Raw genomic sequence first — 53,680 nt, 5'->3', positions numbered from 1 at the left:
ATGGTAGTTATAGCAAGAGCTTTAACATAATCTTAAAATTTGGCCTCTTTAAATCCAAACAACAACAAATTTTTTCAACTTATTCAATCTCGAGATTTCTTGATAGACAAACAAACATTACAAGCTATGTTGTAGTTTAGGCTTGAATTACAATAGGATGCACTTTTCTTTTCTTCTTTTTTTTTTTTACCAAAATAGGGTGCATTTAATAATTTACCTATGTAATATGTATACAAAAATCACCAATATGTAATTTAAGAAAGAGATAAACATGTGAAAGTCACCTGTTTTGTTGAGATTGAAAAATTAATTATGTGCCAAGTTGACTTTTACCATAATAACCACTACATAACTTGCTAAAGCAACCTTTTTGTCAATTATCTCAACACTTAACAAGGACATCCCAACAACATGGATCAAAATAAATAAATATTCATGATAGAAATTTAAAAATAGAAAGATTTAATAGAATCAAAACGATAAAATAAATAATATAAGAATTCGAAATATATTTAAGCTTTTCTTGTATGCATATGATTACATATAATAACGTGTTCAACAAAACTAATATCCTTTTGAGAATCTAAAAATAATTTAGGTGTGTTTCTTCTTTCCATCAATTTTTTTTCACAAACAAAGAGTCAGGATTTAAACTACTGACCATTTGCTTAGGAGACATGAGTTCATTAACATTGAGACCTCACTTGATGATAAACATATTTAAGCTAGTTTATTATTCTTTTTAGTAGAAACTGTATATATCTTTCATTATAGGCATTTTTGACTAATTTATTATTATTATATTACTTAATTTAATAATATCTCTCAGAAGCAAAAAAAAAAATTAATTGAAAATTGCTTATTGTTATGAAATACATGACACGAATATCTGCAAGAAGCTTTAATCGCGATTTCCGTCAAATTACTAACAATATTTTTTAACTGTGATTTCCGTCAAATTACTTTTTAATTCTCAAATAACCAATGATAAATATCAAATATATATATATATGAATCTGTGAAAATTCGTATCACACTTCTTTCTAACGAAACAACACTACTCTATTTAATTATATCGCTCATACTCTTATGTGATTTTTATCAACCTATTTAAATACTTTATCAAAATTACAAAACTTGTAAACAAAATTCGTTATCAATGCTCGCCCATATCCAACCAAACACATTCCATTGAAAGACCGATCACGATTTTTCCAAAGAATAGAAACATTGACAAACATTAATCAAATAAAACTAAACTAATATTGGTTGTTGAAAGTCATAGAAGGTGGCCTGTACTTGATGGTACAGTGTTGTTGTCTTTAGCGCTTGACTCACGCCACGGTGAGTCACCCTCACCATTCACACGGTGACACGTCCACAGAAAAGCTCAACGTGGATCCATGCATGATGATGCATCTGACACCGTCCAACTTCATTCGTTATTAATCAATGGGGTCAATGGACGGTGCTGCTTCATTCAATTACAACACTCACAATGTCACATTGTTTCGCTTCCTAGCAAAAATTTGTACACACCGGGGGCCACACAAATACAAAACAAAACACTGCATTATCATTTTAATTCTCTCATTTTATGTGTTTTTTATAAAATATTTATTGATTTTATTGATAATTAATTTTTTTAAATTATATTTTTTTATCTATAAGATTTAAATATAAAATCTTATTTAATAAAATTAAATTTAATATTATTTAAAATTAATTAATTTTTATCGAAAAATCTAAGTCTAATGTATTTCTCTTTAAAGAGAGGAATACTTATATATTAATATTAATTCATCTTTAGATTATTCCGATTTAGTTATTAAAAACATGGTTTTTATGATTTTTTTTGTTGTATTTTTATGCCTTAATAAAAACACATCTCGTTTGATTATTTAAATTCATGCCTATGAATATAATTAAAGCGAGAGAATTGTTTATGTGTAAGACAAGACTTACGAGTAAATTGTGATTCAATATATTCTTAATTTTGGTTATAAGACTACGAATTCAAATCACCTTCCGCATGACATAGCTTCTGGAAACTTTTATCTTTATCTTTTTTTATTTTATTGCACTTCTAGATTCTTTAGAGTTGAATTTGATAATTCCAAAAACAAAAACAAAAGGTGAGGGAGATAGAGAGCGAATGAAATTAGCTGGCTAATTAATCTGTATTCATTTCAACGTCAATAAATACTTTAATTTTTGTTTTATTGACGACTCAAAGATAATACCAATGTCAATATTTTAAAATTTTAATTGAACTAACCGGTTATTAAACAGATTAATTCATGAACTGATTTTAATTAAATATTATTTGATTTAATTACAATTCAATCATAAATTTAATCAGCTATATCAATCGAATGATTTATTGAAAAATTAACCACTTCAATGTATAGTTCAGTTTTTAAAACACTATAATCGATGTTAACACAATATGATCATAACATAATTATTGATATTTTATAGTTCTTTATTAATTAATTTCTTAAATATTATCCTTAATAAGACAATGAACAACAAATTCATTACAAATACACCTTAAAATGAAAATGAATTTGGTAATAAATTTTTAAAGGCTGGTTAGAGAAATTAAATTAAAAGCTAATTAGAATAAGACAAAAACTATACTTTTTTAAAGTTGATAAAAACATTTTTTTTACATATTAAGGGAGATAAAAACTAATCTTAATGACAAAAATATATTATTATGTTATGTTTTATAAAGTAGGACGTTAGATGAATTAATAATCAATACTAGTAGTATCTATTAGCAAACTTTGCACAAGAAAAATGGTTAGCACAATCAAATTAAAAAAAAAAAAAAGAAGTAAAAATCACATGGAGCAATGAATAATTGAATTGGGGATGAGATGAGATTAGAATAGAGAGAGAATGTGGGCATAGTGTTACTTGTTGACCAAAGTAATTGTAGCTTTGTAAAGGTTGCAATGGTTGAGGTGTCTTGTGTGTGACTTTTAAAGGTCATTGTCAAATGTGTCTGTCTGGGTAACTTGAACACATCCTTTGTCTCTTCATAAATGGTGTTTGACAATGTCACCCTCTTATCTTCCTACCTCCATTACCTCATGCTTCCTTCACCATTGCGTAATAAACCACTTTCAAACATTTCTTTATTTAAAATAAACTTTGCCTTTGGGATAGGAATCATAGGATGGAAGGAAAGTTCCGACTTTGCGGTTTTGCGGTAATAAATGTTTATTTATACCTATCGGTTAAAACTAAACATTTCTTATTCATGGGAACAAGTGAATTTAATGTTTTGGGGATTTTTAATGGGCAATAATGATGAGAATATTAAATATACAAAATATAATTTAATGGGCGTTAAAGATTAAAAATATTAAATACAGAATAAAATACTTAATGTCATATTATATTGTTATACTTTAATGATGAAAATATTGAATGCAAAATATAATTTAATGGCCAATAAATATGAAAATATTAAATGCAGAATAAAATACACTGATACTAGTACAATGTTGTTAAATTTCATTATAATATTCGTTTTAGGCTATTTTAATTAAATAAAAAATAAAAAATATTAATTTTATAAAATTAATTGTATATCATCATTAATTTATTTTATAAATTTTGTTGACTATCATTAATATCATAATAATATTAATGAAAAACGTAATTAATATTATATTAAAAAGTTAAAATGATAATTATTTTAAAATAATATTTTTTCTCTTACACAATAATTATGATGAAAAGAGGAAGTAATAATTTTTATTTTTAAAATCCATTTATATCATCATTTATTATATATTTTCTTAATTTTGTACAATTTCCTTAGGTATGCTTATAACATATTTCAAAAATTTATACAATTAACTTAGTTGTATTTACAGTGCACTTCAGAAATATTAATTTACTGTTACACCTCTAATTTTGTGTATGTATTAATTTTTTATAACAATAATTAGACGGAATGGGATTACTCAATTAAAAAACAAGTTCAGTGAGTCAATTAAAAATTTAATAACTTAATTCAAAATTTGGTAAAAGTACAAGAACCGCAGATAAACCTATTTACTTTGAAAAGGAACTCTATGATCGGATAATTCATAATTTCCCTTACAAACTCAATTGACAAAACCCTCATGATTGATTACTTTTCAACTGGTAAAAGATCGTCCAAGAATTGCAATACTGAATAGCAAAACTATTAAAATAATTGGAAAAAGTAATGCATAAGGTAGATTAAAATAGAAACATCGTTACAACATCTAATCTTCTCGTGTACTTATAAGGTGGAGAAACTTTGTTGTCTTTCACTTTCAAGTTACTTATATTACCCCATAACTCTCAATTTTTATTTTGAACATGTGAGGTACTGAGAGCAACAAGGCATAAATCGTCTCACTCCATGCACTCGAGAATATAACTTCAAAGTGTGGAATACCTAAGAAACAAACAAGCAAAAAAAAATTATTCAAACAACCTTCAGCAGCAACAGTGACAAGGAATTATTTAGAGTACGGTTGCTTCGTTCGAGGCATTATATAGTGTATCGTTCAAGTTCTTCCGACATAAGTTGCCTAACAAGTAACAACTTCAAATTTGACAAAACATTTATGCATGCATTGCTTTGCATTATCCCACATTATTTTATGTACCGAAAAAAAGTGATGAGAATCAAATTGAATATTGAATTAGGAAAGCTTTCTACGTCATGATGCAATCAGTTTGCTGAGTTTAAGTCATATAATTAAGTTACATTTAAATCGTTTTGAACTAAATAATATTTGAATCAGACATAACAAATTAAATATCTTCAGGTTTCCCTACCCTTTTATGTAAAAAATCAGTTAAGAGAAATCTGTCCTTAAAAGTTAAAACAAATCTTAGTATCATAATAGATTAATCCTTAACTCTTGACTAAAAAATACTCTAGGTTCATTAAAAAAAAAGAAAAAAGAATACTAGTGTGTACTAAATTTTTATTTTGCTTAGATGTTTAAAATAAAATTAAAAACTACACAAACATTTATGTAATAGACGGCATTTCATTTTAATTTATAATATAAAGTTTTAAAAAATTATTCCAGTTACTGAACGCTTCATTCTATATTACAATAAATTTCAATGATAAAAAATACATAACACTAAACATAATTTTTACTATTGTTATTAATGTAATTGTCTAAAAAAATAATTAGTTTTATGCTTTTTTGATGTGATTGTCTAAATTGTTTTTTATTCTAAAAAACAGTTTTATATATTTTTTTAAATGAAATAAATCCTATCTGCTTTTTAAAAATTATTTATTTTAAAAAAAACTTTTTAAAAGTTTAAATAAATGGGTCCATTGAAGCATTTGTAAATAACTTTTGCATCACTTTTGTCTTGAGTCATATAATTTATTCTTGGTATACCCCTATTTAATGTTGATATTGTCTTGATGAACAACACATAAAACACATTCTTGATAATCATAAAGGCAAAATCAATTTTGATAATAAGTTTCCAAACAACATTGTGTGACAATCAATTTTCTAATATATACTATTCTAACAAAAATCAAATTGCTGCAGACTCATGTTTATTGAAAATCAATTCAATAAATCACATTTCAAAATCAATTCTACACACATTCATACACGCATTTACTCACATCCTTTGCGAGCAGCTTATGCATTTGGACATGGAATTTATAAACGCACATATGACATAACTGATGCATATCCAAACATACGCTATAATAAGATAACATGAAAAAATGTTAAAAAGTGGGTTTTTGACTTTCTTAAAACCCTTACACGGACGTGTATGAGGAAAAGCAAGGAAAGAAAGAATAGGCTAACTCTTTAAAAGTCGTGCAATTAATTTCATATCCTCCTTGATAGTTGTTCCCATGCCATGCCAGTCTTTATTAACATTGGGCTGCACGCTAATCCCTCTTTTCTATTCAAGCAAAATAAAAACACTTTCCCTTCGTTTGTTAGCCCCACGCTTTGCCTTTATACAATTATACAAATTAAATTAACCGTGGTTCCACATTTGGAGGTTGTTAAGTGTGTGTTTAAAACCATTTAAGTTACAATGATACCGGCTATGTGTTGAAGAGGAGGCCAAGCCTGTTATGAGCCCAACACCACCAAACAAGGTCCAAACCCAAATGACTGACAGACTATGAAGTTTTGCAAAAGGGACTATGCTTAACGCAGTGACAATTGCTGCCTGTTTGTGTAGTCAGTTATAGAATAATGCTGCTACAAACATACAGGACTAATGTGTTGCATTTTTTATACGTTCAAGAACTAAATTTAAATTTTTCATTTTTTAGAGATCAATTTGTAACCGCTTTATACTTTCAATAACTAAAATGAGTATTTACCTATAAAGATAAGGGACCAACTGAATAATTTAGCCAATAAAAAATACAATTAAACAAAAAAGAAACCCTCCTGTATGGTCTCGATGATATAGAATCCTAGGAAACACGTGGACGAAGCTTGCATTGATGAAAGTGCATACAAAAAATCCACATGCGTGTTTATACAACTGCTAGTCTTCATGTTCATGTAAATTACAAAAACATTTAAAAGATTTGAATACAGCTCATGCAGCCTCTTTGCAAGCTCTTTATCTGAACTCTGAAGAATGATCAATGGACATAAAACTGATTAATACTGTGAACTATTAAGGAGTTACTGTAGCATTGTGCATGCTCAGCAAAGCTATCAAGTAAAAAGATTGAAAATACAAAGACAGCATTGTATGTGCATAAGAACTATAGGATTTCTTAATAGAAAGGTACATCAGATAAAATCAGATTAAAGGAAGGTTCTTGTTTGGCATTACCGATTGAGTCACCCGGAGGCAAGGTTCCTAATTATTCTTTGTTGAAAGGTGATGAACTTTTTGGATATTTGAGGAAATTGTAACTTTATAATTTCCTAGGGTCATTTGGTTTGAAAAACATTTTCTGCTCACTTTTAATTACAGAAACACCACCTTATTTTCATTTTATTTTCTGTTTCCAAAATTTTTGTATAGGAAACATTCACAGCTATTTAATAAAGCAGATAGAGAATCCTTGTTCAGTTGTTCTACATTTCTCTTGGTACATGACAATGGATGTTTTTGTGTACAAAGGAGTATTTTATTGCATCTAAGAAGAAAAAAATGAAAGAGAGAACATGGCAGTGCCCATTCACTAGTAACAGAAAGATACTCTTTCTTGCCTCATATACTCATGTATACTTGAATTCGTAAGGTCAAAGAGCTAGTTACTTAAAAATAGGTCTTCTGCATTCAAGGAACATAAAACTTACCTATTTTGGAAGAACCTCTTTATGTGCCATAAATGAGAGAATAACATTCCACACCAAAGCAATAACATTGGCAGCAAGGACCTGAAATTATGTCCACATATTTTAAACTTAACAATAGCATTAAAAAAATGTAGAAGCAAATCTAAGAACATTGAAGAAAACTGTAGATGCTATGGTCAGTACATACTAACAACAACAAAAGTGATAGGCCCCTAGTCCAGGATGTGGCCCAAGTAAATAAGCCCAAAGTGTGGAGAGTGTATGTGAGGAAGAATAGGAGAGCGGAGAGACAATGATGAGGTGGCAGTGAGAGAAAGAGAATGAGGATGGATGGTGAGGTATTCTGTTATAGAGGGACATGGGGGTGAGTGAGGGGGATTTTTATGATTGTGCGTATCATTCTGTTAGGCAGAGAATACATCCATTCTCTGAGTAGAGCTATGCTCTGTGGGTAGTAGGTTTTTCCCAACTGCTATTTCTCTTATTTCATCAATAACATACACTTGATTCCTTTCCTTTTTCTCTATTTATTCCTATTTCTGTTCATCTATAAATCTGGTCTGCATCAAAAAGCAAGTGGGTGGTATATTAAAAAATATCCTTCTGCAAGTGTCAGAAAGCATAACCATAGATACCTCTATTTCACTGATTTCAGGCATTTGAGAACTTTTCTCAATAAAATTAATTCAAGATCAAGAATAATTCTGAGTACACAGTAAGTTTGTGCAAGTGAATGTTTGGTTTGAATAAAAAAATTGGAACTATGAACTGAGAACCCTTGAGACACCTCGTCAACCCACTAGGAAAAAGACAAACAACTCATTTTCATGTGATAATACTAGAAAATCAGGGGCCAACAAGATGCATCCCAAAGAACCAAACATGTTGCATGAAGAAGAAAGAAATGTCAACAAAAAGTTCATTTCTTATGTACATTTTTCTATTGTTGTTCAGCTAAAAACGGATAACAAAGGTAGGTAGTATGAGAGAGAAAGAGTATCCATTGACAGATCATTAGAAGCAATTGACTTAAAATAAAATCGCGGCGCATTCAAATGAATTTGAAGAAAGAAATTAAGAATTGATCTTCAATATTAAAATGCCAACAGGTTTCAAGAGTGATGAACATATTTATGGTCAAGTCAAATCCCCAATGTGCATGAAGCTGCCAGTCTAACCTGAAATTGTTGTGGAACAAATCTGAAGTTGAGAAATTGAAAAGGTATCCATAGTTTCCAGTTTGCTAGAACTGCAGAAAACCACTCCTACAAAATGAAATTCCGGGGGATGAGTATATACTAAAAAACATGACAACAATGAAATACCACTTTTTGAACACTCATTTTTACAAGCACGTACAAGTTAAACAATACTGTTTACACCCACCTGTTTAAGCTTGGGTACAGCTTGTGATGGGTTTCCCTCCAGTGTCACCAATGTAGATAAGAAAACTCCGATGAATATGGGTGAAAATAAGAACTGTGAAAATATTTCATAGCATTCAAAATTAAATTATTATACAAGCACGAAATTAATAATTGATACAAAGTGGTAATAGACAGTGGATTGGAGGACCAATGGGAATATCCCACCTGATCAAGTACAAGCCGTAAAAGTGCACCTGATGCTCCAGGAAGTGTAACCAATTTACTCAGATACAAATACCTATAGATTCAAAGCAAATGTCAGGAAAGACAAGGGAATGAGACTTAATAATTATTGAGCCTTCATCCAAACTCCTATGACCATGATATGTGGAAAATCTCCTAAACATAGACATCACAAATATCAAAAATCAATCTTCATTGGATTCTTCTGATAATATTCATTAGGGGAATGAATAAATATTTACAATATTATTAAAAAAAAAAACTACACCCAGGACCTAACAACATATTACACTTATTATTACTGCCATTGGGATTTGCATTATTTAAAGTATTATCATTTATCACATTCATAATTAATAGACTATAAACAAAGAGTCTACTTTCAGGCATACCAAAATAGATTCTAGGGCATTACCAGAAATGCAGTGTTGGACCCACTAAAGCAAAACCAAGAAAAGTAAAGACAAATGTCCTCTTGAAATCCAGTGACGGCACTTGGTCTATCACAAGCTGCAGAAATAAGTTTAAATTTATTAAAAACAAATTGAACATATATAAATGAATGCATAGACATACAATTCTTTGAAAAGTAAATTAAGTATTGACCTAAAAAATAATCCATTTAGAATCAAATTCAAATGTAATGCCAAGTCAAGCTTGATACTATAAGCAAAGAGGATAGACCAAAATGTCATGTAATCTAAGAGATAAAAATTCAGATATCAAAAGAAAAAAAAAAGGAATCAATTTCCCACTAATAAATTGTGGAAATAAAAGAAGATACATAAGACATAGACATAAAGTAGGGCATCCAGTAGCCCAGCTCTTGTTGAAATCAGAGCTTAATATATTGCACGTATCTATCATCTTAAAGACTATCAGTTTGTGTGACAGTAGTTCAGCAGTCTGTCACCTCTGTAAAGTAATTTAAGCCAGACTATCTTGAGCAAATGACTGGCAGGGCTAAACATGTTTATATTTCGTTGGAAGGTAATTAGCAGTAACATTGCCCCGCTTAGAGGGAGTCCAAATCAATGTATTAATAACTTAAAAACCAACCCCACCATCAAGGCATTGCTTTTCCTGAATGTAGCCTAAACTCAATGTTCAAAATATTTTCTAACTAGCACTTTCAGTTTATGGCAAAATTATCATGAATGTTCTAAATAAATGGTGCAAATCTAATGCTGTTTGGCTTTCTTTAAATGTCGGTTCCATAGTCTTCATTCATAATGTCACATCCTTATTCCAAACCACTCTTGATTCCACGAATTTGAGCATAAAATCTTCCCTGACGCTCTTAAATTCTAGGGGAAACCTCGCATAGTCCAGTACTTTGGTCCACACACAAAGTGCAAATTAACATAAAACAGAGCAGTTAAGCTTAAATTCTAGGGGCAACCTCGCATAGTCCAGTACTTTGGTCCACACACAAAGTGCAAATTAACATAAAACGGGAGCAGTTAAGCCATGCTCAAGTAACATAAAAATAAAATAAATACTCTGTTCTATGCAAAAATTGTCTGTATGTATATCATACATTTTGAAAGTGATGAAACATACCAAAACATTTTGAATTAAAGTAATACCTGACAAATCAAATCTCCAATTAGATTCAAAATTGCAGATGTTAGAGCTTTCACGGCAACAGGGTATTTTCCAAGAAGAGCCAAGTACCTGTAGTAAAGCCATGTTAGATTTTCAACAGAAAGCTACTTTCAGATGTGTGTATTTAGGTGAGCATTGACCAAATTGATTTTGAAGTGACGTGATTTATGTTTGGATATTTTTATTATAAAAACAAGTTAGAAGCAAAACTCAGTATGAAATTTTTATCCAACGCAAAAGCTACCTAGAGTTCCTTCAACTCAGTCGATTCCTCAAGTGTGAAATTAAACATGTGAAAAATTACATAAAATCATGTTAACTAGTGTTAGTGTTTCAACATGATTCTGGAGAATTCAAGGTGGAACCAAACACGGACCAAGTCTAAGGGCAAGTTTGGTTAACTGTTCAAAAAGTACTTTTGGGTGCTGAACATATTTTTGGAGAGTAAGCTCAATTTGTGACATGTTTGGTTACCCTCAAAAGTATATATACATGTTAAAATTTTGGCGAAAACTAACAAACTAACGGACTAACGTTTACCGGATAAAAAAAAAAAAAAAAAACTTATTTGAGTCAAACTTAAGTTTGCTAACTTTAAACCACCAAACATGCAGTAAGAGTTTTTTGCACACAGAAGAACAATAAGTGGCCCTACACTAAAATGAAGGACACATGACAACATAACGATAGGAAGTAGGGTATATGTTAAGATTTATGAATTTTGTTTACCATGACAAGAAGGACCACTTGCCTCCTCCATCGCCGGCGCCGCCAGAATTGGGACCGTCAGAGCCTCCGCCGGCGCCGCCACGTGGGCCGTTTCCGCCGGAGCCGTCGTTGGCGAGGGCGGAGAGGCGGATGAGGGTGGGTTTGAAGGGGGTGGCGGAGTTTTTGAAGTTGAAAGGAAGGGATTGAGAGTGGAGCGGAGTGAGAGTTTGAAATTGTTGAAGGCGAGTGGTGTTTTGACGGCAAAGGTTGAGGGCACGGGGCGAGAGTAGGAATTTGTGCGCGTGAGCGCACATTGCTCCTCCATACACCATTTTTTTTTTTTCAATTCAAAAGGGTTTTCTGCTGTGTCGTGTCTGTGAGTCGATGGATATGTAATTTTGTGCAGACTCACTCACTCACTGAGCAACTCGGCGCCAACCAGTGAACAGGCTCTATGTTTCATTGGAGACAAGAAAAAACAAATGCTGCTTTGCGCGTAAGAATCATAATAAAACATGTGTAACCTAATGATTAACACTACTCCTTTCATATGATACTAATGATAGGTTAAATAATTATTTTTGTTACTAAACATAAAAATGATTGATAAATTTGTTTATGAAGATTAAAATTTAAAATTTAATTTTTGAAAGTGTAAAAAATATCACAAATTTATTCAACGGTTAACTTTCATATGTTATCGTTAATAAAATCATTTACAAGACATAAAGGAACGAATTTGTATGATTGCCAATGTGATCATACGGAATAAATTAGACAAAAATATCAATAAGTTACTATTATTAGACCTAAATGTCAGTAATTTTTTGTTGGACGAAAATGTCAATAATTGCAACTATATCATTAAAACGAAAATGTGAGTAATTTTTTTTAACCAAAATGTCACTATGTTTCCATTGAACAAAAATTTCAGTAAATTATCATTATTGGACTAAAATGTCATTAATTTTTTGTTGTATTAAAGTGTCAGTAATTTTTTATTAAATATAAATGTCAGCAATTTTTTGTTGGAATTAAATATCAATATGTTTCTATTAGACTAATTTGTTAAACCTCAAATTTCGTTTCATTTAAGGGTAAAATATAATTTTAGGATAAATTTCTCCCAAATTTTGAATTTTAATCTTTCAGGGACAAATTTGTCAACGATTTATGATGAAAATGACTATTTACCCTTTTTATTGGAGACTCAAAAGATGTGACTCATTCTTAAATTTGTGGAACTGATATGACATACACTAAACAAACTTGGGAAGGAATGAAAAACTTTAATTGCAACTATATTTTAAACAGGATTATAAGGTTATTTTTTAAGGAAGAAGATATACATGTGTATAAAAAAATTGCGTAATATATATATATATATATATATATATATATATATATATATATATATATATATATATATATATATATTGCTTTATTAAAAAAAGAGTGATTTTTTAGATATTTAGTTTTAATATTTGCATACATATTATTTAATTTGTTTCAAAATTTAAAATAATATAAAATACCCAAAGAAAAGTGTTCGATGACATCAATTGGAATTTTATTAGAAGAAGTCTCTTATTTAATGTTTAATATTGTATCATATTTCAATTTTGTGTTAATTTTTTAAACGTTTTATATGATCATATTAGTATATTTGTTTTAATAATAAACATTTGAGGTCTAATAAATTAGTCTAATAAAAACATATTGATATTTAGATTCAACATAAAATTATTGATATTTTAGTCTAATAATGATAACTTATCATTTTTGTCCAATGGAAACGTACTGATATTTTGATCGAAAATAAAAACTATAGACATTTTGATGAAAAAAAATTACTAACATTTTTGTCCAACAAAAAATTAGTGACATTTAGGTTCAATAACAATAACTTACTAATAGTTTTGTCCAATCCATTTAGCATTGTCACGTTGGCAATCAATTTTGTAACAAATTCATTTTTCTCTACCATGTAAGCTATCTTATTAATGATAACATATAGAAGTTAACGTCCGGATAAATTTATCACACTTTTTACACTTTCAATGACTAAATTTTGTATTTTAATATTTTAGGGACAAATTTGTCAACGATTTACACATTCAGGGACGAAAATAACTATTTACCTATAATCATAACATTCTTTTAATGAATTTATTATTTTTTATGATTTTTTAAAAAAAATATTTAGATGTATTATTTTTTTTTCTAAATATCCTTACTTAATTGTTTATTCTCATGAGAAACAATTAAGTAGATAGAGTGATAAGAAAAAAAATAATTTTGAAATAATAGTACAAATAATAGACAAATTTAATGCAATTAACTACTTTTCATAAAGCATGTGAGTTAGTTAAAAGGATTTTATAATTAAGAACAAAGGGAGTATAAAATAGTTTTATGTATTTATCAAATCACAAATCTTGATATGTTTAGATAATTTTTCAAAAATTAATAAACTTATCATAAATAGAATTTATGATTAGATATTTCTTCAAAAAATAACAAACTTATCATAGTGTTTATGATTAGATAGCAATGTAAAATTACATTGTTGAGCATAACTTTTTTTCACAAAATATTAGTAGTTTTTTTCCCAATAAAGGTTATTCCAGCTAACAAAGAACAAATTCATATATCCAAATGACATGAATTCAATTTTCGTTGTTAATGTAATAATTTTGTTAATGAGTAATTTGTAAGTATCTTTATAAGTGCTCTTTACGTCTTCGGACTTGGTTTGACCTTGATGAGCTCATGAGGTCCAACTTATCTAAACTTTTTAAAATATTAGTAATTCTAGTTCATTTCTTAAGGAAACGTTTGATACGAGATTTTTTTTTTATATGCTCGAGAATCATGAATCAGCCAATCATAGTTCTCAAGAATCATCGATAAATTGTGTTTGATTCATCATAAATATTCTTAATTTCTAATTATGCAAATTTGATCTTTCAAATAATAAAATTATATAAATTTAGTCCTTTTATTAGTTTTTTCATGATAAACTTTACATGCAAAAATTAGAAATGAAAATTACAAAAGGTTAGTAGGGGGTTTGAATCCCCACTCTTTCTCCCTAATTATAGTACCATCACCACTAGGTCTAATTTCAGTTAAATATATAAATAAAAATTATGTTATTTATAACGTAAACTGGAGACCAAAATTTCACATATGCTTATTACAACTAAATAGATTAGTTATCACAATGAAATAAATATGCAATTTAAAAGTACTGGTGTTGAACTTAAAAAAAACATTTTATATACTTTTTTTTTTATCAATGTATACAAATTAATATTACATCAGAGCTAATTGAAATGATGAACTGCTTTTTAACAATTCAAACGTCATGAGAACTAAAAGTAATACATAAACCGATAAACCTCCTATTAATTTTTTTCCCTAGTTGAATTCGTTCGAAAAATAACAATACAACAACATCAATCAGAATAATTTATTTACTTTGAATGATAAATACAACAACAACAACAGTAATACTTATTCATTTTGAAAAAACCAGCCCAGACTCAAAAGTCAGCTGCCAATTTCATCATGCAAGCCATTCTTTCTCCTTATAATTGTTTCCTGATGTGCAAATTTTCGCTTCCGCATCTCTCACAAAACTCCACAGCATTGACTACTTAATGTTTTTATACACATTTTATAATCTGTTAAAAAGTAGTAACTTTGAGTAATACGTTTATACGCATTTTAACTATTACTTTGAATAGTATTTGGTTTACGAATAGTAGTGAAGACATACACTATGGTCCAGTCGGATATGTTTGGAAGTTGAGTTGTAAAAGAAAATATAGGAGATAACAAATATTTTAAAATGAACAGAAAACTATATTATATTTATAAAAAAAATTAACATCATTATCAAATTAAAAAATATTTGTTAGAAAATAAAAAAATCGACCTCTCCTTTCCCTTCTAAAAGCTAAACCCTCATACATACCCTAAGAACATCATTATCTATAATCTACAATCTACAATTATATACATATGCATCCTAGTCACTGCATAAGCTCTTCAAATTCAAAATATAAGGAGAGGAAGAGAAGAAAACCTTCATAACTATCATAGCCATAGGCTTCTTCAGATATTATTTGCTAGTTGCATTGCACCATCATTTCTTAGTGCTCTTATCATATTCATTATCATACATACTGAAACATAGGTCCAAGCATGATTGTACACAATCAAGCTAACTAGAAGCACAGACAAGAGTTACAGATGCTTGCCTAAGCTTCAAGAAAATAAAGGTTCTAAAGTGAGTTATCTAAACTTTGGTCAGCATCATACTGTTTGGGAGAGCAATGGTAACACCATTCATTTTAGCAAGTGTCTTTGTAATCACCCTAAACTTCCTCGGGTCATCTTAACTACATGGCTCCACTTACCACCTTTTAGAGAATCCTGCTGGAAGATGACATAATCAATCAGAAAATAGTTTCTCTTTTCTAAAATTGATATACAAGAGTGATTAACAGTTAAAATTTTACTTCAACCAACGTAATGAAATCCAGATCATTCATCATCTCAATATATACTAGTTGGGTGATCTCTGACCAGACCAAAATTCAGGTTCCATAAATATTGTTCAAAGATGATCAGATAAAGGACTCACATGGTTCAACCAAGGGAGCATACTTTTCTTTTTGTAAGTGTTGTTCACCTATAAACAATTTTTGGGTGGGGCCGGGGTGATTCTGTTTAAGTTGTATTATACTACTCAAGCTATTCAACATGAACGTGGGGAATGATATTAAAATTACCATGCCCTCCAGTTTGTGCTGTTTGAAATTTCTTACCCAAGAGTACAAAGAGAAATTTCTTACCGAAGCTTTAGGCAAAGCCACTAAAGCAAATGCTCCAAGAGCACGACATGTTAACATGATAACATCACCATAAGGCCGTTTAACAATAAATGTGAGTTTGAAAAACATCACAACAGAAAGAAGACTTAGAGCACTAAGCTAACCAACTGGCAGATAACACCATGAAATTTCTGAAATTCCACACTTTTCAACATGTTAAGAGTTATTAGAAGACAAGTTCAATATCTGATGAAACAAAGGCTATTTGAAGTTGAAATATGGCTGTCTGAAACAGAATCAATAATTAAATATTATCCTGTAGGAATTATAATGTGACACTGACATCAACATTATTGTTGAAAGACTTTAAAATCAGAAGTACTGTAGTGTGTAAAAGGTGATTTCACTCATGTATAAGTTGACTTGAAGCAATGAAATCACTTAAGAATCACTATAAGAACAATCAAATATTGATACCTATAATGCTAATTGCTAAAGTCTTTCAACATTTATCAGCTCTTAGTGTGTACACTGTTAAAGTACTTTATTATTCATCAGCTTTAGAATGCATTAGTCCTTTTGTCCAAAGGCCTAAATCAGAATGGAATATTTAGGTCTTTCAGCTAACTGGCATCCACTTTCACTTGGTCATTTGATTTCTAAAAGGATGGATTAATTATAAAAAACTTCGTACCCCATTGCCCGGAGGCTCTTCGCTATGCGAAGGTATGGGGGAGGGATATTGTACGCAGCCTTACCCTTGCATATGCAAAGAGGCTGTTTCCGGATTCGAACCCATGACCAACAAGTCACCAAGGCACAACTTTACCGCTGCACCAGGGCTCGCCCTCAGGATGGATTAATTATGATTAGCAGAAAATAGTGAATACAAATGGAACAAATTTGATGAACAAATGAGGAGAATGACTAAATGATAACAATATCTGTGATGACTCTAACTCTAACCATGAGGTTAATAAAATGTTATAAGAACTGATCAGAAGAGTGTAGTCCAATAGATAAATAAGCAAGGGGAAGCATAAGGCTACATAAGCCCTCAAATATTGAGTAATTCATCCAACAAGTTTGATTTAGTAGAATAGAAACCAAAGACAAAACATTGGGTAAAATATTGTTGTATCCTGTTGGGGTGCAAAGTGCATAACCTGTTCTGCAGTGAAGAGGTAAAAAAGTCTGAAGTCCCTCCCTTTCTTCTTGAGAAGATTTTCAGCACACTTGATCTTCCCGATGTTATAAGCCTCTTGTGCAAGAACCTCCATGAATATAAAAACTATAGAGCTCTTGCACCGGATGATTCGCAATTTGAAATTGTATCAAAGGTAGAAAGAAAAAGTGGAGGTACAAAGAGTAGAGTATAGGGGCCAGGGTCCTGTGAGAGAAAACCAACTGGACAGATGTAAAATGCCTTGATGGTAAATGTTTGTTATTTGAGAGCGAGCTAGTATGCATGGAGAACATGCAACAAGCAGGAGATTTCACATCTTTAACAGAATGCAAATAACAAACATGGCAATTGGCAAGTGGTGTATCAAAATCAACAGAATGCAAATAAAACATTGCACAGGATAACAAAAGTAGAAGGCAATGAACTCAATAAGCCCAATACCATGTTAACAATTTCTCCAATTGATCAAGGGGATCTATTCTCCTCACATTTCTCCAAGAAAGGAATCACCCAATCTCCTTGTCTTTCACCTTCCTCATTTACTTCACAGGCTACAACATTACTCTCTTCCTTATTAGACTCATCACAATCTAACAATAGTTTGGTTTTCCTACACCCTAACAACACAAGATCCAACATATTCCTACGCGTCTCATACACGGGATTCGGCTCAACCAACCCCCCTTTCCTATAAGCTTCCCTAAGAAAAACAGTTAGAGTCTTCCCTTTAGTAGATAAGTAAAATATACCAGGGTGCCTCAGCAGCAATTCACGCACATTAACTTCGACACCAAAGTCCCTCCGAAAATGAGCCAGCTGATCAACCTCGACCATCTTCTCCACAGTCAAACTCAACAGCTCATGAAGAACAGCCACAGCCCTCTTCTCGTACCGTTCGATTCCTCCACACGTCCTCACCCGAACAACCTCTTTCCTCTCGTAAGGCTTGGCGTAAGGAAGCCTCTGCCAATTCTTCAACCTCTCTTTAAACCCTCTCTCGAACTTAAACCCAGTTGGGAAACTAACGGGGAACGCGAACTTGGTCTCAAACTCACTCAACCACTTCTCAGAGTACTCCTTCTCCCTCCATTCCTCAACCTGAGCCACCGCCAATTCGGCGTCCCAATCAACCAACGACACAACCTCTAAATCAACCAATCTGAAATCCGCACTATACTTGCCAAGAATGGAGTCTCTGAAATCTTCAGGGAGACCCAATTCTCTCTTGAACAACCTCAAGGCGTGCAAACGAAGAGTGCCATTCAATGACATCATTAACAGCTTCTTTACCCTCTTCACAGCCTCCGTTTCTTGCTGCTTAACCACCAGCCCTTCGAGCAAGATCAACTCTTTCATCCTTTTGGTGATCCTGCAGCACGTGTTTTTTCTAAAAGGGTGGACGAACACGAGGAACACGTGGGGGTATTTGCGGAGGAAGGGCCCCACGGGGACGTGGAGTCCGAGGATGTTTCGCCAGCGGGAGAGGAGGGTGAGGGAGACGAAGGGACCGCGCTTGCGCGCGGACATGAGGTGGTGGATTCTGAGAACAAGGTCGAGTCTTTTGAGGTGGGACATGAGTTTGTCCAAGTGGGGCTCTCGGACTCTGTCCTCTAAGCGGGTTTGGGCGGAGACGGTGGGTTTCTTCCATCGCCGTTGGATGAAGAGGGTGAAGGGGGAAGGGGGTGGAGGGAAGATCCTGTGTTTGAGGATGCACGAGAGGCTCATGGGATTGTAATTGTGCAGTGGTGAAACGTGGATTCATGGTTGTTGATGCATTGCGCTGATGCTGTGTCGCACAAGGTTTTGCTTTGGGAGTTGCAGAAGATGCTGGTATTAGGGAAGCACGAAGGGTTTATGCAGCAAGAAAAAAAGAGAAAAACGGACATTAGGAGGTTTACACCTGAAGAAGGCAACCCATTTTTTGGGTCCGTTTGCAAAGTGAAAGAAAATTGAGAAAAAAAAAATACGTATAACATGTTTTTTTTTATCAGAGAGAAAATGAAAAAAAAATATGAAGAAAAGTTAACTTAAAAAATAATTATTTTTCTTTCACTATTCGTCAGATTTAAATTTCAAAATTTTATTTTTCTTTCTCATTTTCATTCCTCTCTACAAACAAAGGGTTTATGTCTTTTTTATAAATTTACAATTTAAACAAACATTTTATATTCTATGCATACCAATTCTGCAGAAAAAATAATAACTCTATACATACCAATTTGTGAAAAGTCAATCAGCAAAAAGAAAAAACAATTTGTGAAAATAATGTTCTTTTGTCAACAACAATACTTGTGTGATAAAAAAAACCAAGGGATATCTTTTTGTTGAACGATACGCTTGAATTGTTGTAAATATGTGATACTTAAGTTTGATTTCGATAAATATAATAAATACTAGCGCTGAAAATTTGTTCTATACATGCTACATACAATTTGATTAGTTTTTTTTTACTCAATTTTATTATGTTTCATCTTAGTGTAGTTAGATTCAAATTTTTTAATCAAAGTTTCGAACTCAAACTTTATAGATAATTAAAGATATAAATATAATTTAAAAGAAGGATTTTATTTTTAAAAAGTAGGCAATTGTAAACATTAGTAATCAACGTAGCTACTAACATGTAATGAACAAGCTACTAACATGTTATGGGTTCATATTTCAATTATAACCTAGTGGGAGGGGATTGGATAATTTTATAATTATAAACATAGTTGTAAGAATAGATCTGATTGAGATATTAGGATCATGGTTAAACTAATAAATCATTAATTGACACATATGACTAGTATGTATTAAAAGAAATAAAAACTTAAAAAAATCTAAAAATTCACTACATATAAAAAGAATCATCATATCAAATACCTAAAATGATTAAGCGTAAACACTTCTTAAACACAACATATTAAACAAGTAATATTGAAACCAAATTAACAATTATATCGCAACAAAGTAAAATGTGCAATAAAAAAGAAAACATAGAATGAAGAAATCATGATTGACAACATAATAAGAAAACATCATAATTCATAAGCTTGTAAACAAAAGGAGATAAAAATAACAAATGTTTGACGACGTTAGAGGATGACGTTGATGGTGGTGGAAGGAAATGTTGTCAATGACAAAGAGTGAGGATAGAAGACCTTTAAGGTTTTCGAAGGAGTGAGACAATCAAGTGACAAAGAGTGAGGATAGAAGACCTTTAAGGTTTTCGAAGGAGTGAGACAATCAAGCGCAAGCCTCATCTTTTCTTTCTTTGTTTTTTTAGTCATTAATGTTAAAATGACGTTGTTTCGAGTAGTTTTAAAAAAACTCCATATTCTAGGAAGCGTCTTTAATTTAACCACGCATTGGATCATTGATTCAACTATTGTGGGATCACACATGATCATTTGGATCAAATCGAATTGACTACATGATTGATTTAATATTTAATCTCACAAGTATGATGTGAACTATTAAATTTTTAATTTTATTTTTATCAAGTAAATAATGAATGTTACTTTTTTTTTTCATCAAGTAAATAAGGTGAAGGCCAAGGTGAACTATGACTTTCACCAGTATATAATGAAGATTGCTATTTCAATTTATGTCTTTCTTTTTCACCATTTCATTTGCTAGTTTGCTAGCTACTCTACATTTGCTCACACACATGAACATGAAGGTGGACTGGATGTCTTAATTTCTTTTTCTTTATTTATTTGGGTTGAAAGAAAGAAGAAAAAGCGGGAAAATGAACAAGAATTTTACACTGAATCCATTCCAAAGCTAAAACCCTACTTCTCTCTTTCTCTCTCTGTCTCTCTAGCGGGAACCAAACATGGCTTCCTTCCCTCCTCCTGGTTCATTCACTCTCTGCGAAGTCAATCGTGACCTAAGTAAGTATTGACTCTCTTTCTTACTTTTTACTGCTTCGCTTCTCTAACTATAAATTTCTCTCTCCAAATCTGCAGTCACCGTCGACGCCCTGTCCGACGATCGAGCCAACCAAACCTACGGAAAAATCCTCGTAACTATTCGCATCAATACACATTTCACAATTCCCACGATTTTTCACTTCCTGATTTTATTTATTAACATTATTTATCTATTTATTGATATTAGGGATTGGTGTTCAGTCCCGTCCCGTTTCACTATCTGGAGAACGACGCTTCCGATCAGGAAGGTCCAACAGCGACGGAGACCGCTGCCGGAGAAAGCGTTCAGAGGAAAAGTCCGGTGGCACTCTTGCAAGGGCTTGTAAACAACTATCTCGGACGCCTCTTTTACCCTAACGATGTATGCTATGCTTAATTCATATCACTGCTTGCATTACAGTGTAATTTAATGTGATTTTATAGTGTGATGTGATGTTATTTGAATGCTAATTGTTGTGCTGTGTAGGTGCATTTGTTGCCGGAGGTTGATCTTCAAGGAGTAAGCTGGCACCCTAATAAGCATATAATTGCTTTTATCTCTGCCCCAACACAAGTTTTAGTTCGTGATTACCAAGAGTCTGGTACTGTACTTGTTATGATCGTGAGACATGTTATTAGCAACTTATTTTAGGCTTTGTTTGGATAAATTTCTCAACACACACTTATAGGAGAAGAAAATAAAAAAGTAAAATTAAATAAGCTTTTCCTATAAGTTAAAATTAGCTTATGTGTAAGGTAAAATAAGCTCTTGGATAAGCTAAATGAGAGAAATTCTATAAATCAGCTTATACATAAGCTAACTATAACTTTGGAATTTTTTTTCATTTTATCACCTTCTTTTCTTATAAGTGATCATTGAATAGTATACTCATTGTTATTTTTGTTGTCGTGTTATAGACGTGTTTAGTAAATTCTGATTGATGCTTTGACATTGTAAATAGAGGGAAAGGATCCAAGTATTTTGACAAATGAGTCGCAGAGAGATGCTAGAGTGCTGGAGTGGAGGCCCAATGGTGGGAAAATGCTTGCTGTGGGTTGCAAGTGAGATTTTGTCTTTGTGTGTAGTTGTTATGACAAATGCAATGTCAATTGGTTGAGAATATGCTTTATTGTTAACTGGAATTGGGTTTACTGTTGCAGGGGTGGAATTTGCATGTGGGCTGCTTCTTATCCTGGAAATGCTGCATCTGTTAGATCTGGAGCTGCTTCCTTTTTAGGAGGTTTGTCTAGAAGCTCAGGGAATCGGTATATCCTGGTCGATTTTCTTCGTAGTCCATATGATGAGCATGTTAGTGCTCTAAGTTGGAGTCCAGATGGAAGATATCCTTATTTATGTCAAAAAGTGCTTCTTATTTTCGGGTTTTGCTACGTGTTTCCCAAATATGATATGGTTGTTCTGCTTCTTTCTTTTGTAATAGAGGCTGCTGTATGATTGTAAATTGCTTTCCACAATTTACTAGCCATGGTTGCCAAATGTACCAGTTTAAGGCATAAACTTGAGTGGTGACAATGATGGGCAATTTGAAAATGCTGCACAATTTTATTGTATTTTTCACTTCTGATGTTGTCTTTTGGTTACTTATGTGTGAATATGAAAGTCTAATACCCCCCTTCTTCTGTTAAAGTCATGAATTTGTGGTTTGTGTTGCTTGATATGGATCTATTATAAGTTTTTCTTTCTTTCTTTTTTTTTTAAAAAAAAATTCACAATTTTTTATGAATATTAAAATATGATTTCTTAATTAGCTATTTATGGAAGTAGGTTTTAGGCAAAGTCAGTGAGTTTTTGAGATAATTTACTCTCTCCACAATTTCACTTCAACTTTGAGTTTGACAAACTTAATTACTTTTCTATATAAATTTTCAATTTTTCTGGGTGTCTATAAAAACCGTACAAGATTCAGTAGGAACCTTATTGGTATTTTATCTCTGATTATGACCAATGCAAGAAGATATTTACTTTTTAAAAAAAAAAATTTAAATTGCTTGTACTCTACCGTTATTTCTTAACCCATTTTCACATACTTAGCATCTGCTTCATATGAAAGCTCCTCGTTCACTGTATGGGATTTTGCTCAAGGTACAAAGATCTTTTTTCCCTTAAGTTGTTTTCACTTTACTTTGTGACATCCATTCGAATTTCTGAATTTCTGGTTAGGTGTGGGAACACCCATTCGACGTGGATTAGGAGGCATATCTATGCTGAAGTGGTCACCTACTGGAGATTACTTCTTTGCTTCAAAATTGTAATGCAAAATGCTAAAGATGAATTATTTATTGAACATGTACTGTTTATTCACAACCTCGTTATTATGTTCTCATACAGTGATGGAACATTTTATCTTTGGGAAACAAACACATGGACATCAGAACAATGGTCATCAACTAGTGGTTTTGTCAAGGTATATGCAGTTTACATTGATGTTTTGATGCTCTTTGATGACCTATTTATATTTTATAGTAAGATGACATTTAGTCCTTAACCTTTGCTTGTGTTTTGATATGTTTGACAATATGTTGATACTGTAAAAATAATTATCTTCAATAGTATGCTGTGCTAAAATTCTTCAGTTGGTGCTTAAAATGTAAGAGCCGTCCAGTAATATACTATTTTTTTTTTTATTTGGGGTGATAATGTTGTTTTTTTAATTAAAGATGAATTTATTTCCAAGAAAGAAAGTCCATGGTGGGAGGATGGAATATCCTCCTCCTCAGAAGAAACCATGGAGAAGATCATGGATTAATAAAGTGTTAGGAGCTGAATTAACATAGATGAAAAAATAATCTTTTATTGCAATCTATCCCTTTTTTGGAACAGTGGGTTCCTAAAGATGAAAAGGATTATAGAACAAAACTCAGGTCTTTGAGAGCCTGCTCTGTCATATAACCAAACATCACTTTGCCATAAAACTCCTATTTATGGTAACTGTATAGCTGTAACAGCTCTAACTACGTAACTTCCTCCTCATGTTTCTTTAGTTTTGGTCCACTTGAATTGGGCCCAACACAAAACTTTTCAATTCCCTAACATAGCATAGGAATTCTTTAAATGAACTCATGCTCCGAACAACATATAAACCAATTAAGAATCATATTTTATAGCACATCAAATAAAAACACGTCTTATTCTTACCACATTTCCACCCCTCCCCCCCCAAAAAAAAGAAAGGGAAAGGCATGCATATGACTATTTGTATTAACTGACTTCTTAAGAAATATATCTCCACAAACTTTGCTTTGTTAGCCTGTATGGTACTACCAAAACCTGTAAATCTAGTTGCTGTTGAATGTATTAGTGGAATCAAAGAGTTCAAACTCACTTTAATACAAACATGGCATCAAAAAGTTTATCCAGGGACACAAAAGATAGAATCAACTAAGGCTGGAAGATTCAGATTTTATAATGTAAGCGACAATAAGTGTTAAAATTTTGTATCACATTGTGGCGCTGTAAAAGAGAGGTGATTGATCTTCCCAAAGAGAAGCTTCTAGAGCATGATGTTATAACCATCACCCACTTTAATACAAACGGCATAAAAATGTTTATCCAGGGAATTGATCTTCAGATATGTCTTTTTATCTTATGAGTTATTTCCTTAGCCTTCTAGATTTATAACCTAACATTTTTTTACAACAAATAAAGCATTTCCACCCAGGAGGTTGTGGATAAGAAATTCTCATAATTGGGAAACGTACAACGAGGAACTAGAAAAACTGAGGGTCTGTTTGGTTAATGTGAAAATACTTATATAAATATTTTAACGGAAGTAGTGTAATTTTTCTTGTCTGATAGGTGTCGAATAATACTTGTATTGATCTGGTTTCTACTTTCAATTATGTGTGATCAGGGTGCAACATGGGATCCAGATGGGCGTATGATACTTCTTGCATTTTCTGAATCGTCAACTTTGGGATCTATTCACTTTGCATCAAAGCCTCCGTCACTAGGTATGTGACCTTTTCATTCAAAGATCTTATGTTAATTTGTTTATTGTTTTTGTATCTTGCTATGCTAACACAGGAGTTAAATTGAAAAGGGAAAATAGAGAGAGGGATATAGAATATATTTATTATTAAGGTCTGGTATAAATGTGACAAAATCTCTGAACTAACAAGTCTATTTATAGTGAATGCTGACCACAAAATGGCCATGACGAATAGTATTGCTCTTTTACCATAATAAATTTTGTGAGTTGGTTGGAAAAAGGGAAAAGATTGATTGAGATGGAACAATGTAAAATATATTTCCCAAATGCACTGTCTGATTGTAACCAAAAATCTCCATGCTAAAAACTATGATCTTGAAAAGCACATATGCCCTCTACTTTGGGTGCACTACAAGTAATACATACTCTACTAGAGAACTTCTCAGAACACTGAACACATTATATTTATCAACAGAAACTATTAAGTTGATTGGATTAGTGAACTGTTGATATTTGAGATGTGGATTTATTATTAAAATGTGTATAACTTTTGGCATATACGTATTAGGAGAGTCAAACATTGTAAAAATTATGTCAAGTGTTAAGAGGGAAAGTTATTATTGGTTCATGGTGTACGACTGAAAAATTCCCTGTAACAGAGTGGCAGGAAACTCATTTGCAAGGAACTTAGGGAGCTTGCACATGATATTAACTTCATGGAAGAATGCAATGAAATTTTGATCTGGTTATTCTTACAACTGTTTGATGTCCTAGTTTTAACTTAAATTCATACTTCCCTGTTCAGTTCATTTTTAATATGTGGTTGTAACATTCATGGTTTGCAATTTGTCAAATTATTTTGGATTTTTTTCTTTCTGAAATCTGATATATTGATAATTACTCATTGTTGACTTTTCAGATGCACATTTGTTACCTGTTGATTTGCCAGAAATATTATCATTGACAGGCAGGTAGAGATGAATTTATGTTTTTGTGTTCAATAATTCTTTGAATGTTTGTGATCCTAAAGTCTTATCATCATTTTAAATTTCTTCTGATCAGTTTCTTAGGACTGTAATAACATGCATTTTTCATCATCAGCTGTTTGTCTTTTGTTCTCCTGGTCTATAATAATGCAATTCTGATTCGTATGCTTGAATTAAAGTGGGGTTGCAGATCTCGATTTTTGCTATTGTTGGAAAATTGAAACTGTGGTTATTGGTTATATTATTTCATTCAGTCAGGGAATTGAAAAGATAGCATGGGATAATTCCGGGGAGCGATTGGCTGTGTCTTTTAAAGGTGGAGATGATATGTATAGGGGTCTGATCGCCATATATGATACAAGAAGAACTCCTCTTATATCTACATCATTAATGTGAGTTCATGGTTGAAAACGGTCCAGTTACTGGTCTCTGTTATTTTATGTCCAGTTTCTCTTTGATTGTTTTAATGTTGGATTTTTTTTTTAATTATGCATTCTATTATTTTGCCAAATTATATGTTTTAGTGGATTTATAAGAGGGCCTGGTGACAAGCCAAAACCAATCTCATTTTCATTTCACGGGAAGTTTAAGCAGGGACCATTGCTTTCTGTGGTGAGTTTCCCTTGAATTTTCTTATTTCTATTTTCTTTTTCAAATCAGTTATCTATAATAGAAATATGCCTGTCATATCATGATTAATTAATTATAGATGTCGTTCTATGACATTTTTCCTCTACCGGTAAAACTAAAAGAAAAAAGAACATGATTGAAGTATTAGTGTTAGTAGATAACCCGATATGTCTCAACTGTTCTGTTTCGGTATCATTTCTTACAGCACACATTTTAAGTTTTGTATTTTTTTTTTCTTCTGCAGTGCTGGAGTAGTGGGTTTTGTTGCACGTACCCCCTCTTATTTCGTTCTCATATGCTACCATAGCAAGGATTTCTGTGAAATTTTGTTGGTTGTATACGATTTGGAGCAAGTGGACGTTGACGTTAATGTCTTTTATTCAATTTTTTTGGATACTTTATGGTCTTCTTTACCATCAAAATAGGATGGTAATAGGATTCTGACTCAATGGGTATCATAATTAATGGATGGGGTATTTATTCATCACATGCCTTTGGGTTTTGGGTATAGTTTATTTACTCACATAATTTTGTAGAATTTCGTACCATCCAATTCTATCATACTCATTTATTATATTTTATAATTAAAATATGAAAGTCTAATTTAATTTTTTCAATAGTTTAATTTATATGTATGGTAAGTGTAAGATATATTTATATAGTCATATAATAGAAATTTATCATGTGTATAACTTTTTTTAATCAAATTTAAAAAATTTATTTGTAGTGCTAGATTTGGATTATCTCTAAATGTTTTCTATGATTTTATATATTTTAATCGGTTAAAATGTAATTTTAATTTTTTTTTTATTTTTGTCAATCTTCAATTTTGGTCTTATTTTAAAATTGAGACATTAGTTCTCGTATTTAATAAAATCAATAATTTTGTTTCTTTCATCTAAATCAATGGGTTAACTCTAAAAAATTAATGTTGGCAATTATAATTGTTTTTTTAATGAATTGAAATTTATTTTATTAAAAAAGTTATCTTTTAATGGTGATTAAAAACTGATTTTTTTGGGTAAGAAAACCCTTGATTTTTCTCGCAGGACAATCAACTTCGGCAAAACGTGGTAATCACAATTTTGAATCTCTGTCGAATCTCATGCGGTGAATCCAAACCCAAAATTAACATTAATGAAATATATATGATTTTGATAATTATTACATTATTTATATAATTTGATATAAAATATAATTTTTATTAATTTAACTATTGAATTATATCTACGTATTACTAATATCATTTTATATGTGAACAAGGTAATAAATGAAGGAGATATATTTTAAAATATTTATATTAGGTCGACTTTAATTTATATGAATGAGATAACAAATAATTTTAGAATAATATGAAAATTGACATATGCGATATATGTGAAAGAAATTTTCAACCTAACGATGAGTTTTAAGAAAGTATTATTTAATTGAAAATTATAGAATTGTGTAATAATTAACAAAGTTATATCGGTGTAATTTAATTCTTCCTAAGAGATATCAAATTATACTGGTGTAACTTGATGTAAAATGTGATTTTTATTGATCCATTAATTGAATTATATTTATATATCATCAAAATTGTTGGTGTCAAATTTTGTCAAACTTAATAACAATAAGAAAGTAATTAAATGATCCATATTTTAGTATATTTTAAAAATTTATATTATATTGATTTAATTTGTATGAATAAGATAATAAATAATTTTGGGTTAATATAATATTTTGTATGTATGATTATGTAAAAGGAACTTTTAATCCAACTTGTGAATTTTAAGAAAATATTATTCAATTGAAAATTATTGAATGATGTAATCAACCGTTGCTAACTTTATATAATTTTATCTCTATATATATGCATATAGGGTTTATTAACATATTCTCACTCTTTTTTAGTTGGACTATGTTACCAACTTATATTCAAGAAGTTGACAAAAAATCCAATCATACTATTTAGTTAGTTAATTTGGGATAGATTCATGGTAGTAAATTAGTGTTTAACTTTTTTAAAAACATAAAAATCATCTTCTCTCTTTCTTCTCCCACTCATTCTCTCTTCCCATCTCTTTGGTCTCTCTTAACATTTTAGGTGTAGATTGCAAACATATTTTAATTAAAAAAAAGTAAAAATATATTAACAAACCCTATATATACATACATACATATATATATATATATATGTATGAGATTATTTATGGGAATCATTTGATTAAATTTTTATAAGTCGAATTAGAGAGGTGCATTGCTTAAATTATAAAAAGTAAATATGAGGAATGTGTGCTAATAAGACCTATTTTAATAAGTCAAAATGAAAATATATATTGTTGAGATAGAGATCACCTAACATGATAACATACATGAGATAAATTGAAAACAAATATCATGCATATAATTTGAACATGTAATAATCATGTTTCCAATTTATGTTTATTTTCCTTCCTTACATTAGAGATCATCATGTTCTTAATTGATTGAGTTAAATATTAATTTTGTTCATGATACCTGATTATTATTTATTAAAAAAAAAATACATATAATAAAATCTTACTACGTCAATCCTTTAGATTTATTTTTTACCTATTTGGTATCCTAATTTTTTTAAATCATAATAATGTTGCATTAATTTTATATTAAAAAATAATATTACAAATCAATTTTTACATATAAAACAAATTAAAATTTTGTAACAAAAAAAGTGTATATTTTAACTTTTTTATTTCTCGCATTACCATTTCAACCTACCAATCTAATAATTTTCGTTTTCAGCAAAAGTAATTTTTTCATTTAAAACTTTTATTTCCAAACTTTTGATTATTTTTAACCATGGTTTTTTATATAAAAAAACTAATCTAAACACTAAACAGTCTTAAGGTTCTAAATTGTAATCCCTAACATATAACTGTCCCTACAAAACAAAGAGTTTATGAATTGATGGGTATTTTGTTGATAGAGAGAGTGGTGTGGGTGAAGGGCACACCCACACATCACATGGCGTAGCCTATCCTTTAAACCCCAATTCTAATTCTCTTAATTTCCTTTCCCCAAAAAACAAAAACAAAAACAAAAACATGGCTCTTTCTTTCAATTCCCTCACACTCTCCCCATTATTCTCCTCTTCTTCCACTTTTGCTCTTCCCACCACCGCTGGTAACTAACTATACCCTTCCACTCTTCTTTCTCCTTAGTTTCTCCGAATTTCTTTCATTTTGATGTTTTTTTTTCTTCATTCTTAATTTTCTCGAACTGTGACAGCTTCAAGAGTACACGTGATTCTGCCCCCGAAGCCCTTGAACGGTGTTCGATTCTCCGCACCCAAAAGGAGGACTGACGCGGTGGTCGTCTCCGCCGCCGCCGAGGACTCGATTTCGCCGCCGGTTCCTCCGGCGGAGAGCGAGAAAGAGAATGTTTCCGTGGAGAAGCTTCCGTTGGAGTCGAAGTTGAAGGAGAGAGAGGAGCAGAAGCTGAGGATGAAGCTGGCGAAGAAGATAAGGTTGAGACGGAAAAGGCTTCTTCGTAAACGCAGGTTGAGAAAGAAGGGTAGATGGCCACCTTCCAAGATGAAGAAGTTGAAGAATGTATGAATTGTCAATTTCAATTTTTGCAGGTTTAAGCTTCATTGTTCATTCTCTAATTTTATTTTCCAATTAATGTGTATGGTGTATTTTGATAATTTTGTTGCGTTTCAATCAAGGATGCTTTGCTTGGTTTGTGTTGCTGTTCCCAATTTGGTGAATTTTTTTATCGGTAAATGTTAGTTGTTAGGTTGACAGTTTTTGTTAGTGTGAGATTCAACCTTTCCCTCACTTGTCTCACCTTTTATCGCTAAATCAATCTTATATCTTCTCCAATTTGGTGAATTAGGGTTTTCATTTGGAATCCATGTTAACATTATTGTCATTTCACCAAAATGGATGAACTTAAATATGAACACAAAATGGATGATCAAATGCCACCTTTATGAAATCCGTGGTGTTTTAGATTGCTTGGGAATTTTTTTTCAAAAGGTTAAGTAATGAAAACAAAGTTTAATTTTTGTACAATGTTTACATTGTTGACTAATTATTAAATTATGATAAGTATGACTTTTGAACTAGTTATTTTGAAAGTCTAACAAATTTTATTATACATGTTATTTACTCAAAAACAAATCAGTGAACAAATTCTTTAATTTAATTGAGAAGGAAGTTGAAGGATAGAACAAGTTCTAATGCCAGAGTGGATGATTTGTAACATGTTTGGAATACCGGTGTAGAGCCTCCAAAATTTCGTTTGAAACAAAACATACGCTGATACGCATACTATTCTTTTGCAAAAAATATGTTCAGAAGATCTGAACGGTAGCTCAAACGAAGGCTTAGTGTGCTTGGAAAACACTTCTTCCCAACGTAAAGCGACATTATACTCAGTAACAACGTTTTTGCTTATCCTTTTACTGAATCAGAAAGTGTGAGCAAATGAGAATTCAAATGCCAATCCAAACACTCCTTTAACATAATGTTTGAGTATATAACTTGATTAAGAATCAATTGATTAAATACTTATTATATACAAAGAGAATAGGATAAATAATGAAATAAGTATTATAGAAAATAACTCCATTTCTTAATTGATCCCGTTTTGTCGTGCTTTTTTCTACATGGGAATATGTTCTCCAAGTTAGTGCACGTTAAATAATGAAAAGAAATCAGTAAAGAACGACCATATCTGTCGTCTCACTCAGAAGAAACACGAGGAATGTAATGGATTCTCTCTGCTAATGCTAGTATGATTTATGAATAATTAACACTTTTTTTTTTCTCTCAAATGCAATATCCATATCTTCTGTTTATCAAAATCTTAGTGAATCTAAGGAAAACCGAATATTGAGTTCATTATTTTCAAAATGTTGTGAGCTTAGAAGAAATCATGTTTCACATTTGTCTCCGCCAACTTGTCATATTGTTTTGGAATCAAAATACTGCACTTGCCAATTGGCAGGGCAATGCATTCCAAAACAAATACATACGGTACACTTCGTTAACTTAGCAATCAAATTGGCTACTAAACATCTAATGGTACTTTAAAGGCCAAACCCAAAAGTTAGTGTAAAAGGCTAAACATCTAATGGGATATTGGTCTTTAATTGATTTGATGGTGGAGGTGGGTAAAGTACTCAAACAAAAAGGATTTCTGTACAGAAAAATTGTTTTTATAAAACCCCTTGTAAGTACAAATTATGGGGAGACCTTCTCCACGGTCCGACAATATATACATACCCCATCGTAAAATTAAGAATTTGTACTAAAAGATGTAAGAGCTTTATGGAAACTAATCCTAAGACTAGAACCCAGTAAAAGCTGAAGGGGTGGAGCATTTCCTTTTCTTTTCTACTTATTACTAGTCAGCAGAGTATCAAATCAGGGTCAAGCTTGTTTTGAGCGATAATGCACCTCACCGTTGTCCAATCTTTATCTCAAAAAGGTCAAACCAATGTATCACCTCTAAGGATATTAAATTTGCACAGCGGGCAAGTAGCTTTTGTCCGAAGCCAACGGCTGATGCATCCACAATGAAAATGGTGTGTACAGGGAAGGCGATACAGTTCTTCTCCTTCAACATATGGACACAGACAGATACAGCATTCCTACAACATAATCAGAAGCAGTTCAGTTGTCTTTCAGCAGTTTCATGATGCATTTCAACTGTATGCAAAGCAACAAAGAATCAGGGTAAGTAGGTTTCATGTTGTAAGAAGTTTACGTCAATTTTCATCCCCAAGGAAAAAAAAAAGAAGCTTAAATTTTCACTTCAATTTTGGTTATGCATTTCAGGTTGTAACCAAGTTTACTTTTGAAAGAACCCATTACCAAGAATCCCTGAACATCAGATACACAATTCACAGAGCCTTTCTTTACAATTTGGGAGCTTTTTAGTGCAGAGAGAATGGTCAGACATGAGTTACACCACTAATGCCTATCCTCTCAGCAGAAGAATATTTCAATTGCTAATTGAATGGCTCCAAATCAGACAGCAGAAAAAAGTGAGGAATGTCTCATAATTTGAAAAAACTATCATTGCTATTGATTTATAAATATAAAGTAATGCTAAAGAATGCATACTGATATTTTAACAAGAATCCCTGAGAGAGAAGATGAAGCTCAGAAACTTAAATCAAAATTCCAGTTTCCGTTAAAAAACTTATGCATGAATACATTAGATGTACTGGACAAAGAAAAAATGCAATGCAATTGAGTAATTACTAATTAAAGAATGATAGATCAGACCAAATATCAGAATTACATAAAGTTAACAAGGCAGCTAAAGGGAATAAAATTTAACATAGAAAGACATCAGTTACAAGGTACAAACAACAAAATGATATTAGCACCAAATAATCACTACATGGGAGATATGAGAACACAGTCAGCACTCACAGAATCATCTGGATGGAGAGAAAGTTCACTCATATGGCTTCCATTGCATGAATCTACTCTTACTTTAACAAGTTGCTTCTTGTTGTCATCAACCATCACCAATGAATTTGACAGGCTAAACCTATACATAGGAAGTGACCTGATATCTTCTTCTGATGCACCTTCTCTGATTCTCATAGCATAAGCTAATGCTATTATTGGGATGATGCAGAAGAGAGCAAAGAAAACTATACATGCCATCCCAATGCAAAAGATAATAAAAAATACGTCAAAGGCTAGAAAGACCACTGTTAACCTGCACAAATGTGAAAATACATAATTGAGCATCCCATACACCCAATACATCATTCGAAAACAGAACACTAAAGAATTACATTAGAAGAGGAAGTAAACAAACAGGTAGTAAATTAGTTATATATACTAATAAACGAGATGCCTAATCCCAATAAAACAGAGTCAAGCATACAGGTAGGACAGTTACAGGTCTAGTTTGAAATAGTAATAGTAATTCCAACTCCTCAAGAGCCCACTTTTTGATCAAAATTTATCTCAAAAGAAATCGGGAGCCTTTACCAAAAAAACTCCTATTTATGCACCATGTCATGTAAAAGGTAACTCCAAATTTCCAGTGTAAGAATTAAATACAAAATTCCAACATAATGAAGCTTGTTAGTCCTAGGTCCTAACCATGGGTCATATCATTTAACTACTTATTTAGTTAAACCAATAGGAATATTATATTTCATCAATAGTTTTAAGGCTGGAAAAGCAAGAAAAATGTAAATTATATGGCTGTCTAGAGAGAATTGAGAAATAATAATGATTTTCCAAAAGAAAAGAAGGATCTTGTTTAACTTCATCTCAATTCTCCCAAAATTTGAAAGAAATTAAAGAGAAATTTCGAACAAAAGCTTAGATTATACTAATAGAATATGAAATTCAGAGTATTATTTATCTAACATAGGAAGCTTAGATCATACAACAGAAGATAATCCTCTATAGACTAGAAGCCACAAACAAGAAAGATAGAAAAGAACAGAGCACTAAGAAGCTGCAATGAGCAGTCCTTCAAAGGCCACTCAGGCTCCCACAGCCTATGCCAAATTCTATGATATTCCCCCTCTTCTCTGTACCACTCATATATACAATATGAGTTCCTTTCCCCCATGATTGCCAAATCCCCTGCCACCAGTCCTTGTTATTATATTCTTCCCTCTCTCCTATCCTATCACTTCCTTCCACTCCCTTGCTCCTTTCATTGATTAGATTCCTACCTCCATTGCCCCTGCCCCTACCCCTGCCCCTGTCCCTGGTACAATCCTTTTCATCCTGTGATACATGTGCAGGGCATTATCATTGTTAGGCATGCCCTACAGTCCCTCCTTTTCCTTCTTTTATACATGTGACTCAAAGGCCCATCAAACATTAAATTACACATTTATGCTATTTGAAGTAACACATCAAGACAAATTAATCATGGGCAGACATATAACAATTAAATTTTCTCTTCATTTCAATCCCCTCATTTATATAATTATATGGTATCCAATTGAAGACTGAACATTCTACAATAATCCCCTTTCCAAACTTTTTAAGTATAATCTTCATATCTATCTAATCCTGCTGAGGAGTCAAGTAAGGAGGAACTTTTGAGAAGTAAAATTCTTGTTTCCTTTTCAAACTGTTGTTTTACTTAAAGAAAAGAAAGAAAAAAAGGTTACCCAATTGTACAAATCTTGAGTAGTTCTATTATGCTTTCTTGGCATACATAATAACTTTTGTTATCTACCCCCTATCCCACCCCAAAAAATAAGAAAAGCAAAACAAAATCCAAATTAAGGTTCTAGCTCACCAGTAGAGATGTGGAGAATCTTCCAAAAGTGCTTGGCCACCCACAACAATCCAATAAAATCCAAACACCCACCAAACAGATGATGCCAGAGTGTTCATAGGCTCTAGCTTCTTCACAATGCTAAAAAAAAAATAATAAAGAGTGAAATGAGGTAAGAATCTTCTAAAATAACTCATTTAGTTCATCACTACGAGGCGAACAAGTCTCAATATGTGATTCAGAAACAGCCCAAGTAAAACAAGCACTTCCCTTTCCACCAATTCACCAAAATTTAGCAACCATAGTGGAAAAGCAAGTAAGCTTCACAGCCAATCAGCTGCTCCCAATACACAATAATAATAATAATAATCCATGACCAATTTTAAAAAGCAACAGCTATTCTAATAATTATAATTTATAACTGTGACCAACACCTTATTAGTATAATAATTATAATTATACCTCCCAACCACACGCCATCAATTCAACAACATCATCACATGTCTTCTAATGGCTAACAACATCAAAGACCTTCTCATCACAGTTCACACACACAATTTCAATTTTTAAAAAATAAAATTAAACGACGAAATACACTAAAATTTCCGCGACAAAACAAATTTAAATTAAAATAATCAATTATTGACTCAGAAATTGCAAAAAAAAAAAAAAAGCAGTGCTAGTGAAGTAGAGTTAGTTAGTTACCTATAGGTAGTGTGAGAGAAGGAATCGCGAATTCTGGTTCGGAATTCGAAGTACACGAACGCCATGTGAAGGACGCACTCGAAGGCGTAGCCGCAGAGCCAGAGCCTCAGCGGCGTCGCTGGCCGCTCTCGGAGCGTGGAGAGGAGGACGCCGGCGGCGGCGACGACGAAGGCGAGGTTCCACACCATGTCGAGCACCAGCACCGCGCGCGAGTACGCGCACTCGCCGGCGTCGGCGTCGCTGTCTCCGTCGTCGTCCGATCGGTGGTCGGCGCAGTCGGAGAGGAATAGGCGGCGGCGGGAGGCGGCGATGAGGCGTGCGAAGGGGAAGGCGCGCCCCGTGGAGAAGCGGAGCACGGCCACAGGATTAGTAGTTCCGCTGCTGACGTGGCGCTGCTGTTGGTCCATGTTAGAGAGAGAGAGAGAGAGGAGAGAGAAAGAGAGAGTATGTGGGTTTAGGTTTGTGTTATTAAAAAGGGGTTAGAAAATGAAATGAATGGTGGTGATTCTGGGGAAGGTGCGTTTGGGAGTGAAACGACGTCGCATCGAGATGAGGACGTGGTTGGGTTTTGTTTAAGTGGAGCGTGGCTAGTTAGTAATAATCATTGGCTTATATGAATCGAATCGAATCAGAGTGTTAACTGAAAGGGAAAGTGCAAGAGCAAGAGCTAGTGCTGGTGCATTAGCAGCAACTACTACTAGCCACTCTTGCTTTAACTACTACTCCTATCTCACACTTCTCACTCTTTTCTATCATCATCATCATTCAATCTTAATCAATGCTTTTCGGTTTCTTTAAAAAATTTCATTACGATAAACTCTATTTTTAGTTTCTGGATTTTTACCAACTTTTTTTCTCTTAAAAAAAACTTTTACCAGCTTTTGTTTTTAATCTTTAAATTAAGTTTGCACTTATCGTGAAAAAAATATTAATAATTTATTTGATTTTGAGTAAACACTATTGTCATTTATTAGACTCTTATCAGATCATATTTATACTTGTTTAATCACAAAAACTTTACATTTTGAGATATTCAATTCTTTGATATAAGAGGATAGGTTAAAAATTTCAAAATCAACTAGTCATATAACTCAAATAAAATATTTAAGTGAAATGTGAGTTTTATCTAACAAGTTAATTTTGTTAGATTCAATTAAGCCTATAATTCAAATTTTAAAATGATATCAAAGTATATTTTAGATCTATTAATGAGTCACATTAACAAGTGTTGGAAATGAAAAAATATATTAAAAAAAACTTAAATTTTATATTAATTAGAGATAAGATCAATATAAAATATATTAATAAAAGACAATCTTCATCTTATATACTTTTAGAATTAATTTAGGTCAAAATATAAGTTATAAGACTTACACTTCATCCTTTTTCATAGTAAACTTCATCCTCTCTTATTTTAACCCATTTCTTTTTATTTTTATTTTATCATTCTCAATTCTTTATATCAAAGGTGACATAAGTGCGTGCTTTTGTTTTGATTAGTTTTTAAATTTTTAAAGTTCTCTTACTAATGTTTTTATTATGGACCCGTTGTTACAATTTTTTTAAAAAAAGGTGAATTTGATGAAAAATGATCTAGTGATTATTTTTAAAAAGATTTAAAGAATAATGTATAAGCTAATTTATATTTATTCATAATTATAAAATTACTGTTAAAATCAATTGATTTTTAACTTTTTTATGCAAAGTTATTCTAATTTTAGATACTTTTCACTTTATCCATAAATAAGTCTTTGATTCTTTTCAGATTCTTATAGGAACCGTCATCCCACGAAATGAAAAGAGACGACAATTTCTAATGAAAATCCTTATAGAAGTTGCATCACCCAGGAACAACTCTCAACTTGTCATATATAACCTTAGCAATAGATGTTGCTTTAAGAGCATGCTATAATTGGATGTGTAAACTAAAATTATGATCTTTAATCATTGATTTTTTAATAAATCAAATAGTGTCAATGAAACTGGAGGAAGTATGTCTAGCACTCTGAAGTGGATTTCGCTTTGGTACTATCTGTGTACAAAACAAACATAAAATTAGATGTTAGATCCGCATACTAGCCTAATTATTATATTAATGGTTAACTTTTAATAAAAAAAGAAAGAGAATAAAAAAAGTTATATGAACCTCTTTGGGATTTGCGAAGCTATTCTCATCTAATGCATTTTCAGATGTGAGCATTGTCTTTGTTGCCTTAGTTGCATTTGAGCTCTCAAATCCATTTAGGGAAATCTTAAAATTTATTTGGTTGTTCCCCACGTTTGCAACCTAGACAAGTCAATTGCTTTAAGGTGATGGCATTTCTAGTAAAAGCAATTGTAATAAATAGCAAGTCTATCAAGACCAAAATATAGAAAAGTGTAGTAATTTGCTCCTATAATTCTTTTTTTCTTTCTTTCTTTGATTGGTATTTTTTTTCTAATCATAGTTGTAAGACTAGCTCTCAAATAAGTAGTGATTAAATAAAGCCTTTTGTAAGTAATATTCTAAGAATCTAATCCCATGACATTGAAGGTAAAGTTTGTCTAATATCGTATTCTGCTTCCTCGGAAACCAATCATAGTTGGGTATCTAGCACCTGCAATTTGTGCGTGTGTAAGAAAACAAATAAATAACTACAGCAAAGAGTATGTGTATTACCTTTATTTTTAAGTAAGTTTTTTTATCTTGGGGATTTATCCAAAGAATTGCAGATGCAGGAACTGAATCAGAGTCAGGCGTTTGAAGTTGTGATTTTAGAAATGTTGCTCCATTTGACTCTCTAAACATAAACTGCACCCAATAACTAGGAGTTCCATATACATGATTGGAATTAAAAACAATTGCATCCCGGTTCCACCTATGAAGAGAGAAAAAATGATACATCTCAATGTGGTCATCATGAGCAATTGTCTTAATTTATAAATCCACCTATCTTGGCATTTGAATTGGAAATTTGAGTACCATTTACAGATGTAGCATTCTTATTCTATAGATTTATGGGAAAAGAGGGAGAGATGATAGAAATTTTATGGTAAAAGTGCATACATCCTGTCATTTGCATTTACAAAAAGTGGCGTATAGCTAGCCATTATCACATGATCACTGCATCCTAAATGAAAAATTAGAATGATGAGCATAAAACTAGTATGATTATATTTCAAAGAACAAAGTAATTGACTCTCATTTAAGCTCTTCCTTGGGCCATCTTTAAGAACATAAAAAACAAGCATGAGCCTCATGAAAAAAGTGATTATGATATCTTGATTTTTTCCAACATCCTTCCTTCATCTCAATTGTGGATGATTCATTTTCAATTTGAAGCACTTGAGCAACGGTTACAACAATTAATATAAATTAAGCTACAATGAACCTGTTTCTTTCTAATCCAATAAGGAATCCAGCTTCGGACACAGCTCCCAAAAGGGTTCCATGCTTAGCTTGTATGTCTCCAATTGGAGCATACTCACTCACAAAAGCTGTATGGTATTCAAATCACTCAAGGCAATAATTCAAGTATATCAAATCTATACATAATATAAATACACGCTGAGAGAAAAATAATTAAGAAAGTTAGATGTGGATTGCAAAACCTTTGGGTCATTTCGTGGTGTCTTATCAAACACATGAGCGTTATTAAACATTTTTATAGCTTCATGAGGATAAGTCTGGAAAGAAAGTTAGAGTATATGAGAAAGGATAAAACAAAGAGAAAACTAAGATATACACATTATTCTTCTAAGTAAATGAAAGTGAGAGATAACGAATGTTAATTGTAAGAGATAGGATATTGCGTGGTAATCATACATATCGGCTGGGTGATCTAATGGTTTGGAAATAATTTGGATATCCGGATTCGCATGTCGTATTGTCTTGTAGAAAGCTAGGTAGTTCCTAAATGTTTTAAAAATAGATTAGACAAACCCTTTGACATTTATTTCTCAGCAACTTAAATTTTGAAAATAAAATAAAGAGAATAAACTAAAAGGATTATTGTTTATATGAAACTAAAAGTCACATAGTGTGGTCATACACTAAGAGTGAGTTTGGAATTATGTCCAAATCACGTTTAATAGAAAATTCTTGCATTTCGATGCAAAAATTCTAAATTCTAAAGCAACTCAGATGTGTTATGATTTAAAGATAATTATGTCCTTTAACTTTAAGCATATGATATATATTTGTTGAAACTCTTAAATAGATTTTATTATTTGAGAGATTAATATCTAACTCTTCAAAAAAGTCACTCAGTGTAAATACTTAAAAAAGGATAAAAGAAAACGAGAGAGCATGCCTTGGTAGTTTGTCTTTCCACAATCTTCATTTCCAATAGCAACATTTTTTAGGTCAAAAGGCTTTGGGTGCCCCATAGATGCTCTAAGGGAACCCCATCTAGAAGTAGCCTCATCTCTGGCAAACTCAATACCATCAAGGGCTTCCTAAGGTAAACAATTATGGCATTGTGAGGAAAATATTTTATTCCATTGTTTCATAAAAGAAAAAGTAATATGGTGTAGGGAAGAAACAAGAATAGTAAAATATACTTGCACAAAAGGTGTGATGATGTTTGTATCAACTTGATCAGTATGTATTATTGAATTAAACATACACAAAAGGACAGATTCAACAATGGTCCTTACACTGTATTAAAAGTTTAAAATCAAACATGGCATATAGCAACAAATGTGAAAGTACCGTTGTTAAATACCCACAATGGCCTTGCACCAATGTCCTCTGCTAGCTACACACACAAAAAAAAAATGGCTTGTCATGATTGAATTTCACAATAACAACAAAATGTGATTGTTATCATAATAAATGGACTTACTTGAAGACCCTCAAAATAACCAAATCCTTCATCTGTCCAATAGCTCCAAACATCACCAAAGTGCCCAGGTCTCTGTTCCCAGGGTCCAACTCTATCTTTCCACCGAAATGCATTTCTTAATGTTTGTCCTTCAATAAAACAGCCACCTCTTGCAAGATAAAAATTTGCGTTAAATTTTGAAGTTATTTGAATGTTTCATGACTTGAAGACAAATTAGAGGAAGAAATTGGAAAAGAGATAGATCATGTAAAACAAAATGATATGATGTCTTTGAGAATCCTTACGAATAACATGTACTTAATATCCCAAAATATAAAAAGATAGGATAATGATACATCCAAAATAAAATCTACCCTAAATTTGTGAACAGATAAAAAATAATGTGAGCTCTTTTTCATACAAATTTGACAGACAGGTTCTAATAATCTATGGTTTTTCGACATGAAATATCTTTGGTTCAGTTTATGCATACCTAAAAATCTGAAAATGATTGGTTTCAAATTTATTAGCATGTTAACCAAGTCCCTTCGGAAATCATGTCCATGTGGTAAGACAAGTTTAAAGATTTACTAATAAAAAAAATTAACTACAATAAAATTGAGCATTGCCAACAATGAGAATTTGATATTGATGAAGAGTCTGTTTGAATAAACTTTTTTATAAGTAATTTGAGGAGAATAAGTATAAGAAGAAAACAAATGAAAAGAATTTTGCTATAAGATAAAATTAGTTTATAAATAAATTAAAAATTATCTTTTAGAGAATCTAATAGGTTTCTACAAATTAGTTTAAGCAAAAGTTAATTTTAGCTCAAGAAGAAGTTTATTTTATCTTTCCTTCTTATTTTTCTATTTTTAGAAGTGATTATGAAAAAGTTTATTTTATTTTTCCTTCTTATTTTCTATTTTTAGAAGTGCTTGCGGAAAAGTTTATCTAAATAGCTCCAAAGTTTGAAAAGTTTCATCTTGTAACAATAAAGCCATGAAGGAACAGACCTGATATGTGTCCCCAGGCATTGCAGACACTTGGTCCAGCCATATCACCCCTTTTTGGTTGTTGTTAAATACAAAGAAGAATTGGAACTAGATGCATCTGCTACCAATGTAGTTTCCATCCTTTTCCAGTTTGAAATTTCTGATTCAGAAGTACTACAGATGGATGTATTAATATAATGTCCAGAAAACATACTTTTTATAGGTCTTTTATGTTGGAAGCGCCCACGTTCCACGTCTTTTATTTTATTATTTTGGAACATTTAGTTATTTCTGAATTTGGTCTATTTTTCATTCACATTCAACCCATATCTTTACAATATATTTGCAACCACCTTCAGTAACAAATCAGGTACCCATCATTTATCCCATGTTCTGATAACAAGTTAAGCTCTGTGATGGACAGACTCTGTAAATAGGATGGGTGCTCTCAGTTTTGTATCACCAAACACACTTCTCTATTCAGATAAAATGCACTATCTATTTAGAGTGAGTACGGGTCTGGAAGAACAAAACTGTGTCTTTTAGGTTTGTGTGTGTGCCGCTTCGCGTTCAATTTGCAATGGTGGGAGGTACGCTCGTATTATTTTAATTTCCGCTGTTTGATTTAAATATGCCATTTAAATTGATTTGCATGTTTAGATTAATATATATATATATATATATATATATATATATATATATTTTTTTTTTTTTTTACATTTTGAGCATAGAGTCCCTTTAGAATTTTGAAGCAAAGTGCTCACTTGATATTGCTAGAAGCTAATATCCCTCCACCTTCACTTTTTCTTAATGATTCTGTCGTATCAAGTGGTCCTTCTGATCTAACAAAGAATACAACTTTGTATTTCTTCCCTTGCACAATGCTCGGAAACAAGATTTCATGGTTAAAAGATGCAAATCTTTTTCAATTCAGGCAGAAAAGAAAAAGTAACTTCATAAAAAAATAATGTTTACTTCTTGGAAACAAATGCAGAGTTAATTTTAAGTAACTAGCTATCATATAAAAAGAAGGAAAAGGAACATAGAAATAGGAGTTCATATGAGACACATTATTTATTATTCTCACCATACCCCAAAAACCCGGGTGAGAGACACCAACGCCATCAAAAGGGCAATTGTCACACCGCACATCCATTTTTAATGCAACCTTGTTGCGTTCAAAGCAAGAACTAAGTTGAGTTTGTAGTAAAATAGCTGACTCTTGTCCTACTATAGTCCAAGGTGCAATATTTGATGGAACTTGTGTGCCCCCAGCTTCAAAACCTGAACAAATTAATATATGAATGGAATACATTGTATCACCACAACAATATCATGAAAATAATGTTAAATATTATCTCCTATATGGAGTATAATGTGTAATAGTACTTTAGTGTAATTCTTTGCTTTCTAGAAATATATTTCTAGAATTACATATATTTTTTTTAAAAATATATATCCGAAACTATGATTTATAATTTCCGAGATATACTTTTAAAATAGATATATAATTTTCAATAAAATATCACTTCAGAATTAAAATGGTTGACTGAAAATTTTTAAAAAAAGATGATAACTCATTTTAGTTAATTTTATTTTCATCTTATCATTAATATTTTTTAAATCTTATCTAAAATCTAATTTTCATTTTATCTTAATTATTCTTTAAACCTTAATTTTAAACTATATTCATCATATAATATTTTGTGTTTTTCTTCATGTGACATTATATTTTAAGGTACCTTTATTACTAACTTCATATATTATGCACCTTAATTACAAAGCAAAGTTTTTTATGATGATTTCTTTCTTTAAGTGTATTCATTCATTTTCTAATCTAAGTCTATGTCAATGATTTAATGTCACATGAGGTTAGTGATAAACATACCTTGAAACACATTGTCACATGAAGGAAAACGCAAAATATTGTATAATAATGATAAAAATACAATATTATATAATGAATATATGGTGAAAATAGTTTAAGATTAGGGTTTAACGAATAATAAAGAAGATGAAAATAAGATTTTATATAGGATTTAAAGAACATTAATGATAAGATGCAAATAAGACTAAAGAACATAGGTATAAAATAAACGTTTATCATTTTTTTTAATTTTTCGTCAACCATCTTAATTTTTAAGTGATATTTTATTGAAAAATATATACATATTTCAGAAGTGTATCTTTGAAACTATGAATCAGTTTCAAAAATATATTTCTAGAACAGATATATGCAATTTAGGAATACATTTATAGAAAGCAAAAAAAGGTGTATTTCTTTAAGAAAAAGAATATAAAGCGTAAAAGAGAGATAGAAAAGGGTATGGGGTGTACTTAGGAAAATGGAGGTGTAAATAGCAAGAGCCTAATCATATTTTTTTTTAAAATGTCGGGCTTGATACTATTGTGTATTTTTTTTCTTAATGCTGACGAATAATATATTTTTATTTTATTTTAAGAATGATAGAATAATATATTATAATTATATAGAAATAGTGGAGATTAAAAATTAGTGATTACCTAATAATTTAAAAAGTCAGAAATATTTATCTTTCAATTTACTTATTCAAAATAAGATCCTATAACTAATACCACCAGTATTCATTAATCTTATTTCTACTATGTATTATCTCTCAAATAACTACCTACTTGTATAATTAGAAGGAAAACACTATTTGGTAGGAATTCGTGCAAGTACAAAACCATAAAAGTATAATATAATTACCACGATTTCAGGAAACTTTTAAATTTTAAAATTTTTTATCTTATGATTTAACCAATCAATTTTTATCACATCATTCATCGAATCTTTGTACCAGTATACTTCGTAATGTTTAGCATTGCTGTAATTAGAATAATTATTTGCCTATGTGTTGCCCGAGTTAAAGTCTTACGGATTAACTTTCTTCAAATAACTTACCCTCAAGCTAAACAATTGTTGACTTTTTTGGGTGAACAAGTATATCAACAAAAAATAAATCACTACCACACGTTTGCATCACTGTCATTCTATGATTATTTATGATTAGGATCATCATGTTTAAATATGGTGAGCGAAGTGCTTTTCTTATCAATACAGAAAGATAAAAAGTTGCAGATCGATACTGACAAGTTCTCTAGCCAATATACAGTACCATAGGTTTTATAAATCCTTGTGATTAAAACAATATCTCATGACATTGATTTCATTATGATTGTCATAAATGGTACATCGTTGCCAATTAAGCATCAATGACATTGACACTAAGGTTCTACTCTCACTAGCTATCTGTATCTATTTTCTACTGAACCTTCACCAGTTCAGCTATACTCTATGCAGGTGAGTTGGTCTTGTCATTGTAGGCAGCACAATTTGGGCGCTAGAAAGAGAAGTGCTACATTTGCTAGATTTTTATCCACCCACAATATATTACATTTCTTGATGATATAAAAAAGGCACAATCAATCTCCTTAATATTTGTCTTCATTTTTATTTTAGAGACATTATTCCTATGCTGTAAAACTAGATTCTAATCATATTAAAAAATCCAATGATATCACTGAATAGGAAGGGAGAAGAACAATCAGGTGTTTGTCATCAATCTCCAATGGACTTGTTTGTGGCACCACCTGTATTTTTATAATGAAAAGAACATAATGATAAATGACATTAGTTAATTAGTTTACAAGCTGGGCCACAACTGTATGCAACGTATAAAGCACATGCACAAATAAACCAAATTGTACCTTCTTCGGCTCCAAGAATGAATTTTCATCCATTACGTTGGTTGATGTAAGCACTGTTATTGTAGAACCATATTGTTGCACATTTGAGTCCAACCCACTTAAATCAATGTCAAGACTCTCAGCGGCTGCTCCAAAGTTTACTGCCTGTGGAAATCAACAACTCCTAGTGAATATAGTGCTAGTGAAAAGGTTCTACTCCAAATAGAAATGCTGATTAAAGATTAGAAAACAAACCAGAGCTAATCTATAGATATGTTCATATTTCTTTCATGTTCCAGAACATTGTATATAGCAATAGTCAGAATTTCAATTTTGGTGAAAAGGGCACCTCTTACCTTTATTCTTAGGTAATTTTTCTTATCTGAAGAATCTTGCCAAATAATTACAGATGCAGCAAGTTTATTAGATGAAGTTGTACTGAGTGTCGAGTCAATAAATGTTGCTCCACTGGATTCAATAAAAAGTTTCTGCACCCAATAGCTAGGAGTTCCATAAACCTGATAAGAGTCGAACACAATTGCATCGGGAATCCATCTGTAATGACACATTTACACAACCTCGTGTTATTATGGGCATCATGTTGAAATCTAAAAATAATTTATCACACTAAATTTTCAAAGTGCTTATTCTATGTTACAAGAATATGATAAAGGGTAGAAGTTTTCACAGCAAAACTATAAGAAAATTACCTCTTGTCATTTATATTTAAGAAAAGTGGTGCATAAGAAACCATCTCCACAATATCACTGCATCAGAGAAGAATATAAATGAAAAACTTTATACGGTTAAAGGCAAAAATAACTTCATAAAACTGAAACAAAGTACATTAAATTTTTTTATGGCAAACCTGTTCTTTTCTAGTCCAATAAGAAATGCGGCTTCAGCCACAGCAGCCAAGAGATTTCCGTTTGCAGCATCACTTTTCACAGCGTATTCACTAACAAAAGCCTATAGAATCAGATTGAGCATTCATATATTAGATTATGCATAAATAAACAATTGATGAATAATGAATTAGAAGAGTGTTTGTTAGAACCCAAATGATCAAACCTTTGGACCAGATCGTGATGTGTTGTCGAACTTAGTAAACAGAGAAAACATGTCATTGGAGCTTGGATATGTCTAATAAAAGATAAAACATTAAAAAGGATAATAAGTTGACAAATGAAAAAATAAAACACACTTGTTAAAGTTAAATCAACAAAATGAAAGTTCAAGTAATTAATGTGAGAACATTATCATTACATGAAAATCGAACAAATCAGCCGGGTGATTTAATGGTTTTCTGGAAGCATCACAATTTGAGATAATTTGAATATCTGGGTAGGCAGCTTTTATAGCCTCATAGAACTTAAGGTAGTTTCCTAAAATGAAACAAAAAAAAATGTTAATAATTGAATAACATCAATCTTTTGATTCGTACAAATGACGAAGGTGTTGAGTCGTATAAAACAAGTTTTTACACTTAATAAGAAGTTTCATTAACCTTTTTTATTCACAAAAAAGGAAGTTTAATTAATGGTTTACTTATGTGTGCTCAAAGAATAATAAGAAACAATGAAAATGCATACCTTGATAATTAAAATAAGTTTGCCAACAATTTTCATTTCCAACAGCAACATATCTCAAGTCAAATGGGGTAGGATGTCCCATTGCAGCTCTAACAGAACCCCATTGTGATGTAGGAGAGCCTCTTGCAAATTCAATGCCATCGAGGGCGTCCTTTTAATGCCAAGATTTTAGAATAATAGTAAATATAAAGATATAAATTCATAAAGAAAGACTGAGAAGACAAAAGCAAGGGAAGAAATTGGTACTTGCACATAGGATTCTATGGATGATGTATCAATTTCATCATTAAGGCCGAAACCTAAATAAGACATTCAATTAATTAGATAACAGAGACAAATTCAAATAAATTTCAACTTAGGGAAGAAGAATATACCAGCGTTAAACACCCATATCGGCAATGCCCCAAGGTCCTCTGCTAGCTGCTCAAGAAATATTAAATCATATTATATTTATTCAGCAGGACAAATTTAATTATAGTTGTAAAAGAATACTCACCAGGAGATACTCAAAAAAACCAATTCCATCATCACTCCAATAGTTCCAAACATCACCAAGGTGCCCAGGTCTCTCCTCCCATGGTCCAATAGTATCTTTCCATTGAAATCGGTTTCTCAGATAATTTCCTTCAACATAACAACCACCTAATGCAATGATTTTGATAAATAGAGTTAGATCTAAGAGGATTTTTTTTTTTACATCAAAGTTCAGAAAGAAGAAATATTATTCCATTACAAAGGTTAAGATGAAATTTAACCTTCCAAGAAAAATTAACCCTTACACACAAGATTAAAAGTCAACATACATAGAACCTTACTATCACATGTGAACCGGTGGACAACTAAAAACCAGATCAGTTACACAGAAGAAAAAATTCCAATTCAATGTTATACAAAAAAATCCAATTCAATAACTGATAAGTACTGTCAAATAATTCAATAATGTTGAATAGCAATCAGCAAACCTCACTTTGAAAACTTAGAATTTTGACATACCTGGAAATCTGAGAAATTTTGGTTTCAAATCTGCCACCATTTGAAAAAGGTCATTTCGGAAGCCATGACCCTGTTTCAAAAGAAGAATGAAGTGAGGTAAAGGAAAAGAACATACCAAAATAGAATGCATTGCTAGACACATATGGGTCATTGGGGTACCAAATGTAGACTTACTATTTTTTTTTTTTTGCCAAAACAATATAGTAAATGAGGAAAAATATAGAACATTCATACTCTCAATCGCATGTATGTCTTAAAGACTAGGCCGATACCAATTCAACTGTATACTTATTAGTATGGCCAACCTTTATTATGAAGTCAAAAAACAAAACAAAACAAAATCAGAAGAAAAAGCTCTGCTTCTAAATGCTTCTGAAATAAAAAAGAAAGGTCCATTTAAATTGTGTCTTTTCTTTCCTATAACATGACATTATCACATGTTAGTAAGCAATGTGAGAGGATTCAATCCAAAAAATAATATATCATCAGAGCTGTAATGCCAAATTGGGCTGCAACTGAGAATCAGCCTCCACGTTGGAACTAGGTGAATTTGTAGTTCCAATCCTTCCATTTAAGTCATTAGCAAGTGCAAAAGAATTTTGTTTTGTATGCGCAATGCGGCTGCTTATGAGATCCATGTCAATTATTTTATTATTGAGTATATTCTCATTTTTCTTCGTTAAAATACAAATTTAGTTATTTGTGAGATGATAATGGAGTTACTCTATCATTGTTGATCCAAAGAGTTTCGATAAATTCAATAGCTACATTTGTTGATTTATAAGGTGTTGTTATTCTACTAACCATGTAAGTGTCCAATGGCATAACTGACACTTGGTCTAACAAGTAACTCCCTTCTCTTGTTGTGGTTATTTGAAGACTTGAATAGTGATTAGTAGTTTTTGCTTCCACTATTGTCTCCACCCTTTTCCATTTTCCATCTCCATAAACATGTCTGCCAAGAACCATTATTAGTTGTTTTAATCGATACAACAAATAATTTTATGGGTTATTAGGTATAGGCTATACAAGCTCTACAATGTCTTCTAAATAAAAAGGAACTTACCTTCTACTAGATGCCACTTTTATAACATCAACACCCGTGAATGACAGTTGAAAATCAAACTTTCTTTCTGATTTAACATGATAGACCACCTTATACCTCTTCCCTTGCTCAATATTCTGAACATGAATTTTTTTTTTAGAAAGATTAAAGTTACTTCATACAATAAACTAATAATATATTTACGACTTCTTGTGAAAAATAAAAGTGACATTATATGAGTCTTTTTTTTTTTTCATTTTTTGTTATATATAAACATACACATGTACCACAATTTTTTTTAAAACATACACAACAATAATACAAGAAAAAATATGAAGAAAGAAAAAATCCATGTGTGTGTGTGAATTTCAAGATATATTAATTTCCTTACCATGCCCCAATAACCAGGGTTAGAGATACCAACACCATATGGGCAAGGTTTGTGAGCACCACAATACACCTCCATTTGCAATGCAGCTTTATTGCGCTCAAAGCAAGAGGTACGGCTAATTGATACCGAAATGGATGATTCATCTCCAATAATAGACCAATTATAAACATTTAAGGCATTGTTTGGGCCTCCAGCTTCAAAGCCTAAAAATAAATTCACAATAGTTGAAAAACAAATCACTTCAAAATATTGAAATCTAAGTATCTAACTGAATCTGTAAGATAGAGAAAGGTTTAGGACATGGAAATAACCTCTATTGATAACAAGTTCAGCCCACAGTCCCCCTGCGCCAGCATGATTAATCTCCTGGAAAATAAATTGAGTAAATAGACAATTTAGTCCTCAAATTTGTCACACACCATCCTTTTAGTCCTCAGAATTAATGAAATTAAAAACAAGTCCTCCAAACTGTAATTTGCAACTCAAATTTAGTCCTTGTGTTAAATTAACAGAAGTGAATAGTTGGCACACTCTGTGATGTTTATTGTTCATCTTCCCCTTTCCTTTTGGTTTTTCCCTTTTCTCTCTTTTTCCTTTCTTCTCTATGTCCAATCCTTTACAGCAATATTAAAAATAGCAGTACACCATCATATTATACAAGTTTATATTATAGCAATGATATCGTGGAAGCACCAGTATGCTGTTCAAAAAAAATGGAAGCACCTGTATAATTGTTCAAACAGAGAAAGCAAGAAAAGTGCGAGTAGATAGAGAATATGAACATGTTCTTTCAATTTTTATTCACTTATTGGTCTTGTCATATATAAAACATATTTCAGAAAATATTTATATAAAACCAAAAAGCTGCAAATGTTGTATTAAACAAATTTGTACAAGTTTCTCTCGATTTGTAGAGACCCTTGTGAGAGCAGGCAGAAGGTTTCTCTACCTCATATATAGCTCCAATAATCTGATGCATTTCCATAAATTTGTATCTAAGTGCAGTTGTATCAGTCTCATTTATTATGCCATATCCAACATCAAATAAGCCTTATATTAACGATAGAAATGGTTACAATTATCTTGCTGACAACATGAGTATAAAAAATCACACAAAGCTCAACGCCATTGCACATAGTTTCCGTTTAGCTAAGTCTCAAAATAATCTAAATTGCATTAGCGTGAGAGGGTGTCCAGTGAAATAGAGAGGTCACAAACGAAGACCAAAGAACAAGGCAAAGAGAGAAAAGGATAAAATAAGAATAAAGTTATACGAGTACCAAAAAGATCATGCATGCTTGCAATAAAGTTCAACGAGTAACCTTTATTATACAATGTCTTGAAATCATATAGTATTTATTAAACTATTTAAAAACCTGTTTAGCATTAAAGGGGTCAAACTAGATCTTGGGAGGAGCGGAAATATCATGATTTATATATGTTTGGAAAATAGCTTAAGTTCATTTAAAGTGCATTGAAGAATAAAATACCACCCATTTTCTTAGTAGTAAGCAAGCATAATTAGCTAATGAGAAGGAGAAAACTTACCTCAACGAATACTCCAAGAAAAGTGTTAGGAATTTGCCTTGCAGTTGCATTATTGGAAGCAGCATTTACAATCAGTGTTGAGTTTGCATCAGCGTAGCAATGTTGGAACGCAAAGGCATAGAGCACAACACCAAACAAAACCTTGAGAGAACAATACGCCATTATTAACAAAATTTAAATGACGAAACATATGATATTCTTGTCTAACAAATCATATATATAGGGAAGGAAAATTTCTAACAAATGTGCATTCTCCTAACTACTTAAAAGGAAAATATATAAAATGTAAATAATTTTTTTATCTCTGTCCACCCTTCTAATAATGTTCTTAATTCTTAATTGGTTTTGTTTTAGGTTCCTGTTAAGCTGATCATGGCCCACACGAAGAATATAAAGTAGACTATCACTTCCTGTAACTCCATAAATTACTACCAGCAGCCCCCTTCCAGAAAAACAAATTCAGAATGTAAAATTACATGTTGACCCAAATGATACCATACACAATTATCCATTATTTGGCCACAGTCCAATACTATCTTGTATGACTCAAAAATCTTCTTGACAGAAAAAGAGAAAAAAATATTAAAGATAAATAAATATTTAAAACTATAAAGAGAATATTCATAATTCATTCAAATATAATTTGGAAAATAAAATAACTTCAAATTATAAATAGTGCTTTTGATAAATCCTTAAAACAAATCTTCCTCGCAATGTTATTAATTATTTCCAATTTTATCGGATGTTCTTAATTATTTCAAAATACACATTGAATACTTTATGTCTTCATTTGATACTCATCACTTACCCACTTCATTATTTTTTTGGTGGCGTACCCACTTCATAATTGAGATGGCTTGATAAAATTAAAATTAATAAAGATACAAATGAGTTGTCACCGACAATGGGATCTTTCTCTCTAATGCGAGCAAAAAGAGTTTGCAATTCAGCATCACATAACATAGCAACACTAGCTTTTTCATTAGATGAAATGTATTGGGTTGAGGACTCTCCTCACCAAATTGAATCGATTCTCATCTCTATTGTAAATTACTATGATGTTTAAATAAAACCCAATGCATTCCTACAAAATAAATAAATAGATCTTATAAGTTTCAAGTTTGTTTTTTTAAATTCCAAGTTTCAAGTTTTAAATTCTCTGTCTATTTCTTTTCTAGTAATTAAGGGTGTGTTTTAACGTTGACAAACATCAAATATTCGTTGAACTACATGATATAAGATTCATGAATGAGAGTGAACATGCATTGAAATGGGTATTAACTGCAAAACAAACACTAAATAGTTAATTAGAGTCTATTCAATGTCTATTAAGGCCGAAATAGTCACAAAAAATTATTTAATTTATACTCACTTTTTCATATTCCCTGCTGCTCTAGCTCTGTTCTTTTCTTTATTTTTTGAGGTAAGTTTTCATTTTTTGTCACTTGAAGTGACTTCTATTCTATATAATTTCAAAACCGTATAAGTAAATACTACAAGTCTCGTGTTACATGTTACTTTTTTTAATATATCTATATATACAATTTCAAAGTCGTGTATAAGGTAAAGTCCTATAATCAACAAAAAAGGCCTGAATAGTAGTTTTCTTTTCTTTTCTTGTGGACCATTAGATGCATCTAAACACTTGAGATTGAAAATTCATACTAAAATGAATCTTAAGTTATTAACCATTGGATTAAAAATAATGATCAAGGTTGTCGTGTACTTAATATGGTGAACACTGTGTTTTCTCATCAATACAGAAAAATAGAAAGTTGGAGATACTGACAAGTCACAAGTGCCCTGGCCAACATATACAGGACCACAGCTCTGATATATAAATGCTTGTGACTAAACTTATTAAATGCTACAAAGTTGCCAATTAAGCATCAATGAAATTGAGACTTAGATTCTACTCTTACTCTCTATCTGTATCTATTTTCTACGCACCAACAAGTTTAGGTTTCGAGGTCTGAACCACAGTGAGGAAAACAACAATAATTTATTGTCTAATATATATCCCATATAAATTTCACTATTTCAGCTCTTCGACGCATGCGGGTTGGTCTGGTCATTGTAGGCAGCACAATTTAGGAGAAAGAGATTGGCTACGTTTGATAATTGAATAATTGATTGTCTTTTATACACCCAAAACCCACCATACATATATTTTTTCAGTAATCAAATTAATCACGATGCCCAATTGAGATACAGGCTTATGTATTTGAGAATTGACATTTACCAAACAAAATGTCACGTTTAAAGGAACTATATGTACCAGTTTTGTGCTAAGGGTATGCCTTTATTTTCTGATCTTAATATCTCATGAGCATTTGCTTGCAAGGGACAAAGTGTTTGTAATTTTTGCGGTACTCTTTTACTATGAAATTGTTCAAGCTAAGAGAAGCATGGGAAAGGGTCCCATATATATACTTTCACGAGAAAGGTGAAAATGAAGGAGAAAGTACATGATTGAGATTTTCTTCGTGCTGTGAGTGTGGTACTAAAATTGATTTTTTGTAACTCTTATTTTTAATCTTAATTTATTTGTTCATCACATTCATCCAACCGATAACATTCGTTTTGAGCATGCCCTTTTTAATTTTTACTCTCAGTGGATGCATCTACTGGTCCACAATATTGCTGAAGAGAAAGAGAGTCTCGAGACAATATTGCGAGAAAAAGGATCCAAATCCGTGGTTTAACATTTTATTATTCTCTATACTCTAGAGTGACTATTTGATTTTATATTACCTCTTTAGAATGTAAATTTTAGGGAATCAATTTTAAAATGTTAAATTATTGTTAACATTAATTAAAAACTTAACAATGATTTTATCTTATAACAAAGTTAAGAGGAATTAAATGACATAAAAAATGAAAAAAATATTTTAAAAAGAATATAAGTACAGGAAAAAAGTGA

The 53,680-nt window shown here is 31.5% G+C and overlaps 6 protein-coding genes and 1 pseudogene across 13 annotated transcripts; 2 read left to right on the top strand and 5 right to left on the bottom strand.

The window, feature by feature from the left end:
• Positions 1 to 6,385: 6,385 nt before the first annotated feature.
• LOC114398940 (protein sym-1-like) lies at positions 6,386 to 11,743 on the bottom strand. The gene is made up of 8 exons (XM_028361027.1): positions 11,270 to 11,743; positions 10,522 to 10,609; positions 9,348 to 9,442; positions 8,915 to 8,987; positions 8,709 to 8,801; positions 8,501 to 8,587; positions 7,323 to 7,403; positions 6,386 to 6,641 (listed from the first exon to the last, which is right to left on the bottom strand). Exons 1-7 carry the CDS (start codon positions 11,578 to 11,580, stop codon positions 7,323 to 7,325), a joined length of 828 nt encoding a protein of 275 aa, XP_028216828.1. The 5' UTR covers positions 11,581 to 11,743; the 3' UTR covers positions 6,386 to 6,641.
• Positions 11,744 to 15,318: 3,575 nt separating this feature from the next.
• Positions 15,319 to 19,224, bottom strand: LOC114398126 (protein ROOT PRIMORDIUM DEFECTIVE 1). 8 transcript variants are annotated; one of them, XR_003663507.1, is made up of 3 exons: positions 18,028 to 19,224; positions 17,259 to 17,482; positions 15,319 to 15,691 (listed from the first exon to the last, which is right to left on the bottom strand). XR_003663507.1 is itself a non-coding variant. In XM_028360277.1 (2 exons), the coding sequence occupies exon 1, from the start codon at positions 19,001 to 19,003 to the stop codon at positions 17,744 to 17,746; it is 1,260 nt and encodes a 419-aa protein (XP_028216078.1). In that variant the 5' UTR covers positions 19,004 to 19,224; the 3' UTR covers positions 15,319 to 15,694; positions 17,720 to 17,743. The 8 variants fall into 8 exon arrangements, 5 of the variants coding, with proteins under 5 accessions (XP_028216078.1, XP_028216079.1, XP_028216082.1 ...); XM_028360277.1 differs by lacking the exon at positions 17,259 to 17,482 and having other exon boundaries at positions 15,319 to 15,694; positions 17,720 to 19,224; XM_028360278.1 differs by lacking the exon at positions 17,259 to 17,482 and having other exon boundaries at positions 17,720 to 19,224.
• A 1,662-nt stretch (positions 19,225 to 20,886) lies between these two features.
• LOC114398373 (aladin-like) lies at positions 20,887 to 27,221 on the top strand. Its single transcript, XM_028360560.1, has 14 exons — positions 20,887 to 21,153; positions 21,229 to 21,284; positions 21,380 to 21,553; positions 21,659 to 21,773; positions 22,134 to 22,233; positions 22,333 to 22,512; positions 23,214 to 23,272; positions 23,351 to 23,438; positions 23,519 to 23,594; positions 25,041 to 25,140; positions 26,038 to 26,089; positions 26,359 to 26,496; positions 26,629 to 26,716; positions 26,979 to 27,221. Exons 1-14 carry the CDS (start codon positions 21,096 to 21,098, stop codon positions 27,039 to 27,041), a joined length of 1,347 nt encoding a protein of 448 aa, XP_028216361.1. The 5' UTR covers positions 20,887 to 21,095; the 3' UTR covers positions 27,042 to 27,221.
• Positions 27,222 to 29,684: 2,463 nt separating this feature from the next.
• Positions 29,685 to 30,500, top strand: LOC114399237 (50S ribosomal protein 5, chloroplastic-like). The gene is made up of 2 exons (XM_028361377.1): positions 29,685 to 29,878; positions 29,984 to 30,500. Exons 1-2 carry the CDS (start codon positions 29,800 to 29,802, stop codon positions 30,310 to 30,312), a joined length of 408 nt encoding a protein of 135 aa, XP_028217178.1. The 5' UTR covers positions 29,685 to 29,799; the 3' UTR covers positions 30,313 to 30,500.
• Positions 30,501 to 31,832: 1,332 nt separating this feature from the next.
• On the bottom strand, positions 31,833 to 36,383 carry LOC114398443 (E3 ubiquitin-protein ligase At4g11680-like). The gene is made up of 4 exons (XM_028360639.1): positions 35,681 to 36,383; positions 34,997 to 35,116; positions 33,145 to 33,439; positions 31,833 to 32,354 (listed from the first exon to the last, which is right to left on the bottom strand). Exons 1-4 carry the CDS (start codon positions 36,085 to 36,087, stop codon positions 32,193 to 32,195), a joined length of 984 nt encoding a protein of 327 aa, XP_028216440.1. The 5' UTR covers positions 36,088 to 36,383; the 3' UTR covers positions 31,833 to 32,192.
• A 1,260-nt stretch (positions 36,384 to 37,643) lies between these two features.
• On the bottom strand, positions 37,644 to 42,795 carry LOC114398812 (annotated as a pseudogene).
• Positions 42,796 to 44,607: 1,812 nt separating this feature from the next.
• LOC114400827 (alpha-L-arabinofuranosidase 1-like) lies at positions 44,608 to 50,956 on the bottom strand. The gene is made up of 17 exons (XM_028363471.1): positions 50,758 to 50,956; positions 49,521 to 49,575; positions 49,210 to 49,412; positions 48,840 to 48,955; positions 48,578 to 48,728; positions 47,774 to 47,843; positions 47,277 to 47,422; positions 47,155 to 47,200; positions 47,027 to 47,079; positions 46,781 to 46,931; positions 46,455 to 46,573; positions 46,260 to 46,331; positions 46,057 to 46,157; positions 45,899 to 45,955; positions 45,545 to 45,743; positions 45,210 to 45,353; positions 44,608 to 45,092 (listed from the first exon to the last, which is right to left on the bottom strand). Exons 1-17 carry the CDS (start codon positions 50,917 to 50,919, stop codon positions 44,997 to 44,999), a joined length of 1,941 nt encoding a protein of 646 aa, XP_028219272.1. The 5' UTR covers positions 50,920 to 50,956; the 3' UTR covers positions 44,608 to 44,996.
• Between the last annotated feature and the right edge of the window lie 2,724 nt (positions 50,957 to 53,680).

The sequence above is a fragment of the Glycine soja genome, chromosome 19 (genome assembly GCF_004193775.1).
Source record: "Glycine soja cultivar W05 chromosome 19, ASM419377v2, whole genome shotgun sequence".
NCBI lineage: Eukaryota > Viridiplantae > Streptophyta > Magnoliopsida > Fabales > Fabaceae > Glycine > Glycine soja.
The sequence above is the reverse complement of the archived record's forward strand: the minus strand, read 5'-3'. Positions and strand labels throughout refer to the sequence as shown.

Coding starts and splice junctions, on each gene's coding strand:
- LOC114398940 (XM_028361027.1), bottom strand. CDS start 11,580: ATGGTGTATGGAGGAGCAATGTGCGCTCACGCGCACAAATTCCTACTC. Junction 10,610..11,269: donor AAGTGGTCCTTCTTGTCATG/GTAAACAAAATT, acceptor GCTTTACTACAG/GTACTTGGCTCTTCTTGGAA. Junction 8,588..8,708: donor CTGTACCCAAGCTTAAACAG/GTGGGTGTAAAC, acceptor TTCATTTTGTAG/GAGTGGTTTTCTGCAGTTCT.
- LOC114398126 (XM_028360277.1), bottom strand. CDS start 19,003: ATGAGCCTCTCGTGCATCCTCAAACACAGGATCTTCCCTCCACCCCCT.
- LOC114398373 (XM_028360560.1), top strand. CDS start 21,096: ATGGCTTCCTTCCCTCCTCCTGGTTCATTCACTCTCTGCGAAGTCAAT. Junction 23,273..23,350: donor TGTATGGGATTTTGCTCAAG/GTACAAAGATCT, acceptor ATTTCTGGTTAG/GTGTGGGAACACCCATTCGA. Junction 26,717..26,978: donor AGGGACCATTGCTTTCTGTG/GTGAGTTTCCCT, acceptor TTTCTTCTGCAG/TGCTGGAGTAGTGGGTTTTG.
- LOC114399237 (XM_028361377.1), top strand. CDS start 29,800: ATGGCTCTTTCTTTCAATTCCCTCACACTCTCCCCATTATTCTCCTCT. Junction 29,879..29,983: donor TGCTCTTCCCACCACCGCTG/GTAACTAACTAT, acceptor GAACTGTGACAG/CTTCAAGAGTACACGTGATT.
- LOC114398443 (XM_028360639.1), bottom strand. CDS start 36,087: ATGGACCAACAGCAGCGCCACGTCAGCAGCGGAACTACTAATCCTGTG. Junction 35,117..35,680: donor TTCTCTCACACTACCTATAG/GTAACTAACTAA, acceptor TTTTTTTTTTAG/CATTGTGAAGAAGCTAGAGC. Junction 33,440..34,996: donor GATTCTCCACATCTCTACTG/GTGAGCTAGAAC, acceptor ACATTTGTGCAG/GTTAACAGTGGTCTTTCTAG.
- LOC114400827 (XM_028363471.1), bottom strand. CDS start 50,919: ATGGCGTATTGTTCTCTCAAGGTTTTGTTTGGTGTTGTGCTCTATGCC. Junction 49,413..49,520: donor TGAACTTGTTATCAATAGAG/GTTATTTCCATG, acceptor ATTTATTTTTAG/GCTTTGAAGCTGGAGGCCCA. Junction 47,080..47,154: donor GATATGGGTGTTTAACGCTG/GTATATTCTTCT, acceptor TGTCTTATTTAG/GTTTCGGCCTTAATGATGAA.